This window comes from Musa acuminata, chromosome BXJ2-4 (assembly GCF_036884655.1).
Source record: "Musa acuminata AAA Group cultivar baxijiao chromosome BXJ2-4, Cavendish_Baxijiao_AAA, whole genome shotgun sequence".
Lineage (NCBI taxonomy): Eukaryota > Viridiplantae > Streptophyta > Magnoliopsida > Zingiberales > Musaceae > Musa > Musa acuminata.
Window position 1 is genome coordinate 39,228,127 of NC_088341.1, and position 55,077 is coordinate 39,283,203.

General features: G+C 39.6%; 3 protein-coding genes and 2 long non-coding RNA genes across 11 annotated transcripts; 3 read left to right on the forward strand and 2 right to left on the reverse strand.

The window, feature by feature from the left end:
- The first annotated feature begins 14,076 nt into the window (after positions 1-14,076).
- Positions 14,077-20,687, forward strand: LOC135610802 (protein TIME FOR COFFEE-like). Of its 3 annotated transcripts, none has more exons than XM_065105755.1 (14): positions 14,077-14,476; positions 14,559-14,963; positions 15,070-15,227; positions 15,324-15,627; positions 15,715-16,120; positions 16,204-16,249; positions 16,333-16,422; positions 16,498-16,747; positions 16,840-16,906; positions 16,982-17,057; positions 17,173-17,556; positions 17,661-18,279; positions 18,380-20,125; positions 20,224-20,687. In XM_065105755.1, exons 1-14 carry the CDS (start codon positions 14,347-14,349, stop codon positions 20,262-20,264), a joined length of 4,722 nt encoding a protein of 1,573 aa, XP_064961827.1. In that variant the 5' UTR covers positions 14,077-14,346; the 3' UTR covers positions 20,265-20,687. The 3 variants fall into 3 exon arrangements, with proteins under 3 accessions (XP_064961827.1, XP_064961829.1, XP_064961828.1); XM_065105757.1 differs by having other exon boundaries at positions 20,250-20,687; XM_065105756.1 differs by having other exon boundaries at positions 16,846-16,906.
- On the reverse strand, positions 20,546-25,505 carry LOC103983133 (uncharacterized). Of its 3 annotated transcripts, none has more exons than XR_010486323.1 (4): positions 22,773-25,505; positions 21,909-22,006; positions 20,888-21,628; positions 20,546-20,785 (listed from the first exon to the last, which is right to left on the reverse strand). It is a non-coding gene; the product is annotated as an uncharacterized LOC103983133 (long non-coding RNA). The 3 variants fall into 3 exon arrangements; XR_671555.3 differs by lacking the exon at positions 20,546-20,785 and having other exon boundaries at positions 21,046-21,628; positions 22,773-22,845; positions 24,733-25,500; XR_010486324.1 differs by lacking the exon at positions 20,546-20,785 and having other exon boundaries at positions 21,046-21,628; positions 24,733-25,475.
- Positions 25,506-30,027: 4,522 nt separating this feature from the next.
- Positions 30,028-36,790, forward strand: LOC135610803 (protein TIME FOR COFFEE-like). Of its 3 annotated transcripts, none has more exons than XM_065105759.1 (14): positions 30,028-30,495; positions 30,582-30,980; positions 31,107-31,273; positions 31,382-31,679; positions 31,769-32,186; positions 32,256-32,301; positions 32,388-32,477; positions 32,560-32,812; positions 32,906-32,972; positions 33,050-33,125; positions 33,264-33,662; positions 33,763-34,351; positions 34,445-36,145; positions 36,242-36,790. In XM_065105759.1, exons 1-14 carry the CDS (start codon positions 30,369-30,371, stop codon positions 36,283-36,285), a joined length of 4,674 nt encoding a protein of 1,557 aa, XP_064961831.1. In that variant the 5' UTR covers positions 30,028-30,368; the 3' UTR covers positions 36,286-36,790. The 3 variants fall into 3 exon arrangements, with proteins under 3 accessions (XP_064961831.1, XP_064961830.1, XP_064961832.1); XM_065105758.1 differs by having other exon boundaries at positions 30,221-30,495; positions 31,104-31,273; positions 36,242-36,458; XM_065105760.1 differs by having other exon boundaries at positions 30,221-30,495; positions 31,104-31,273; positions 36,271-36,458.
- Positions 36,791-40,785: 3,995 nt separating this feature from the next.
- Positions 40,786-41,916, forward strand: LOC108952616 (uncharacterized). The gene is made up of 2 exons (XR_001977663.2): positions 40,786-41,250; positions 41,329-41,916. It is a non-coding gene; the product is annotated as an uncharacterized LOC108952616 (long non-coding RNA).
- A 3,169-nt stretch (positions 41,917-45,085) lies between these two features.
- LOC135610804 (tobamovirus multiplication protein 2A-like) lies at positions 45,086-53,306 on the reverse strand. Its single transcript, XM_065105761.1, has 7 exons — positions 53,163-53,306; positions 52,706-53,045; positions 47,381-47,480; positions 46,202-46,282; positions 46,026-46,130; positions 45,499-45,708; positions 45,086-45,410 (listed from the first exon to the last, which is right to left on the reverse strand). Exons 2-7 carry the CDS (start codon positions 52,951-52,953, stop codon positions 45,303-45,305), a joined length of 852 nt encoding a protein of 283 aa, XP_064961833.1. The 5' UTR covers positions 52,954-53,045; positions 53,163-53,306; the 3' UTR covers positions 45,086-45,302.
- Between the last annotated feature and the right edge of the window lie 1,771 nt (positions 53,307-55,077).

Consider the following 55,077-nt stretch of genomic DNA (forward strand, 5'->3'; position numbering starts at 1 on the left):
AGTACAATTTGTTTGATAAAAAATCATATTTAATACTTTAAGATTAAACATATTGATATTAGATATCATTTTATTAGAAATTTTATTAGCAATTATGATATATCCCATATGGGTCATCTCGTCAACGTAATGGGTGGTCACAAAAGAAAACCAATCACACAAAAAAAACATGTGACGGATTATAAGAGAGGAGATGTTTATCGAGCATCAACAGCTTATGTTCTTTGAATGATCATATGAACATGTTGCGATAGATTACCAGTGATATGATGGTACAAGTGCGATACGATATTAGTTGAGAATAAATCACAAAAGTATTTCTAAAATTTATAAATTCTTAATTTATTCACTTGTTTCTTCATCGTGGAAGAAGTAAAACTATGTCGCACTATCTATAACTGAAACTGAATATGCTGTGATAAGTGTATACTATGCACAAGTAATTTGGATGAAAAATATTTTAGAATATTATAAACTTTGCCTAAAATCATCTCTATAGAACGCGACAATACTAGTATAATTTGTTTGATAAATAATTATATTCAACACTTTAGGACTAAACATATTAACATTAGACATCATTTTATTATGGATCTTATTATCAATTATGATATATCTTTCGATTTCATTGATATAAAATATTAATTAGCAGATATTTTTACTAAATCACTTAGTGTGAAACAATTCAATTTTATTAGAAAAGAATTAAGTATGTTGAATCTTTCAAATTCATAATTAAAGATCTTTTATTATTTTTTTACTAGTTATACTTTCTCCTTTACTAATGACTAAGGGAGAGATTTATCCAAACAAATTATGATCATTCACTTGACTTCTCCATGTTTACGACATGAGTTTTATTTTGTGACTCTTTTGTACTCATAACTTATATACATCATTCCTTTGGTTGATAACAAGGGGGGAATAGAAGTAACTCTTTTTTTTTTTTATAAGTAAGGAGAGAGAAGTATTGATTCATGCCTAGCTTATGTGTTGAACAAGATGACTTATGATGCTTTTATAACTTTATATTAGTAGTTGCTCATGTCTAATATTTTTAATTATTTTTTATAATTTGAAACTTGATTGAATATTTAGGTTTGCAATGATAATATTTACCATATCAAATTTATCTCAACTTAAATTCAAGACTATCATTATAAAAGTAATATTTTGAATTCAAATTCATCATATTTTAAAGATGACTTATAGATGAGTGAGTCTTGTTAAGATCCCGCCATCAAATGATCTTTTGGTATTCATAACTTGAACTTATCTTTGATGACACAAGATTCTTCATGTACCATGATAGCAAAATAATTTTTATTTTTACATAATTTGAACATTGATATAAATTCGGAGAAGTATCATTATATCATAATATCACTTTCTTATTTTTATTAATGACAAAGGGGGAGAAACAGTAACTCATGCTTTTTTATTTATGATAAAGGAAGAGAAGTGGTGACTCATGCATAAATATAAAGAATTATGATGTCTTATTTATAATTTTTTTATTATTATACAACTCATATTTGATTTATGTAAATGATTAACTTATAGTTATCTTTTGATTGGCATTACACAATGATAATTATTAAAATTTAAAAATTAAAATGATTATAATTATAAAAACATTAATTTTTAGGCTTAAATGATTAAATCATAATATTGATAATATTAAATTTCTTTCAACTTAAATTCAGTACAAGCATTTAAAATGATATATAATCATTTGAGTTCAAGTTTATTATATCTTTTTAAAATAACATATAGATAGGGGAGTCTTGTTAAAACCTCATAATCAATTGATTGTCATCATAAAAAAAAAAAAAAAAAAAAAAAAGGAGATCATTAAATATCCAATTTTAATGATAAAATCAATTGATGAGTTTATTGGAATAATATATAAATAAGTGATATAGGAAATACTTTGATCATAAATATGAACCACTGAAAGGCCAACTTTCGAACTAGAGAGTCAGGGATTACGTCGAGAAATTATCATGTCAAAAATTGAATGACAAATCAAAGGGTTAATTGACAAGAAAGATGATATACCGATAGAATGGACAATATACCGAAAGAAAGGTAATGTACGGAAGGTTCGGATGAAATGTTGAAAGGCCCGATAACATGTCATAAAAGCGTACAATGTGTCAAAAGCTTTGTAAATATGCCAAATATGTGATTGATTTGTCAAAGTCTTGATCGAGTATCGAAACAATATCAACTTGTCAAGAGAGCTGAATGAGGCCCATTAGAAGGCCAAACTAGTGGCCTAAAGCAAGCTTAGGTGGTGGTATTACTTGAGTCAACCAATAAGCATGTCTATGCTTATTAGCCTTTCCGGTGATGGCACTGCCTATGACAGTGGCCTAGGGCGATGATAGTACCACCTAGAATTTAAATTTTATGATAATAGTATCGTTAAAGTCTAAAATTACAATATCAGAAGTTACGGTGGTAGTATCGCCGAGTGTTAGTGGTAGTGCCGCTTGTATTCCCTTTTTTTTATGGATTTAAATTTTTGACTCCAATCTTGAAGACTTTTTTGGTCTATACATATCTCACTTAGGCTTAGTTGATGGGGAATCTATTTTTAAGTTTGTGAAGTATTGTAACTCTTTCTTTGAGCATTATTTAAGTCTCTTCCTCCCTCTTGAATTTAGTTGTGATACTAAGTTATAAAAACTGAGATATTTCTTATAAAAGAATAAGTATCAAGGTACTCTCCTATGTTTATAAAAAGAAGAAAATTTATAATAATGTTAGTTGATCTACATCATTTAAAAAGAAGATTGGTAGTGAAAACTAGTGGCCTCAAGAAAAAAAGAATCGATAGTGGATGTAAGTCAAGAAGTCCAAACCACGATAAATTGGTTTATATGCATTCTATTGCTTGTAATTTTTGTTTGTGATTGTTTATTTGTTGTCATTTACTTTATTCATGCTCATACTTAATATTTGGTTAATCATATTTTCAATATAAATTTTATTATCAATATTTAAAGTCGATGAAAATTTATTATAACACTAATAATATAAGGTATATAAGCATATAAGATCTTAATAATAATATAGGGTATAGAAGTCTATGTATTTACTATATTTTTTAATGTGCATATAATTATTTTAAATTATTTTAATATATAATATTACTTCTTTATTTTATATATGTTATGTTGTATGATTATACTTGCTAAAGAAGTCATGTGGTGAGGTGTTAAATATCTTATGCCAATGATTTTAAAGGATTATATAAATGCATAATGTATACTCACCTATAAAAACTATAAAGGCTTATATTTATTGAATGATTACTCACTATATATCATATTTTATAGGTAAATATACTAGTACTCTACACTAGTAAGTAGATAGAGAAGTAAACTTATGCAAGCCCATGCCAATGTAGATATAGATGATGATCTATGGACATTATATATATATAATTTCTGATATATTATGTTTGTATTTTTCTTTAGTTAGATATTATAATTATGTATAGGTGTTAAAAATATTGTATAAAGCGGCTATCATTTTGTTTAGTGAGTTAGCATGTTTTAATTTTAATTTTAAGATCTTTTACTTTCCATTACACTCAATAGCAGTAATAAAATTTAAAATATGATATTCTACTTTAGTAATGTATGTATGGTACGGGTGGAATTAAAAGTAAAGTGTTATAATTGTGGTATCAGAACCTAGGTATATTTTTATAAGAATAAACATATATGAATTATGATAAAAATGTATTATATAAATGCATATATGATAACATGTGGTGTGAGAGTGCACATATTTTTTACGACGTATAGTGTGAAAGTGCACATATATATTATGGATTTGCGATGTAAGAATGCACATATGTATTATGATATGCGATGTGGGAGTGCACGTATATATTATGAATGTCCAGTGTAGGAGTGCATGTATGTATTATGACGCGCAGTATGAGAGTCCACGTATATATTATGACGTACAATATGAGAGTGCACATATATATTATAGCATACGGTGTCAGAGTACACAAAATATATATATATATATATATATATATATATATATATATATATATATATATATATATATATATATATATATATATATAATATGATGTGGAAGTGCACGTATATATTATGATAACATAGAGTGCATGTATATATTATGATATAAGGTATAGAAATCTATGAATTTATTATATTTTCTATATGTGCATATAAGTATTTTAAATTATTTCAATGTAAAATTTTATTTTTTATTTTATTTTGCATAAACTATGTTGTACGATTATGCTTATTAAAGAAGTCATAAGGTGAGATTTTTACTATTAAATATCTTATGCTGATGATTTTAAAAGATTATAAACATAATGATAAGGTATATTTTGGGTCCAAGACATGACACAACCGGTGCCACGTCGCACTATAGCCGAGTCAGCAAGGGGAGCACCCCCATGTGCCAAGTCATAATCTGTACCAAGGCGTTGTTTGATATGGCCCATCCTGGGAGCTAAGGACAGCGTCGCCTGGCATCGTTCCGCACGTCCCGGGACGGCGGTCGCATAAAAGTAATATCTCATCCCTCGAGGATCGACCGTCATGCCAAACCCGCGTACGACCGACCCTCGTACAGTAGTATAAAAGCCCCTAGCCGGCATCCGACTGGGGGAGAGGACAAAAAAGAGAAAAACAACTACTGACTTGCTCGTCGGAGGGCCAAAGTCGGGAATCACCTGACGAATGTCATTTTTGCAGGAAAGCGGTCACCCTCGAGCCGCGAGCATCTCGACTTAGGAATTTCCATCCAATGTACGAAGGTGAGCCGCTAACCAGCCTGGAGACAGAGAGACGCTGCTCAACATCAACGACACCCGGACCGAAAAATGTTTATCAACACCCCGTCGCTAGGGTTTGGCTGACCTCGGCATCCAACTCAACTGACCGAAGACTCCCGACATCGACCCATGAACTAGGCCGTGCTGACTCATCAGCCACGACATATCAGTTCACCAACATATAACATGATGCATAGTCACACAAATAAAATTATAAAGGCTTATACTTACTGATTAATTACTTACTATAAATCTTATTTTATAAGTAAAAATACTAGTATCCAACTCAAGTGATTGAGTAGAGAAGTTAACTTATACTTGTTATAAATTTTGGATATGAACGAAGTTAACTTATACTATACTTGTTATAATTGAGTAGAGAAGTTAACAAGTATAAGTTCATACTAACGAAGATATGAACAATGATTATATAAATTTTGGATATATTATAGTTATATTTTTCTTTGATTATATTTTATAATTATATACAAGTGTCAAAAATATTGTGTATAAGGAAAACTCTCATTTTGATTAGTAATTTAATATATTTTAATTTTAAGATTATCTGCTTTCTAATGCACTTATATCGATAACAATAATAAAAATTAAAATATGGCATTCTATTTTAGTCATACATATAGGATATTGATAGATCTATCTAGGAGTAAGGTATTACAAATATCACCTAATCCTAGCTATATCTATTCGAAAATTAAAATCGGGCAAGTTAGGCTATGTGTTTGTTCTTATAATTAGTTCAACTCTAGCACAACTTTAAATCCAATTATTACTATAAAATTGGGCTCTATTTTAGTTTGATACTAACTCAAATCGGCCCATATTGACCGAGCAATATTGGAATAGACCTTTACATACCATGTTACTTATTTAGACAAGTAAAATAATATGATTCCTATATAATCATAAATTTATATTTATTCCTAAGATGGAAAAGGTGTTCTTCTACAAAATAAACCCTTACCCCTCTATAATTATAATCGATAATAATCATGAATGAAAATTACGAATAAATTATTACACTACATTCATATAGTTGTTACATGTTATAGTGTATTGTTTTTTAGAATATTCTCCCTGTTTTCCTTCTCAATCAAACATCAGTTGTACGAAAGCCTATGTTGCTAAAAACATAAAGAGCACTTGTAATATTATGCATAATTTTTTCATGTCTTGCTTGGTAGGGTTAATATTCGGAAGGATCGACAGCATATGTAAAAACTAATATCTCAAAACATATAATGTGTTAATAGCTATGTGTTCGTCTTTTTATTTGATGTGGTGATTCGCTTGTTCATGTGGGCACAAGACAGTCTTAGAGCAATCCGGAAACAATATTTGAGCTAACCTTGGTTTGATGCATTGTTTCATCGATTGTACCTACCAAATTGACCGTGAGATTTTGACACATACCTACTATATTTATTCATAGTTATTTGTTTATTCAATATTTTTTAAATATGGAGATAAATTCTCCATCGCATCTTTGTAATATAATTAGGGACGAGATAGTTTTTGTTGTATTTTGGATAATAGGACTTCTTATATATGGGGAAACACTGAGTGATTAATTCGTTAGTATGAGTCTATAAAATAATAATTAAAGTTGTTTTACAAAATTATATATTATATAATTTTTAATATATTAATAGCTATTATTAAGTCGATTTTTGTTTATCGAACTATATGTGAATTTGAAACCAATGAAGATCCTCTAATTGTTTAGTTCGAATTTGATTTGAAAGACACCGTCTATCCTAAGGTTATGAAATCCTATAAAACTATATTGGGGCGTTCCTTAATAAAAGTATTTCTAATGCTTCAGTTAATTTAGGATTTAGAATAAAATATAAGAACATGTTCAAGTGTTTGGGAAATGCATTCTAGGTCCATTTTACAATTTGTCAATAGGAATATTACTCGTATAATCAATGTTAATATCATTATTATTCATACAATCAGTATCGAATATCAATAATCAATTTTGTATTATTCTCAAATTTAATTATAATTATGACGATAAGTTCGAGATATAATAATTTTATAACCAATATAGCTCGAAAGATATCACAATATTATTCTTGTGGTATCAAGTTATTGACCATGTGTCGACTACTTAACCCTCTTCAATGTGATATTTAGAATATTAATAATAAATATATCGATCATATGATAATAAAATGTTGATTATGTTATTATTTACTTATCGACTATTATATTATTTTAAAAAAATCAGAGTTTTAATCCAAAAAAGTTATAATGCATTGAATCTATGCTTCAATTTTTTTTTAGTTTCATATACATATCAAGAACAAAGTTATTATTCAAATCCAATTACCACTAAGGTTTTGTTTTATACATTATAAGAATGAAATGTTTGTGGGAATGACATTGACCCTTCCAACCTCATTCAAGTTTGTTCGAACATCTTGTCCTTTTCCAAAGGTGTAGGACTAGTAAATTTAGTACTGGATTTATTAAGAAGAAGGAATAAATGATGAGTTGGTGTGGATTCCTCCACACTTCAAATTTAGTTTAAACACTTCGCCTCTCATGAAGGGTTAAGCCTATTAAATCTAAAATAGGAGTAGGCAAACAAACATGCATTGAATGGTGGATGGGGATGGATTGTAGCTGACAAAGTTCAAAGTATCATCGAATGCATGACTCGATGAATTGGACCATTGTAACATTTCTTCTTATTTAAACTTTTGACTATTAAAAATATAACCTAATATGAACTTTTTATGTTTTCATGAAATAATATTTTATTATTAGTATTTTATAATGATGTGAGTATAATGACATGTATCATCATCCCTATCCAAGATAGATAGATACTCGATCGATATATCATTTTTCTAATATTTTATTTTTATCTCGATATCTTAATCACATATGATAATCAATATCTTTCGAGTTTATTGTTATATGATTACGTTTCGACATTTAACTTCGAATATAACGATCTCATAACATATTATAAAAGACCTATCAGATACATTTTATGTAATATGATTAGTCATAAAAATAATTATATTTATATAGATTTCACATTTGATCAAGTGCTTCAAATAAAAAAATTAATTTAAATATTAGAAAAATCTCAATCTTGTATAATTATGGCTTGATTTTTTTTTCTCATTTGATATCACATGATCATGATGCAGAATCTAAAAAAATACATCAGCTGAATCGAAATCAACATCCACGTCAGATAATTTGATCTTACAGGTAAGAATATGGTGTGAGAAATGAGGTGGTAATCCGAGAGTTAGATGACGTCTTTGCCCTATCTTTTTCGATCGCTGTTACGAGTAATCCTTCCCGTTGGATTCATCTGAGAGTCAACTCAGGTCAGCATTCTATCACCATAGAAGATACACATTAACGTCAAATTATTAGGGCATCATGGATGACGTGGAACGCGCCGGTTGAACAGGGATGTTGGCTTAATCACTGACGTGTCTCCGTGTCCACGTGACATGTCAGCAACCGGATGAGGTCGAGTGGTCATTAATTAATCCCATCATCTGTGACAAATATCACCGTATGCGACAACACAAGCATTAGATGGTGACGGCTTGTCTTCTTATTTTTTTGTCTGTCTGACACTGAGGAACGAATCATAGAGAGATAATGTCCTCATCCATAGCACCGTAGAAATAATAATATAAAAGAAATAAATATCAAACAGACAACTAATATTTTTCCCAAAAAAATAAATCAAATACAAACCCATGGACTTAAATCATAAAGCTTTTTATAATTTTTTTTTTACGTCCCGACGGTTCCCACCCGAAATCTCTACCCCGCTGGTGGGCCCCGAATCAGGTTCAGATATTTCCACGAGGGATGGGCTGAGATAAGGGTCGTAACGCGAGTGTCCCGGTTCGACGAGACAAGACACGAGACCGACGGGCGCAGAAGACTCGGTGGGTGGGTAGCTGATGACGCACTTGCCGTGTAACCCGCGTTACATCGGATCCGAAACAGGCGGATGCGGGTCCGGGTTTTGTCGTGTGGTTCCCGTGGAGAGAGAAATATTGTTTCTTCTTTTTCCCCGTTCGTGTGGGACCCAGCGGCATCTACCCCTGTGGTAGACAAAAGTGACGACGTCGGACCCACGGTAGGAGGCCTCCGCAGGCAGGTAAGGCTTGTGGGGCTTACGTGTCTCGGGTGAAACGGGGTTCACTTTATTCCTGCGCTATTTGGGTTACGAGTCCATCATCCCAAAGCGACAAATCCACGTGGATATCTCTTCTTTGGCTACAGGAAGCGGTACAAAGAAGAGTAATAAGCTCAAAGTATCTCTAGGCGATGTAGATGTTAGATTGAAAGATTTATAGAAATTAAAGATATGAGTTGTCACTGTGAACCTAAAAAATATGTGTCACAAAAACTTGAGAGAAAAATAAGCTATTGGTAGCTTCTTTTTTTTGCCCCGAGGAAGTTTTTGGTTGATAATTTTTTTTAATATAAACAGGTTTATAAGAAATAAATGTTTAAAAATTAAGGAGGAGAAATAGGTCAAAAAAGTTTTACTCTTTGAACTTTCTTATTCAAAAGACTAGATTTTTTTGTGGTGTCTTTTTTAAAGAGAATGTGTTTGTGGTGTTATAATAGCTCTCTTTGGTAGAAAGATAAAACGACATGTCCTTTGCAAGTAGGCAACCGTTGATGTTTACCGACTCCGATGATTTGATGTGATTGATAAGTATGTTCGAATCAGATATAGATTATGAGATGATTATTATTGTCATGACGGTACAATTTGATCATAAGCTGCAAAGCACACAAATCATGTGCTGGCTATACATCATGAGATGATTATTATTGTATATTTTTTATTTTTAAATTTTAATCTAATCATAATTCACAAACCATATGTACCAAATTATTATTATTATCATTATTTTATTTTTTAACATAGATAAAAAATATATATATTAAATTATTATATTTTAGAGTTAATGTCCATTTTAACTTGTATGGTTTTTATCGTAGAGCTCTTAAACTTTTATGATTTATTTGTGCTTAAAATAACTCACACATTTTTAAAAATATAATATATAAGCTTCTTTCGATAAGTCTGAGTTAATAGACATTATAGTCGTTTATGTAACATGCTTATTCACGATAAATTATTAATATAATAATATATATAATTTAAGATTAAAGACTAATTTAGTCCATGTGATTTTGGCATTGAAAATCTTAAGCTCTTATAGTTTACTCGTATTTAAAATAATTTATATATCTTAAAAATCATAGCATATAAGCTCTTCCCGTCAAGTTTGAGTTTACAAACGTTAAAATATACTTACGTTATATGCTGACTCATAATAAAATAATTAATATAATAACACATATAATTAAAGTAAAAAAATTGAGATATACACATCATTATATTAATGACTTATCGTAAGTGAGTATATCACGTAAGTAAGTAAACTCTAATGTCTGTTAACTCAAATTTAACAATAGGAACTTATATGTTATATTTTTAAAAATATATTGATTGTTTTAGATATGAATAAATCATAATAGCTTAAGATTCCATGGTCAAAACCATAATAACTAAAATGAATCTTAATCATAAATTACACATGTCATTATATTAATATGAGTCAAAATGGTATGTAAACAAACTTTAACATTTGTTAGCTTACGTTTGGAGAGACTTATATGTTATATTTTTTAAAATATAAGGATTATTTTAAATATGAATAAACTATAAGGGATTAACATACTCATGACTAAAATCACAAAAACTAAATGAACCTTAACTTTATATTTTATTTTTAACATATAGATAGACATATTATTTTAAGATTCTATAAATGATCTTTTAAAGAGACTAGATGAATTTATAGAAAAAATTTTATTATCTCCAACCCAATAAGACCAACCAAAAGGTTTTCATCCTTTAAATTGAATTAGTTTATATTTTTTAATAGAACTATAGTGTTTTTCATTTTTTAAAATTATAATTCTATTAAAAAATATTATAATTTACATAAAAAAATTATCTTCTTATTCATAAATTAACAAAAACATATATTTGAAACTCAACTAACGTTGGTGAGCATTTTTGTCCGTTATTTTTTTTATAGATTTATAATACTTTTACAAAAAATTTAAAAAATATTATATATAACATAACGGTTTGACCGATTCAAACATAGAAAATTATAAAAGAAGCATCAAACAGAAAAAAACAAAAAAAAAAGCCTAAAAAAATGTGAAGCTTTTTCTCCATCCAAACAGAAATTTTGTCTGAAGAAATTTAGACAGTAGTAATTTAACAAGAGAGCGGGATACATTCTCCATCCAAAACATAATTATATCATCTAATCTAATCTTTTGGTTATGTGATAACACAGGAGAAAGTTAAAAGAAAAAATCACATAGAACTTCCATATCTCCGTTCCTTTATCATCTTTGCTCCTATATCTTTGTAAACGTGTAGATCCTTTCTCTAAAGCACAAACCAATGCCATCTCTTAGAATGCATCCCACCACCTATTACAAGACCTAATCAACTCTCGTAGGTGGTTGGCTCTTTTGCGTGGTATTGCTTGCCCCCTCCAAAGCTATGATTCGTAGTACAAAAGCAAGTAGTAGCCAGCATTTACACCACGACACCTTTTAAATTAGATTTACCCGTTGTCGAAAGTTTTATTGTAAGTGCCCTCATGGAAAAAGGATTCCTGTCTTTATTGTTCTTACTAGCACATATGTTGTTATTTGGTAGTACATCGAGACAAAAAAGAGGACTGGAATGGGACCCTAAATTTATTTTGCCCCTCCAAATGCCATTTCAAGTCAGAATCTGAACTGACTACACGTTGAGATACTTTTTTTCTTTTTTATTTTGTTTTCTTGTGCAAATCAGGTGCTAATTTTACTTAGGTATTCGAGTGTTATTATATATTTTTTCTATTGAATTATTACCACATTTTGTGAGATAAATATTTTTTTTTTAAATGATAGATGATGAACATGGGATTTAATCTAAGATCTTCCATCAATGATAATTTTTTTTTACTGATTAACTATATAACATATTTTAAAAATAAAAATAATATTTCAAGAAAAATCTATTATATGAAATTTTAAATCTTTGATATTTTAGTAAGTGAAATTATTTATGAGTCATGTTCCCTTTGGTCATCGACACAATATGAGTTTCAAAAATATTTTTAAGGATAAAAAAAATCTGACGGATTTATGAGTTATTGGGTTTCATATTCCTTAATCAACGTGAGACTAAATAATCCTATCACTCATCAATTTATTTATATGATAGACGATCAAACCACCAAACGTGCAAATGGACAATGAGATCCTGCGGTGATCTCAACTAAAACATGCATTATGTGTGATGCTTATATTTACAGATACGCGTATCCCCTATCTCCTTTCTCCACGTGTTCAACCATCACATCTCATTTCATTTCTCTGTAGAAGATAGTGGTTTCAGGTAACCTCGTCTTATTGCCTTGTCCGATCTACTGTTTGGCCAAAAAGCACTTAATCGAACAAAAAATATTATCTGTAATCTCGTGCATGCTTTTAAATAATCCAATTAATTGTAGCATATTTAAAATTGTACGAGAAAAAGGACGAAATTAAAAGTTTAGATACAATCCTATAATCACAACTAATCCCGCAACAAATAATCTAATGGGTTTATAATATTTAATTAGTGTGCGTGAACGTAAATTCCCGACGTGATTCTTTGAATAGTTCCAAGAAAGTATCCGTCTATTGGATAGTCAAATTCTATCTGAAGATGCTTTAAAGGTTAATGTCTTTATTTTTCGTGAGACGTTGACGACGATGATGATGATGAAGAAGAAGAACAAGATGCCATGTAAGAAACGTCAAAAGCGAGAGATAGGTTCGAATACGACGATGTTGGGAACGTGAACATGAAAGAAGTATGAATCCTTCTCTGTCATGAACCCAACTCATTGATGTATGAGAGACCGTATCTGATGTGATGCCTCGGTTGGATGCAATTAGATATCAGACCACATGAGTCGATCGATTCTGGTTGGCGGAATCGAGGAGTCACATTTGCATACTGTTTGATCTGATGAATCGTAAGTGTGTGGTGGGCGAAGCCCTCATGACGGAGGCATGAGCATTGATGAGGGATAAGAATTCCTCGACGGCCACGGATTCCATCCATGTAGGAGACACCGACGGACGCGTCTGCATGTGCCGCGCACGTGTGGAAGCGCGAGCGGGAGGATCGCCGATAACGACTCGGCTGTAGTGGTTTTGTTAGTTGCCACACCCTTACGGCTGAACCAACCCTGATGACGGTTCGGGTCACCGTGGCCTGCCCCCGGACCTCGCGTTGTGGGCCCCGGTCCCCGGGTCTCTGATAGTTTGACGTCATCCGTGAGCGTCTCAGGGGCCAGGCCGGTTTATTGATGTTTCTAGGGCGGCAGTGCCGCGGTGGTGGGAGGACGCGGACCGGGTGACGTCATCATGGGCCACGTCGACGGTCGCGACAAAATAAAAGAAAAGGTGGGCCCCGATAAGCGAATCAAGGGGGGCAGCGCCACGGAGAATCTCCGAAGCACGGAAGCCGTCCGATCGGTCGGTACGTGAGGCGAGGATCTTTGCTCCCGGTTCGAAGGGACCGAGGCGGTCACCCGGACCTCCGCCAGCTAGGCTTGGCCGGGCCCAGCCGGCACGTCAGTTCTTGGTTTGAACGGCTGAGGGTTGCTTGGGCTTCGTGATTCCCCCCATCGGCACCGTCCGCTGCCCCTCACCTCACCCCCTCCACGTGGGCCCCGCGGGCGATAGTGACGGAAGCAGAAAAGGGCCGGGGGGAAAGCCGGACACCGCAAAAGGAGGAAATCTGCGACGGGAAGCAGCCGGTGCCGAGTGGGAAATGGACCAGCTTCCTTGGTTCGACAGGTTACACGCGTCGGTCAGCACCGAGTAAAACGGCCAGTGAGGGAGCGGTATTTACTGCGGCCCTGGGGAGACCGGTCTGGCCGCCGGGGCCCGCATCGGATCCGACGGATGGCAACAAGCCACGAGGGAACCAGCGAGCCTGGTCCGCTCGATGAGAAAGATAGATCGGACGGACAGCCGGGGGATGCGGGGGTAGAATGGGAGATCTGGACCGTCCGATGGGTTGGGCAAGTGACAAAACCGAAGGGAAAGCGGATGGGACAACAGAAAGAGGCGACGGAGGCAAACCACAAGAGAGCAGTGGCGAAGAGGAAAGAGGGTGGGAGGGACAGAGAGGAAGAGGAGGAGGAGATCTACTTGGAAAGATCTCTGCTTCTACGTCATTCTGAAGGGTTCCGACGAGATTAGGCGATTTGGGCTGTCCCAAGGGCCCTGAATCTGGAATTTTCGGACGGTGAACGGCTTCGGTCGGGTCTATATGGAAGATCTAGTGGGTGAGTGGTGAAGGGTGAGGAGAAGCTGGTGATCTGATTGTATGACGGGGAGATATGGAGAGGAATCGTGAAGCGAGGAGAGGGACCACGGCGGCATCGACGGCGACGAACGGCAGCGGTGGTGGCGGGGGAGGGTTGTCGAGGAGGAGGCAGAGGAATAGCAGCGGCTTCAGAGACTCTCCTGGTTCGGAGTTTCCGGTCTTCCTTCCGTCTCTTTCTTGTTCTACTTGGATTTTAACTTGTCTTTCTTTGGAAATTTTTTGCAGAGGATGATGGAAGAATGGAGATGCCGGAGACGTCGCGGCTGCGGGATCGAGGGGCCAAGAAAGACCGGGATCGGGACAGATCTAGCCGGCGCAAGAGGAGGAGAGGGGAGAGGATGCTTCACGGAAGCAACAGAGATGAGGGGGACCAGAGCTCTGAAAACAGCATCGACGAGGACGAGGAGGACGAAGACGATGACCTCTTTGTTCCCGTGCGGCTACCCACACCCTCGCCTCCTCTACCTAATCCAGGGGGGGCTTGCTCGTCATCGCAGCAGAACCACCACCACCACCACCACCATCAGCAGCAGCAGCAGCTGTTGCCGCGGAAGAACCTTCCACCCAAAGTCATGAGGTGGAAAACAGATGCGATGATCGGAGTCACGATACCACGAAAAGCTCGTTCGGGTAGGTGAGGAGGAGGATCGGAGGAGCATGTGTAATGAATTGAGAGAAGATTTAGACTCAAAATTGTTCTTTTTATTTTTCCTCTTATTTTTTCCTGGTTTTGCAGCGTCTAAAAGGTCACATGAATCTCTAGTCTTGGGTGGAGGTGGCGGAGGAGGTGAGCAAATTACCCAGCAGGCTTCCATATCTCCATCGAGTCTCAGCCCCGCTTCCGCTACCCAGCTGACACCCCCTTCGTCCAATGGCTCTCTTCGGAAGAAGATGGTTGGACCAATTTTAACATCGGATTCTACTTCTTTCCTTGTGTTGTTTAGGCGGTTTCATTGATGATCTTTTCTTCTTCTTTGTTGATCTTACTAGCATCAGAAGCAGATCACTGGAGCCAAACACCGTCCGCCAAAGATCTCCAAATCGACGTCTTTCGGCCAAGATGAGATCGAGATCGAGGTCGCGGAGGTATTGTATGGGATGACAAGGCGATTTGAGTGCCTTCCAAAGCAGGATAACCACAAGCTGGATTCAAAAGATGTGGATGGTGGGTCAGGCAATGAAGCTAAATCGAGAGTGTCGTCGCCAAGCTCACCATCACCATCTCCAGCAGCCTATCCATCTGCACTTCCGTCGTCCAATTCATGTTCTAATCCTGCCCCTTTGCCAACGATTGGTGGGTTGCGTGCGCCAAAGTTTACCTCTTTTACTTTCTCTCAACAATATTTTTTCCTTTGCTGATTGTCCTGGTGGATATCCACAGCTCCGAAGAGAAAAAGACCGAGACCTGTGAGGTTTGACGAAGAAAGCTCCACGAGTCCAGTGGGATTATACAATCTATCGAGCATATCTTTGTCTTCTATAACCAAAATGGACCCAGAGCACCAGATTAAGGCAGAGGCTTCATCGCCAAGGTCCGAGAAGAACAATGCATCTCCTGCCATCATACAAGGTGGTGGGTCGGCTGATGTTTTGGTCTCTCAGGCTGGGCTCTCCGATATGCAACAACAGGAGTCATCCAAGACCGAGAAAAAAGATCTGCACCCATCCTCAGGAGGATCAGATGCGCCGGATGGAGTGGAAAATAAGGAAGAGCTAGTTTCTCCTGCCAAAGACTCCACTTGTACTGATGTGGATGCCAATCTTCGTGAGACGCCCGCCAGAAAGATGTAAACTCAGACATGCTATCTTTTGCTACTCGTTTTTTGTTCAGAATTCCGTTTTTTTCCTTACACCACTTGTAATTTTACAGAGTGCCTGATAGCCCTAAGGAGGTGAAAATGAAGATCGATCTGATGGTGAGACCCAAAACTCCCTTGACCATCTTTGGAAGTTTCATTCAGCAGCAATCTAATGGAACGAAGTTGTATGCTTGTTGCAGGCTCCTCCTCCAGGGAAGCTATCACCAGATGCTGGAGATTTGCATGACTTTGATTCAGATCTCAAGCAACAGGGCCCAGAAATAGAAATGGTATGAGGCCTTGCTCGATATTCTGCTGTAAGTTTGCAGAATCTATTGTTTCTTAGACTTTCTTCTGGATGTCAGGCACTGAAAATGAATAATGAGAATAAAGAAGAGAAGGCTACGGAGAGTGCATTGGTGAGGGATGGGCAACAGACTGAAAAGTCCATGGAGAAAGATTTTGATTTGAAGAAGCAAGTGGCTATCAAACAGAACCTCGACTTGCAACTTGATTTGGAGAACCCGAAGCAAGATATTATTGTCACTGACAAGGTGCAAATGAGTAAGTTGCAAGTGAAAGACCCTAAAGCAGAGCCTAAACAAGAGAAATCTGGTAATTCTTTAATTTAGTATTCTCTATTCCTGTTCAATCTGTGTAACATTTGAATGCTGACTTTAGTTTTGTTTCTCTTTTTTCACTTTGAGCATCAGCCTCCTCCCTCCATGTGCCAGTGACAGTTGGTGCTTGGCCTGGAACCTTTCCTCCTTATGGGTGAGCAATTGATCTTGTTATTTGGTCCACTTCTGTGATGAGTATTGAAGGATTCTTCTTCTTCTTCCTCCTCAGGTATATAGGTCAAGTTCCACATCTGCAAGCGGTTGTTCCTATGGATGCAACTGCATGCCATTCCAATTCCTCTCAGGTAATCATCCTGTTACTAATCCCTCCCCCCCTCTTTTCCTCCCTCTCTCCCTTCCTCAGTGCTCACGCACACAGATCTCTTTCTATCTATATTTCTCACAGTTCCTGTTTTGCAGCTGCCAGCACTTCATCATATGCATTCTCGCCCAAAGCGCTGCATTACACATTGCTATATAGCGCAGATGATATCCAATCACCAGAAATTTGCAAGGATGAATTCGTTCTGGACTGCTGCAGCCGGAGCTGCACCTTTCTTGGGGGTCAAAAATTGTAATCTCACTTCAGAAGCTGCTCTGTCTGGGAAACCAATGCTGGGGAGCTTCTTGGGTATGAACATTGGCTCCATGGAAGAGGGTAAAGCGACACCAGCATTAATTGCAGCATATACAGGGCTTACCTCACAGGAGAAAATGCCAGCAGCTACAAAGTTGGAAACCACCCAGAGAAAGCAACTAATTCTCCAGCAGATGCCGCAATCTGGTACAGCAACTAACATGCCGGTAAGGCCTCTCTACACATTGATAATCTTTTTTTTTTTCTTACAATGCTGTTCTGAGAAATATTTGTCTCTTTCATTGGCTGACCCGATAATTCTTCTATTTAGCATGGTCCAGCATTCATGTTCCCAATCAACCATCAACAGAATGCAACAGCTAGCACTGTGGCAGCTGCTGCCAATCGAGCCGGGGCAGCAAAATCTTCCACAGGTGCTGGTGCTGCTGAGTTACGTGTGCCTGGTGACTCAGGTTCTGCTGTGGGAAATGGTGGAAGTGGTGGATCAGCATCACCGATGATGAACTTGAGCTTTAATTGTTTTCCATCGAATGAAGCCCAGTACTTGGCTTTTCTGCAGAGCAATGCATATCCTTTTCCTATGCCTCCCCATATTACAGGGGCTACTCCCTTCCGTGGAGCAAGTTATCCTCAAGCAATGCCCTTCTTCTACCCTTCCCACATGCTTCATCCATCACAACTACGGCCGCAGCAACATGCGGTGCTCCCACTACCCCCTCATGCTCAGCAAAGCCACCAGAATCCAGGCACCTCAAATGGGTCCTCCCAGAAACAATTACAACAATCACAATGCATTGGAGAAAGCGGTGCTGGCCGTACTGGTTCAAGCTCTCACAGTTTTCTAGCTAATCAGCGGCATGACCTCCCTCAGCATTCTCATGCCCAGGAGTACAGTAAGGGCATGGAAGATAACCTTTCCGTTGCTAATGGTATGATTTATCAACCTCAGTAGGGCATATGTTGTCCTAAATATTTTTTATGTCAATTTACATGCAGAGATTAATCTTTATGTCCAACTTGATGCTGCAGCTGCTATAGCAATCAGCAGTGGTGGGGGTCATGTTGATAAGCAGGCAATATATCAGCAGGCACACCAGAAGCAGAACGTCAAAGTGGACTTCACATCACCCCAACCTTTTGGAATTCCAGGTGCATCCTTCGGTGGGATTTTATCTGCACCACCAGGCATTGACTTCTCTTCCATTGCACAGAACCATGCCATTTTCCAGAGCCTTCCAGATGCTTCTAGGTATGGTTACCACCAGATGGCAGCAGCTGCAGCTCAAGCTGCAGAACAGAAGAAGGTGCACAAAGTAGCAGAAGATGGGAAACCTGTAGCCAGGGAGTTGGTGAACACAAATATGACGAGTGAAGATAATAGAAAGATTATGTCAGCCAGCAAAGGTCCAGGCAATTGTCCACAAAATTCTTTCACGTCCACAAAATCAGAGGGTGAACCTCCCATTTCTTCGGTTGTCGGTAACAATGTTGTAGCTGCCTCCAGATCACTTAACCTCATTCAGGCTACCGCAAATGGTGGTGTATCTGCAGACCGTTCTCCCGGCATTGGTACAGCTTCAACTCCTGCTCCCACAGTTACCACCAGTATTGCGAATTCCCCACAACAGCAACACCATTTTTATCAGATTCAGAAGCAGCAACAGCAACAACTGCAGATGCATCACCAGCTTGCATCATCTCGCACTCTGCCTTCAGCCACAAGCAACAATGTCAATGTACACCCAGAGCGTCCTGGAGATTCTACCAGTACTAAGTTCCCTCAATCTCTAACTAGCTATCCTCAAGCTCTTATACAGGGTGGCAGTCCCACACAGTGGCCGCAGGCCAAGACATCTGCTGCAAGAGGTGCAGTTCCAGCTGCAACGGCTCCTACACCAGTGGTGAAGAACAGCCTTCTCCAACTTCAAGGCAGGGTGTCCCAACAGCCTCTCCCCACCCAAAGCCACCAAGCCCAAATATCGTTTGGCACGACATCCTCTAAAGTTGTGCCTTCAGGGGGTCAACATCTTCTTGGAGCATGTGGCTCTCTGTCTCCATCATCTGCTGCTGTTGCTGTTGGTTCGCCCTCAAATTCAAACTCTGCATCTAAGAGTGCTGGTGGCAGCCCACGATCATGTACCAGTGTAAAGCCAGGCCCTCAGAGTTCTGCCATTCCTCTTCCTCAGCAATCAACTGTCAAGCAATCAGCATTGGGTTCTATCTCCAAATCATTACCCATGAGTAACTCAAGCATGCCATCCATTCTTGGGCATCCTCAAAAAGTCCCTGGCCACAGCTCGAACACCAAGCAACAACAACCATCTCAGCAGTTACAGAAGCAGCAACCCTTCTCTCAGGCTCAACTCTTCTTCTCCAATCCCCATATGCAACAAGTCGCAAGTGCACAACCCGGTGCTTCTGCACCTAATGCTGCTCAATATTATCACAAGCGCCAACCTGAACAAACACAACGACAGTCTCAACAGCAGCAGCAACAAAACTCAGCTGTGTCTTCTTCTGGGATGCTTTCGGTTTGTGCCTCTTCTGCACTGATGCCGGCTGGTTCTTCCACATCATCTGATCCTGCAAAGGCCGTGACCGCTATGAACAGTATGAAGGGCCTTCCACCCCCTTGCTTTTTTGGTGCTGCTCAGCTAGCTGTGGCTGCACAGTCTGCCTCTGGCTCTCCTCACCCTTCAATTCCTGCGACATTTGCTTATATGTCTTTACCATCAGTTTCTATGAAGCCCTCAGCTGAGCAGAAGCCTGCAGCTGGTAATTACTCTCATCTTATTATGAATTTTCCTTTAATAGCTTTGAAAACAACTATGTCAGACCCGAGATCCTTATACTACCGTAATTTTTTCACTCAGGAAGTGACAATTTACAATCCTGGCAGGCTGAAAAGAGATGATAGCTTGGAGAAATGACCTGCTGCTGATGCTGGATTAACTGATAATTGCTTCGCTTGACCACATCAGAGGCCTCTTTGCCTGAGATTCTAGTATCAAACAAGAGTCTCCTCCATCTATCTCTGTCTCTCTCTTTCCCTCTATTGCACTATGGTTGGCATGTTTTTTAGACAGTTGCAGTTTTGAGGAAGAGTAAAATATCATAAAGAAAGAAGATGAACGATGAGAAGGGAGAGAGACAAGAAGGTAGAAGTCTAGGCACAGAATGCATAGCCAAGAAGGATGTACAAAATTTTCTTTGTACCATGAACTGGTTCTTTTGTTTCCTTTTAACTTCGTCACTAACAGAAGAGTTTATTCTGCTCTTTAATGCCCATTTTGGGGCCTCTTTATAAGGAAGTCGCCGGTATCTTCTGTTTGCTGGACATCATTCAAGCCTGCTTTTTGATACGCTTTTCTGAAGGATTCTTCATTCATGCTGCAATAAATGCTTTACTAGTAGTTTTCCCCGTCGATGCTGTCGCTGGAATGAATGAATGCGGTTCATTCAATCTAATGTTTAGATTGACAAAATCGATGATTAAGATTGTTGGATGTAAGGGATCAAGAAAGTTTCCCAAAGTACCCGTCATGCTTCAAGAGCCGTAATCTCGAGATGGTCGTCGCTGGGCTTCGAGATTACGCACATTGGGATGCAGTTGGAAGTCATCTTCAATGTTGTGGGGGAAACAAAACGGTCCCCTCCATTCTCTATCTTCACAGATTTGGAGATTCCCCACATCAAAAGCCTAAACATCAACATCATTAATGGAAACGTTGATACTTAATCTCACTTCTTGTCTGTGCTAGGAATGTAGAATGCATTTGATAGTTAATTTGAATCATTCTATCGATTTATTCAAGCAATGGGAATTCCCAATGCAACAAGAGAAATTTCTGTAGATAATAGTTCCAGTGTCACCAGCACCAGCATTTGGTAGAAACAAGGTCTTTCTTTCAATGAACAGACCTTCTTTCCTTGGACAGCATCCAAGCAAGCAACAATGCCTTGTGGTACCACAAATATGGAGTGTCATCATTCGCCATCTAAATATGCAGATGCATAGCCAGCACCATAAGATAGAAATGAGAATGAGGTTCATGAAGAACAAGCTCCGTAGTCAAACCAGGGAATTCTTTGGTGTGTGTTGCAACAAGATTTCCGTGGTATAAGCTGAGCATCAAATCTTTGGAGGGATTCAAACAGGCAAAGATTGCTAGAAATTTTCAGCTCGGTGCTTGTCGAACAGCATCACTTGCACATCTTGGCACCTCCATGTTATGAAGGTTTTGCGGAATAATATTTTCTGCTTGGTGCTTGAAAATTCTGCACAATATTTTCATTAGTACACCTAAAAGATCACATATTTTGGAATGGTTAATATATCCTGTGATCGGAAAACATAAGTAGTCAAAGATAATTAATACATCCTGTGGGAATTTGACAGTCTGAAGAAATGAGATGTATAAACAGAACAATAATAATCTACTGCTTTAAAATAGTGATCGTTGAAGATCACAGTTATATGATACATCGTAAAGCATATGTGATCATTGAAAAAATAGCATAGTAAAACAACATCTAGCAATGTTCAATTGCAATGTACCTTTGCAAACAATGAATTGTCCGACCTTCAAGACTTATAACAATACCATAAAGCATAGGTCAACCATTGTTCATGTGCAGCATGAAGTCCTTGACCTCCTGGGATACAACAAGATTATGTTAGTTTCTTTATTTTCAATAAAAGATATGAACACAAGCATATGAACATCTAGAACTAGTTACAAAAGAGAGAGAAAATTTGATTAGTACCAAGATAATACTTTACACAGCCGACATCCTAAAAGAACAGCTATCAGAAACTAGCGGGAGCTAAAATCAAACATTAGCTCGACAAGATCCTTACTATTACTGGAAACCAAACTTGGTCAGATTGGGATGCACATCAAGATTGACTAGGCAAATTTCCTCTATCACCAACCATCTTTGTGTCTTCAGTCAATTGATCCATGGTTTCTTAAATCAATGCTGGTCTTCTACGAAAAGACTAACTCATAACTTGAAGAACTTTTATATTTCTGTTTGGAATTGCAAGATAATGCTTATGTTTTATTGGTGGAAACCTTGGTTCTCCTAGATGTTGAGAACTCGTTATATGGCTGTCCTCCTAAATTTTCTCAAAAATTTTATGGACATATTTTATTATTTTAAGCTATGGATTTATATCTTTAGCTCTAGATCAGTTATGCTTAAGTTTATGAGTTGAACCTCATTTTCATCAGTCAGTACTGTGATGGAAAGAACAGTCACAATGGTCATTAATAAAACTGCAATGATGTTTGCTCGAATTTGTTGCACACAAATATTTTTTAGATTGGTAATTGCCACCAAGTTTGAAGCTACAGCAAATGATGTGTATATCACTGCAATAATCTCTAGCAACAAACTAAAGGAACATTTTTCCTACCGGTTTCACTTGCCAGCCTTGTAATAGGATAGAACCAATGTAAGTGGGACCAGCCTGCGGACCCCCATTGCTTCTTCAAAACATAAGGCAGGTAGGTAAAACATATAATCCAAGAGGTGTAGGAAAATAGTACTTTTGGAAAATGTTCTCATGAAAGCATCAACCATTCTTGCAACCAAATTGGAATTTTAATTTGATAATACAAGCAAAATTTTATTGGACAACCATAACCAACATAAAGTGTCAATTAGTAGCTAAACTTTTACATGTGTTAATCAAGTCTAATCGCTATTCAACCGAGATGCTTGATAGAATGATGATACGATCACAGTGTCAGCAAACCTAAAGGCAGGAATCCGGATATGAAGTTGAAATAATATTCAAGAAATATTGAAGATGAGAAAAAGAAATAGGGGCAGGCAACAGCCTTACTGTCCTTTGCCAATAGATCCATTTACCACCATAGGTCTTCTTCATTGTCGTAGTGAACGTCATATCTCATGACATTAGATGATTGAATAAATGAGAGAGAGTAGAGGAAGGTCTTCTTCCTGACATCCAGAATCATCATCCATCGGTCATACTATCCCTCTATGGTTGAAGTATCTTTGCACAACCTCATCTTCTATTGGACCTAGCTATGTGGTAGTAGCATGCACGTTGAAATGTCAGGTATATTTACGGCATCACGCAGAGCTCCCTGCATTCGTCGGTGGTGGCATCACCCGGCCAAACATGATGTAGCTATTCTCTACAGGAATCCTACAATACTGAACAAACAGCTAACCGGTGAAAAACAGGTTCTCTTTGTAAATATACCCTTTCTACGATGCACCCTTGCATGATCCATTTGAAGAGCCCCATATCCTCGCACAATTCTATCAAGCTTAGATCGCAGTATCCAGACGAACTGCTCCCCTATTGAACTCTTGAATCATGACCAAAGAAGTTGCATAAACGAACTTGCACCATCAACTTGTAGCTCAAACCATATTACATGCGCACGGACGGGTATAAACTTGAAGAGCATTCTTAGCCATACAAGTTCCTAGCTGGAAACCTTATTTCACCAAGACAATGTTTAACTTGATTATGAGAGACACCAGCACAGAGTACAAGGTGATTGCTCTTTGATTATCTTGATCACCTTTTGTCCGGGCAACTGTTTCACCCATTACAGAAGCAATATACAAACTGCATGGTTGCGTATACTTTACATAATTAGTTTGATCAATTCATTTTATACATATATGATCTTATTACTCAGGTTTGGCTAATGGTGAACTAAATCCTCACTTTATAGGACCAGAACATGTTCATTTGGGAACAGTAATTAGTTCTTACTCTTCCAACCATGAATAAGAGCTCGAATAATGCAATAACTCAATTGCTGCATTTCTTTACAATGTGGCTTGCCTGAACTTAGTGTGATACCAGCATCAGTAATAGAGATAAATCATTCATCAAAAATGCAAAAGTAACAAATGGGATGGTTCTAACTCAATATAAGAAGATAGAAACAGGACAGATGTGGAGGATCTTCTCATGTTTCCTTTAAAATATGATGTAACTTTCACTCTCCTGATGAGCACCCCTAAAGATAACATGGCTGTCAACTTTCCTTTGTGAACTTTCTTTGATTCCTTTTGAAGTCCCAGCAGTGGGAAAAGGGATCGGTTCTCACACATCACAGGTCAAATCAAGGACACTTAACAGAGAGGAGAAACCAATCTTTTGCAATCTAACTTGGTAGAAGTTTGTCCCTTCAAACAAAATGCATCACAGAACAGAAACCTACACATTAAGTATCAACACACAGAAATATTTCACCTAATAACACCACCTTATGCCTTCCCCGAACAAGAAAAGAAATCCACCATGAAGAAACCCTCTTTGTTAAGCATCAAGAGCAACCAAGAACGCATAAATCATCATCAGCAAACAAGAAAATTAGTAATACCTGAGTTCTCCTCTATCAAATGCTAACCTTCCAAAGGACTCGAAAGAACACAGAGAGGCAGGGGAATACGACTTGGGTAAAGAGGAGGAGGAGGAGGAGGAGGAGACTTTGGTGGCCACAACTTCCTGTGAGCTCTGCAACTTGATAAAAGATCCAAAGAAAAGAGAGTAAAGTTTAAAGGCCACTGTCCACATTTTTTAGTCACCAGTCAAAAATTGACATCCACTTCTGCCCTTGCTGAATCATTATTTTAATGCGATAGAGTCGAGTAGAGTCATTGGAGTAGCAATCTTGTTCTTTCATCATAGATTACGGCCCCACCATGACACCACCACCACCGGATAAACAATAGATTGTGTTCCTCGCTGCACTCTACCCGAGCCGCATATAAAAATGGATTGCCCCGCCACCCCCACTCCCACTCTCCCATTTACTTCCGAGACCAGGTTCAAAGCGAAAGGAGCGGGACCATGAGGGCATCCAAGCATGACCTTTTGTCCCATCCCCTCCCTCCACTGCGCTCCCACCACCTCCACTTCGGCCTTCGTGCCACCAAGAATTCTGGCCACACTTCCCCGGCTGAAAAAAGCTAATAGGATTCACACCGCAAGGTTAGATCTGATGATTCGTCCGGTCATGACCCGCAGTCCATCAGAGATCGTGGCCATTGGAAGTTGTCCTGCCGACGTAAAATATTGCAGAATTGACTTGGTTTGCAGGTCAAAATAATATGATGGATTAGAATACGGTCAGGTTTGGATGCAAGCGATGGGAATCCCACTCAAGACTCCCCCCCCCCCTCCCCAGAATTCAACAAGTGGAAAGAGTCATGTCCATCAAAGACGGAATCGAGAGAGGAAGAGCGAGCTAAAATATTGGTTTTAGCTGCCCTCCTTTCATTCATTAATATAATGCCGGGACAATAAAGAAGGCCACCTGTTTTATATTGGGGGAATGCCACAATAATTGCACCACATCAGAGTGGGGTTGAGCTTTTTGGATTGTTTGATGGGATCGTCTCAAATGCGTTACGGAGTGGAGCGGGGTTGCCTCCTGATTTGGAATTTCAAAATCCGACGATCCAGATGTTGCCATCATCTTCCAACTCATCTCCGTCTTCTCTTACCCAAGCCAAAAAAAATATGTATACCCTCCATACAAATAAACATAGTGATCCCATAGAGTTGACCAAGTTTGACCAAATCTACAGGTGGCTACAAGAGGCCGTTCACTGGTGAGGGCCCCCATGTACGAATGTCTGGGTCGCGGTGGGACCCCATGGATAAAGATGCCGAGCGCCCCCTCTTTATAACGGCCCCTCTCTCGGCTCCGCCGCGAGCTTCTCCGAGTCATCGATGATCAAACCCAGCGGCCGAACCACCACCACGAGCAACGGCGGTCGGAGTTGTCTAGTGACGGCTACCGCGCCGCTGCATCCAACAAAGGAACCCACCACCACCACCAACAGCAACGACGGCAGCCTCGCGCCGGTGCCACCCGCCTCCGCCGTAGCCAGCAGCGGCCCTTCTCAGGACTCCGCCGCCTCGGCACCCGGCTCGGAGGCGCCTTCTCGACAAAAGCATCAGGGTATACAGATACATTATATACATCTCGTGAGATGCGAGGACATATATGTAATTTTATACTTTGTAGGAATAAATGCGCGATTTGACAGGTATATATATATAATATATATAATATATCTCATCCTCTGCTCGGAAGAATCGAGAGAGCATTAAGATCTAGTTGGGGACACATCGGATCGTGATGAGGAGGAGATGCGGAAAAGGTGGCACCTGCCTTTCACAGGAGCACCAATATTTAATCGTTGGCGAAGGGAGAGAGAAAGATAAGAAACAATATCTCATTCCACCCTCGAGATATACCGATTTATAATGCGTTCTTTATTCCGAATCCCATTGTGGGCCCCGGTCGCAAATGCCATGGTGGCGAATGAGACACATGGGGCTAGAGCTCCAAAAGCGTGAACCAACTAACCAACCCCCATAAAGGCTTTTACGCGGGGGGGTTGGACATCGATCTGCATCTCGCCACGCATCTCAAAGCATGACAAATCGTTTCACGTGGGTGAAGCCGGTCCACGCGTGCGGGGGCCCCAAATCTGTCGCCACGCGACGGTTGGTCTGCGAAGGAAAAAAGAGGGGCAATTTTTGCCATCGTACGGTCGGTCCCCCACCTTCGTCATCGTCCACCGTTTGGCGAAGGGGACATGATGGGGCGTAAGGTTCGCACGTGACGACGCCAACCCCTGTTGCGGCGTTGTCTCCTCGTATTGGGAGCATCAATCCGGCTTGATTAGCTCTAACGAATAAATTGCAGATACAAAGTTAACCTATAAAAAAACATAAATCAAATTTTGAATAATCAAAATTATTTTTATGATTAATAAAACACCTTTGAACTGAAAATTTCCCTTACAAATTATGTATTTCCATCTCTATTCTAGTGTAATATTCATCCTTAGTCGACTATGATTTGAGTTCAATATTTTATTATTCTTATTTACCCTATCATTTAGTTAGTCTTATTTAGTCGAAAGAGATTGTTATTGTCGTATTAAATAGAAATTGGATTCGAAAAGAAATTGATTTCGATCATTTTTCATGTTTATGTTATTGTGATATAGTGTTAGACGAAGAAAGAAAAGTTGTAGTCAATTTTTGTATCGGATAATTTATATAGATTATTATTTTTTATTTGACTGATTTGATGAGTATTGGATCTGTTTATATTCAATAAATTATATTTAGATGTGTAGGTATAGTCTTTGTATGAGACAGATGCATTTGATACTCTGTAGGGATTATTGTTTGTTGTTCGGATGATTTGGACGAGTGTTAATTTTATTTAGATTCAATGAATTATTCATATGCTTAGAAGTGTATTTACAGTATTTATACGAGACTATTGTATTTAAAGTTGTCGTCCGATATCGACAATGATTATATACTTTCTTTAATCATGAACGCGATCTTATAGCATTGAACCCGAAATGGGATAACAACAGACTAAATCATCTTTCTATATATATACGATATGATTTACTTTATAAGGTTGGATCAACCTCCCAATTGGTGCCATGTTAGTTCTTAGTTGGTGCTATGTTAACTAACATATCGATTGAATAATAAGAATCGATATATCAACCACATGAATTGAGATGTCAATAGTAATTCATATCTTATCAATACTAATTCTTATTATAGATATTTATTTGTACTCATTATAATTATTTTAAACTAATTATGACCGAATATTTTGCATGTTCAATGTGTCATTAACATGTAATATGATTATTCGCATACCTTAACGTTTATCATCTCATTTATCATCTCATACTTAAATCCAAACTTCATAGTTAACAAAGAAAAAAAAGAAAAATAAATCCTCTGATGTATCTATATTTCCACTACTTAATCGGATATAATTTTAAATCAATTGTGAATGACAAATATATTCTTTTGGAAGTCATGTTGTGATCGTTACTTAATTCTTCTATCGGTAAGGATCAACCATCACTTGTCTATGGCTCCTTATCATATTGTATTATCCCTAAATGCAACTAATATATTATTCGCTGAATAGTTGCAAAGCAAATGCCCACAAGTAATAATTACAAACAAAATTAGCAAGGCCATAATCATAGATGCAACTGTTTGTGTATCTATATATCAAGTCGTAATATATGATTGATGATATTCTAGAACTACAACATGTCTTATTTTATCTCACAATCAACAAGGATGTAATTGCATATATATATATATATATATATATATAGAGAGAGAGAGAGAGAGAGAGAGAGAGAGAGAGAGAGATTCTGGTGGTAGTGATTATAAATGGTTGCAATTAGATTGGAGATGGTGGTGAGAGGGGAAGAATGCTGCGGAATTTGAAAGGAGATGGTAATGGCCATTGAGGATTTTAGGAGGGTTTTTGTAATATCTCTTATTTAAAAACCTTCCACATAAATATACGTAATGATATTAATACATAACTTAATATTTTCGACCTATATATATATATATATATATATATATATATATATATATATATATATATATATATATAGTCAATAGCATTGCATAATTGATGTTGATACCAATTTGCTTGGTTGGCTAAGACACTTGGGATTCTCTTCTCTTGATTGTCGTCCTATTTGCGTTAAATTTGATAGTAATAATTTATTGACAATCTAGCCATTGGAAACTATATAATAGTATTAGTGTTTTTAAAGCATTAATATAAATAAATAAATAAAATAAAAGATATTGATAAACAAATCAATCAATCTTGAACACATGGCTCCACGTCAAAGCTTTTCTTAGATTAGAAGGAAGAAGACATCTGTATATCACAATCGATATATAAAAACAAAGACATTGCTCTGAAGACACAGCTGCCCCGAAGAATGACCTTCCACTTTTATTTATTATCTTCTTCATCATCATCATTATTATTTTTGATACTATTATTATAATAATAGTTCGGGAGGAGGCACTGCGGCTGGTGGGTCCAGTGGGTCCACGCAGCCGGGCGACGACGCGCGAAGCCACGTGGCCAACACGACAAGGAAAAAGCATCAAGGGGGCGCCCGGTCTTCATAGGCCCCACGCGGTACCGGCTCGAAGCGTCTCCGAAGTGTACTCCGCCGTTCGATTCATCCGTACCGACCGCTCAGATGAGCCGGCTTCGCTTGGCGAGCCGAGGCACACGCCGCTCCGGGTGCCAGCTTGGCCCGGATTGCCCGGGCCCACGTCGTCGTTTATATCCGACGGCGATCGCGTCCTCGCACCCGGTGATACTTCCAATCTCCGCCGTCCGATCATTCCTAGCGGGCTTTCCACGTGGGCCTCGGAGGGGGCTACGGTGACGGTTCGGGGAGGGAGGAAGGTGCTGCGAAGCGTCGCAAGAGTAAATTTATGCGTTACGTCCCGCGACCGGATGTAGCCGGTGGAGATGCAGGTGATTGGGGCGCTTTACTCCGTCGAAACGCACACGTGTCGGTGGATTGTCAGAGGCACGAATAGGGCGGCGATTCTTGCTGCGGCCCGCGGGTACTCGGTCTGGCCGCTCGAGCCCTCAGCTGATCCTATGGCTTATATGTCGCCACGGTGGCACCGCCTCGCCAGGTCCGTCGGATCGGTAAAGAGGATCGGGCGGACCGCGGAGTGTGGTGAGCATGGGAGGGGCGATCAGGGCCGTCGGATGGCGCATCGGGTAGGGGTGTGCAAGTGACAAAACGGAGGCGAAAGCAGATGGGGGCAGCAGAAAGAGGCGACCGAAGCAAACCATAAGATAAAGCGAAAGCAGTGGCGAAGAGAAAAGGAGGACGCGAGAGGGAGAGAGAAAGAGAGGGAGAGGGAGAGAAAGAGAGAGAGAGAGAGGGAGCGAGGCGTTAGAGAGGAGGACGACGAGATCTGGCCAGAAAAATCCTTGCTTTTTGCGCTGTTCTGAGGGGTTCCGGGGAGTCTAAGCGAACTGGTCCGGGGGAAGGTCCGGAATCTGGGACTTTTTGGGCGTTGAACGGCGGCGGTCGGGTCTTTACGGGAGATCTGGTGGAGGTGATGAGACGATGAGGGGAAACTGCTAATCTGATTGGATGACAGGGAGAGATGGAGAGGCATCGTGAAGCTCGGAGAGGGAGCATGGCGGCGGCAACGGCCAACGGCGGTGGCGGTGGTGGAGGGGGGTTGTCGAGAAGGAGGCAGAGGAACAGCAGCGGCTTCAGAGACTCTCCTGGTTTGGAGTCCCGGGACTGTCTTCGTGTTTTTTCTTTCTTGTTCTGGTCAGATTTTAACTTTGTTGCGATGGTAACTCTTTTGCAGAGGAGGATGGAAGGATGGAGATGCCAGAGACGTCGAGGCTGCGGGATCGAGGGGCCAAGAAGGACCGCGATCGGGACAGATCTAGCCGGAGCAAGCGGAGAAGAGGGGAGAGGACGCTCCACGGGAGCAACAGAGACAGAGATGAAGCCGATGAAAGCTCCGAGGAGAGCATCGACCAGGATGAGGACGACGAAGATGAGGACCTCTCCGTCCCCGTCCGGCTACCGCCGTCCTCGCCCCCCCTTGTAAATCAAGCGGCGGCTTCGTCGCCACAACATAACCACCAAATCAACCACCATCACCAGCAACAGCTACCCCGGAAGAGCTTTCCGCCTAAAGTTGTGAAGTGGAAGCCAGATGAGATGATCGGGTTCACCGTACCCAGAAAAGCTCGTTCAGGTAGGCGAAGAGGACAGGAGAAGACATGGGGAGGAATCGAGAGAAAAATATCTATTAGACCAAAAAAAATCTTTTTTATTCTTTGCCCGTTTCTCTTAACCTTATCTTTTATTGGTTTTGAAGCAGCAAGCAAAAGGTCACATGAAACTTCAGGTCTAGGGGGAGCTGGTGGTGGCGGTGGAGGCGGAGACCAAATCACCCGGCAAGCTTCCATTTCTCCGTCGAGGCTGAGCCCGGCATCCACTACGCAGCTTTCGCCGTCTTCCTCCAACGGCTCGCTTCGGAAGAAGATGGTTGGACAAATTTCGTCACCATATCTGCTTCTTCTTTTTTCTCGTGCTATTAGGTTGGTTCAAGAATTTGACATAAAAATATCTTTTTTGTTGATGTCATGTTATCAGAAGCAGGTGAGTGGAGCCAAAATCCGGCCGCCGAAGATCTCAAAATCCACATCTTTGAGCCATGACGAGATCGAGATGGAGGTTGCGGAAGTTTTGTACGGGATGACACGGCAATTCGAGTGTCTTCCAAAGCATGATGGCCACAAGGTGGATTCAAGGGATGTGGATGGTGGGTCTGGCAATGAAGCTAAATCGAGGGTGCCCTCAACAAACTCGCTGTCGCCATCTCCGGTTGCCTATCCATCTGCACTTCCGTCGTCCAATTCATGTTCTAATCCTGCCCCGTTTGCTGCGATTGGTGGGTTGTGTGCCCCGAACTTTACGTTTTTTCCCCTCTGTTTTCTCCAACATTTTTTTCTTCGCTGACTGTCACGTTGGTATGTGCAGCTCCAAAGAGAAAAAAGCCTAGACCTGTGAAGTTTGATGAAGAAAGCCCCACGAGTCCAGTTGGAGTACAGCATCTTTCGAGCTTATCTGTACCTTTCGTAGCCAAAATTGACTCAGAGAACCAGACTAAGACAGAGGCTTCATCTCCAAGATCGGAGAAGAATAGTGCATCTGCTGCCATAAAAATTGGTGGCGAGTCGGTCGATGTTTTGGTCTCCCAGGCTTTGCTCTCCGATGTACAACAACAGCAGGAGTCGGCCAAGACCAAGAAGGGTAAGACTCAGGAGTTGCATACATCGACGGGAGGGTCAAATAATGGGGACAAGGTGGAAAGCAAGGAAGAGCTTGTTCCACGGGCAAAAGGATCTGCTTGCGGTGGCTTAGATGTCAATATCTGTGACACGGAAGCTAGAAAGATGTAAGTTCTCATTTGCTATCATCTTTTTCTGCCAGAGTATTGATTTAATTTCTTGAACTACTCGTGCAGGGCGCCTGATAGCCCTAAGGAGGAAATGTTCAAGATCGATCTGATGGTGAGTATGTTTGCTTCCTTGAGAATCTTTGGAAGTTTCTCCGTCCAACATCAATTTAATTGAAGGAACGTGTGTTTTTATTGCAGGCTCCTCCTCCAGGGAAGCTATCTCCGGAGACGGGTGACTTTAATGACTTTGACCCAGATCACAAGCCACAGGGCCCAGATAAAGAAACCGTATGAAGTTTCCCTAACAAATTTGTCCATACGTTGGCAAAAGTTATTTTGACTTGTCTAAGTTTGCATCTCTCGTTGTTAGGCACTGAAACTGAATAATAAGGATAAGACAGAAGAGAAGCCCGCAGAGAGTACGGTGACTAGAGATGAGCAACAGACTGAGAAGTCCGTTCAGAGAGAGATTGATTCAAGGAAGCAACTAGTAATCAAGCAGAATCTTGACCTTCAACTTGATTTGGAAAAGCCCAAGAAAGATGATAGTGGCATTGACAAGGTTCAAGTCCAAAAGCAGCAAGCAAAGGATCCTAAAGTAGAGCCTAAACAAGAGAAGTCTGGTGATGAACATTTCCAGTCGTATATTCTCATTCCTCTTTGATCTTCACCATCTGGATGTCTGAATTTCAATTTTTCTCTTTATCTGCTTTCAGGATCGACACCCTCGCTTCAGATGCCATTGACAGTTGGAACCTGGCCTGGTGGTTTTCCACCTTATGGGTATGCAGTTGATTTTTTCTTTCCTTTGGCTCTAAAGTTTGCTATCAGTTTTGGGGATTCACCTCCTTCATCCTCAGGTACATGGGGCAAGTTCCATCTTTGCATGCTGTTGTTCCCATGGATGGATCTGCAGGTCCTTCCAGTTCCTTGCAGGTTACTTCTCCTTACCTACACACACACACACACACTCTCTCTCTCTCTCTCTCTCCACATGCACACAAACACTCACAAATGCATGTGCAAAAGAATGTATGGAGGTAGACCTTCTGATTCTTGTGACCTCTGTTGCAGCCTCCAGCATTTCTTCAAACGCATCCCCGTCCAAAGCGCTGTGCTACACATTGCTATATTGCGCAGATGATATCCAATCACCAGAAATTTGCTAGGATGAATTGTTTCTGGACTGCTGCAGCTGGAGCTGCACCTTTGTACGGGACCAAGCCATATAATCCTAATATAGCTCCACCTTCGGATGCCTCTACTCCTGGAAATCCAACACAAGGAAGCTTCCTAGGTGCAAACATGGGCACCTTGCAAGAGGCCAAGGGGTCACCAGCTTTAGCATCATATATGGGAAGTACCTCACAGGAGAAGATGCTTTCAAGCAGTAATACAATCATGGAGTCTGCCCAGAGAAAACCACTAATTTTCCAGCAGGTGCCTCATTCTGCTGCAGCAAACAACATGCTGGTAAGAACTCTGTCACTTGTTCATATCAAATCTTTTTGAACTGTTTGTACAGGGAATAATGAATTCTCTTTCTTATAAATCCAACTTTCTGTTGATGTAGCATGGTCCTGCTTTCATTTTCCCTATAAACCAGCAGCAGGCCACAGCTGCAACTGCCAACAGAGCTGGGGGAGCAAAATCTACTCCAGGCTCTGCTGCTGAGGTGCGGGCATCTGGTGCCATGAGTTCTGCTGTGGGGAGCTGCGGAGGTGGTGGAACAGCAAACCCAGTGAACTTGAGCTTTGCTAGTTTGCCTCCCAATGAAGCTCAGTACGTGGCTTTTGTGCAGAACAATATGTATCCTTTTCCTGCCCATATTTCAGGGGCTACTGCCTTTCGAGGAACAAGTAATGCTCAAGCGATGCCCTTCTTCTACCCTCCGCACATGCTTCACCCATCACAACTACGACCACAGCAGCAGCAACCACCAGCAGGACCACTACCGCATGTTCAGCCGAGCCACCATAATCCAGGCAATTTGAGTGGGTCCTCGCAGAAACATCCGCAGCAGTTACATGGTATAAAGGGAAGTGTTTCTGTTGCAAATGCTAATGGTTGTCCGGCTACTAATCATCGACAGGACCACCTGCCTCAGCATTCTCGTCCTATGGAGTGCAAGGGCATGGAAGATGACCTTCCCACTACTGATGGTACGATTTATCAATCACAGAAGGGCATCTTTCGCCAAACAATTTCTATGCCAATTCACCCTCAGAACTTTGCCTTGATGTCTGCTGGTGCAGCTGCTATAGCAATGGGCAATGGTGGGGGTCACGGTGATAAGCAGCCAGTTTATCAGCAGAAGCAGAACATGAAGGTAGAGCTTGCACCGCCTCAAGCTTTTGCAATACCCTTTGCATCCTTTGGTGGGGCCGGAACTGCAACACCTGGTCTCGATTTCTCTTCCATGGTGCAAAATCATGCCATTTTACAGAGCCTTCCAGAAAATTCTCGGCATGGCTACCACCAGATGACAACAGCTGCAGTTGCTGCCACCACACAAGTTGCAGAGAAGAAGAAGGTCCACCAAGTGTCCGAAGATGTTAAGTCTGTTGCGAGGGAGTTGAACACAAATATGGTAGGTGAAGAGGACAGAAAAATTATGGTGGCTAGCAAAGGTCTGCAGCATTCTTTTTCATTTGAAAAAGCAGACAATGAACCACCCATCTCATCCGTTCTCAGTAACAGTGGTGTTGACGTCTCTGCCCGGTCCGTAAACCTCATACACACTTCTGCAAATGGCAGTAGGTCCTCTGACCGTGCATCTGGCACTGCTACAGCTACAACTGCTGCCACCTCCCAACAAATGCAGCAGCATGTACTTCATCTTCAGAAGCAGCAGTTGCAATACCAGCTTGCATCGACTCGCTCAAAGCCCTCAGCCTCAAGCAACAATACCAATATGCATCCTGAGAGTCTGCCTGGAGGTTGTACCGGCACCAAGTTCCCTCGTGCTCTAACTGGCTTTCCTCAAGCATTCGTACAAGGTGGCAGTCCCATCCAGCGGCCTCAGGGCAAGACATCCTCTGGAAGACTTGTGGATCCTGCTGCAGCTCCGCCGCTGGTGAAAAACAATGTCCTCCAGCTACAAGGCAGAGCATCCCAACAACCGTTTCCCGCCCAAAACCACCAAACCCAGATATCATTTGGTGTGAATTCAAATAAAATGGTGGCTCCAGGGGGTCAACACCTCTCTGGCGTATGTCGCAGTCCATCTCCATCTTCTTCCTCTGTTGCTGTTGGATCGCCCTCAAATTCAGTCAACAAGAATGCAAGTGGCAGCCCAAGTGCATCTGCCAGTGTAAAACCCAGTCCTCAGACTTCTGCTATTTTGCTCCCACAACAATCAGCTGTAAAGCAATCAGCATCAAGTTCTAGCTCAAAGTCAACAACTGCGAGTAACTCAAACATGCCATCCATTCTTGGGCACCCTCAGAAAGTTCCTGCCCCGAGCTCAAACACCAAGCAGCAGCAACAGCCTCAGCAATCAAAGCAGCAACCCTTCTCTGAGGCTCAGATCTTCTTCTCTAATCCCCACATGCAACAGGTCCACTGTGCTCAGTCCAGTGCTGCTCCTCCCACTGCTGCTCAATATTATCAGAAGCGCCAATCTGAACAACAAATGCGACAGTCCCAACAGCAGCAGCAACAAAGCTCAGCACCATCATCTGCTGGGATGCTTTCCCTTTGTGCCCCCTCTGCGCTTACACTGGCTGGTGTTCCTACCACATCTGATCCTGCTAAGGCCTTGGCTGCTGCCTCTGTGGCTGCGGCCAACAGTATAAAGGGCCTGCCTCCACCTGGCTATTATAACGCTGCTCAGCTGGCTGTGGCTGCGCAGTCTGCCTCTGGCTCTCCACGGCCGCCAATTTCTGCTACATTCCCTTACATGTCTTTGCCACCATTTACGATGAAGTCCTCATCCGAGCAGAAGCCTGCAGCTGGTAACTAATCTTTTATTATCGGTATCTTATAGGATTACAATTTAAAACAGCTTCATCAGAATTGAGTCCTCATATTATCATAATCTGTTCTATCAGGAAGTGACAATTTACATGCCTGCTGGCAGCCTGAGAAGAGGTAATGCTGGACTGGATAACCATTGGCTGCTGATGCGTGGGCGCACCGGCTGCATCAGAAGCCACTTTGCATGAGATTCTGGAATCAAACAGGAGGATTCTCATCCGCCTGCACCGGCCCGGTTGCTGTTCGATGTGTGCACAATTCAACTTTCAGGAAATAGCCAACGATTGAAAAGGAAGGACAATTAGAGATGAAGGGAACCCAGAGGGAGAACGGTGGTGGTGTGGATCACAGCCTACCGGCATTTTGATTTGCTCTCGAGTCCCTTGCAGACGACGGGTGGAGGGGCTAATCACAATGCACTCTAGGGAAGAAGTTGGCTGCATCCTCTCATCTCGATTTTGTATAGTGCAGTCAAATGCTAACACCATCATGGACTGTTTTCTTTTGTTTCGTTTTAACTCCATTAACAGAAGGTGAGGTGATTAAATTAATATCATCCTTACATGCTATTCCTTGTTCTTTCTTATGAATATTTCTCTTTGAAGTTGTTAGAGATTGATTTATGGTTCTCTTGGCTATACATGCTTGAAGCTTAGTGATATGAAGCATTTGTTGCTGTTCTTGCTGATAATGGATGATTGGAAGTTGGTATCACAAAAGCAGCAGCAGCAGCAACAAAGTCTGTTCTTAGACTACTGCCTTCTTAGCTGAAGGTTTTGGTTAAAAGTACCAATGCCTCTCATTCCATTTCCATTTCTCCTTGGAGAGAGGCTGTTGTCCTCAGAAGTCACATCAACAAAGGATGTGAGGATTTGCCTAAACATTTGTCGTTCTCAACATCTTTTTCTGGTCAAAATTGTTGTAGATATGCTTGTGATATGGGTGGCAGAGGGCAGCCTCAATAAAGTATTCTTCGATACTGTTTGTTGGATTCATGTGTTGCGTCAAGGGTCCATCTGGTATGCAGCTTTGGTTGTCCCTTTATTGCCTTGACCTTTTTTGTTCTCTGTCATCAATTTTTCGCAGCCTTCACATCATCTTCTTGTTAAATCTAATTTTTCTTTAGTTGAAGCTGATGGGATTATAATTCCTGTATATGTTTATATATATATATATATATATATATTTCAAAAAATAAAACATACTATAGAAATCATTTCTTAAATATAATAAAAGAAGATACAAGAAAAGGGCAGAATAATGAATATCATATGATTTTTTTTATTTTTATGGGTGAAAAAAAAATCTTTTTAGGTTTTTTCAGAAGATATTCTCGGTTTTTAGTTTTTCTAATTTTTTCTTCTACTATTTGGTATTTTTTTCTCTACTACTCTCCATGCATTTAGGAGAGAAAAATCAAATAAAAAATAAAAATTAGAAGAAAAAAAATTCAGAATCCTTTTTTAGAAAAAGTACCTGTGTTTTATTCTTATAACAAACATAACTTGATTGCCAAAAAAGAAAAAGAAAACTTGTGTAACTATAAGCTGAATGGCCATAGTGTTGTTCGAGTTCTATGATTAAGCAAAGGATGGCCCATGGTTTCTTGAAGCGCAAGCATCCATATGTGGCAGTGGTCTCCGGGATCCTCGCTGTGCCCACGTCTCCTCTCTCTGGTACCCAAAGCAAGTGTTCAATGGACCGTCCAGGAAAGATTCTCTGCGTACAGCAGATGTCCCGCCCAATGGCCACCCGAAAACACTCCTCTCACCTCAGAAATGCCCACTGCTGGTGAAGATGAAACCATCACCCCTAGTTTTTTATCCACTTCCGTCCACAGTTCTCTCTGCCGTTCTTGTGAAAAGATCAACCGCAACTTTGTGTTGCAGCAGTGTTCTCCTAATCCGACTGCAGATTGATGTCTGATGGACATCGGCATCATTGGCTGGTGAAGACTGCGAGAGTTGCTTTAAGGAATTGGATGACGTGCATGCACTATGGTGAGGGCTGCTTGATGTTGATGAACTCTTTCTGCCCTCTCTGGCCTTTGTGGGGTGTATGGAAAGAAAAGCCACTCATCTGGCTGATGTAGAAAGTAATATTATTGGATATGACGAGCATTGTGGTGCAGGGCCAACCCATGTCCAAGGGATGAGCCATTAAATGATATTTATAATTTGGTCCTTTCTGCAGTTCCAAAATATATTGATGAAAATGATTATGGAACAAACATTTTATATGGATGAATTTTGAAAAGTTCTATCAATTTACCCCTTAATAAGACAAGTGGAGTAATATCATGTTCCACTATATTAATTGATAGAAGTTTTCTTATTTAATTATTCTTATTTTTAAATCATTAAAGATACACATTTGAAACCCTATGTTTGTATATAACTTGATTTCTAATGAATTTAGAGTCCATTTTATCTTAGTTATAATATTTTTTAAAATTTTTAATAGACTTATAATATTCTGATAGAGGTACCAAAAAATTATATATACATTATATATATATATATATATATATATATATATATATACTTGATTACTTGAATGGTCGAATCTTAGGTCGACTAATTAATTTTTTTATTAAACCTATTGTCTCACGGTTGAATTAGATTTATTTTCGGAGCACTCACATCTATTTTATCAATTTAAACGAAAATTTTGGAGCTGATTCAAATACTTTTATAGTCAACCAGATTCGAATTCAGAAAATTAATGTCTATTTCTTTACCTACCGTTGACCCTCTGTTTGACCAGTGATTCGGGCAGGTGGACTCTGACATCCTTATCGAGAACTGACAAGGTGGATCTGATCTGATCCACCCACGATTACGTGGTCCCAGTGATCACACCAAGACCACTTATCCACAACATATAATACTAATCTCACGAGTTCAATTGCATAGATTCTGGTCCAAGCAAGATTGCTGTCCTTGATGGTCATGCCCCATCACATACAGGTTCACATGTTCCCCATCCATGGTTGTCATAGCTTACGCGAGTGTCAGAGCCACGTAAGCTGAGGAAGACCCACCCGTATCATCTCTCCTAGAGCCTTCATTCACCACCTTGCTCGGCTACCCGAGGGTGGTGAGATAGAATGGGGGAGCTTCTGCAGCATCTACGAGCGGTGAGGTGGGTGGAGGAGAAAGAAGAGAGGCTGATGCCGGTGGAGTAGCCGTGCACTCTTCTCCAACGACGCCGCCGGCGTAAACAAGACATGGTGGCCTTCGAGGAGAGATCGGTCCCCCCCCTCCGGAGTAAATGAGGAAGGAGACCAGCGTGCGAAGGAGACGAGCCGGACAGAAGATAAGGGTGTCAAAACAAAATTCCCACATCCTACGTGTCGTTTTTAGAAACGCCCTAAAAGGTGGGGCCCGCAAAAGAGGTCGCAACCAGACGAAGACGAAGACGAAGCCGACGAATCAAAGTAAGGTTACCAAAAGCCGTCCCGTCGTGACCGCCCTCGCCTCTTCTCTCCTCTTCCTCCGCCTCTCCGTCGATTCGGCGACCGTCTTCGACGACGAGGCGGGCAGCGACGTTCGAGCACGATTTGGTGAGCTCCAGAAGCTCGTTGTCCGTGCGATGACAATGACATTCTGGGAGTTCGACCTCTGGATCGAGGGGCTGCAGGGTGGTGCATCGCCTCCAACAAAATGGGTCGATGTCGAAGGTTGTTTGTATGCCTTCCATTACCTCGAGTCCTCGCGATGCTCATGTATATGTTGGACCGATGGGTCGAATGCTACAAACAGAACGCACCTAGAGACCAGAGCTGCGTTCGTGACCTCCTGCGATGGACGACGACGATGAGGATGACCTCCTCGGTGACGCGATGCACAAGATTCTGGAGGTGTTGCAGCGGAACGTGGAGGCGCAACGCTCAAGGTATAAGAAGAAGGGAAGGGGGAGGCGAGGGGCGATTGCGACCGCCACAATAGAGAGGAAGATGTCACAGGAACAGAGGAAGAGGAGAGGAGGGGATGTGAGGGCGAAGGAAGATGGGAAATGTGAGAGGCGTTCTATGAGAGAGAATAAATGAAAAGGGGGTGGAAAAAGTTAAAAAGTAAGGGGCCTTTTTGAGAAATTATCATTATATAAAATAAATAAATAAATTTTTTTTGCCATCATAAAATTTATAAAAAAATTTAATATAATACCAGAAAAAACTCTTTAATTTTGTTATCACATAAATGTTCCATCGAATATTAAGATCCTTAATATTAAGATACTCTTCGATGTGGTGAAAGTGTCTGACTTGAGATACTCTTTATAAATTTATAAATGTATTAAATTTGTAAAACATGTTTCAAAAAGAAAATTTTAATATATAAAACATGAATAAAAACTTAAAACTCTTACTACCATAATAAAGTGTGTGTGTATATATATATATATGGGTATAAGTGGCCCCCTTAAAACAGACGAGAAAAGGTTATACACGCTCATGTTTCCTCAAACAATGGATCAGTGCCCAGTCTTTCTCACCTCTTCTTTCCCACTCGTCTTTTACGAGGACAAACAAAGAGACAAAAGACATTTATATGCTCATGTTTGTGTGTGGATCATTTTGAATGTTGAGCATCTCCCACAATAATTAAGGCGACGGGTGGGGCTGCTCTCCTCGTGGGATGCCGTCGAGCACATTTAGCTTCTCTCCAATCTTGTCGAGCCGTGGTGGAAGCATGTACAGAGGCGAAGCATTGGGTTTGATCCTGTCTTGCTGTCAGCAACTGTTCTAAGTTGTCGTTCATTGGGAAGATCTTTTGTTATGGATGAGATGTCAGAATCTGTGCTGCTGCTTCTGCTGGCTTCTGATCTGCTTCGTCTTCTTTTGGATGCACGACCGTGCGTACGAAGGCTGTGGCCCTCACGGCACTGTACGCAGGATCCACTTCATATCATTGGTGGTGCAAGTCGTAGCTGATGGGGAATGGAGAATGAAAGAAGGGCTGTTCGTGTGACTGCACGCTGAGGCTGTGTACCGAGCACTAAGCAGGAGTATTGACTGCTCATAAGAGACGAGTTCTGCTTGAACTTGATGATGCATATGATCGTGGACCGCTGGCGGCAGGTATGGCTTCGATCAAATCTAATGTTGACATAGGTTTGATGACCTTGGTTCTGATAGAAGACTTGGGTTTGAGAGAAGCTATAGCCATTGCCGGCGTAGTGAGCTCATCCTGCATTGCTGAGCTTGTGGAACCTGCAGACCGCAGTGGCTCAACCAGCCTTTCTCAGTCTGCGTGCTGCTCGTCTGCAACTGACCACCCATTGGAGCTTCTGTTCCTCCCATTATTTGCTGCAGCGTGCTTCTGACGACCGTGTTGGACTTGCAGAGAGACGCTCAACCTGCTGCTGTTGGAGTTGTGATGGGTGAAGCATCTGGGAACAGTAAAAGTGGACCAGCCACTAAAGCAAAAGGCATTGCCTGGGGAAGGAGGAAGAGAGGAAGCCATTGTTCTTTGGTACATTCGGTCATGGAACATCCTTCGAAGCTGTCGAGCTAGAATTAATTGATTCTCTTGTTCAGTAGCTAATTAATTTACTGACTTCTTCTTCTGCTATGGGCTTTCTCGAGATCATTCCTTCCTTTGGGGTTCCATAAACTCTGTGATACAGATATTATCTCCATCATGAAGAAACCTAAGCTTTCGGAAAGCCAAATTATTGTATAAATATCTCAGGATTTGATTGATATAATTTGATTGACCGACGAATGACTCCTTCCCCCACAAAATCATCTCAAGATTTAGAACCTTGTGGCTAGTGGATTGTGGTCCACATAAGATAAAAGAATAATTCTTTGGGTAGCCTTTAGAAGAATGATGTTTTCTCTCTCACCATGGAATCCAATGTAGTAGAGAGGCCAATTAATCATCAGATGATATGGCCATTGTCGGCTACTGTAGTGCATGAGTGTGGAGGGCCCCAAACGTCCGTGACAATCATATATATATATATATATATATATATATATATATATATATATATATATATATATATATATATGATTTTAAGTCCTTAACCTTAAGTGGATATAGCATTTATTAATGATTTATATGTAGCAATAATAAGAGCATTTTCTCTTAAAAAATAATTTTTAAATTTTTTAGGGATAATACTCTTATTTTTAGTTTTTTTTTATTTTATGTATTAATTTTTTCTAGAACCCAAAATATACTTTGTTGTAGCTCGTCATTTTCGTTTAGTCATGATCGTCTCTGTGCCACTATTTTTGTTCAATCATAATCATTTTATTTTCTTTCAAGGTTTCATCGTAATCATCTTCTTCAATTCCGTAAGGTTTTATTGATAGATCTATCATGAGGAATGATATTTAATTTTATGAATTGTAAGTGGGTATAGTACATCAATCAATACTTTGATGTAATAATAATAAAATAATATTTTTAAAATATAGATGGCCCCGAAAAGATAATAAAATTGTAATCTTTATACGATAAAATATTTGAGGACAGGAGATTAATACTCCCCGGGAATTGGTCCATCGGGTGAACGGGCGGTGGGAGTGGGATGACAATGTAGCAGCCGCGTGAAGTGGGTGAGGAAGGGATAAGAGAGAGACTCGAGGCGGTGGCCACCACCACAACCGAGTTGGACTCTCAATCCCCCCAAACCTGTCTTGGTTGATACTTTTGGATGGAAAATATCTAATAAAATTAATACCTTCATCCGCATTATATATAAAGATACATGACATTATAAGTAACAGGTGTACTTCATTTATGTGGACTAAATTATACTTAACATAACACAATAAATACAAAGATTTATATATGTAATCCAACCCAACACATACAAGTAATTGGAGAATTCATGTATTATAATGATTTTATTTTACTTGCTATTAATGATATTAGTTTATTAAATGAAACCAAGAAATATCTCTTTAAGAACTTTTTTATAAAATATATGAGTGAGGTAACCTATGTGATAGGAATTGAAATATTATCACAAAGATTATTAAAGTTGTCTCAGAAAATATATATTAATAAAAAATTTAAAGAGATCTAAGATGAAAAATTATCTAGTAGGTATTATTTCAATTCAGAATGCAAATAAATTTAACATTACACAATGTCTAAATAATGAATTGGAATGAGAATAATTGAAAATTTCTTTATGCATCTATGGTTGAAAGTTTAATATATACCCAAACTTGCACTCGGTCAAACATTAGTTTCTTATTAGAATACTAGGGAAGTATTATATATAAAGGTGATATTGAATTGGATCATTGAAAAGCTGTAAGAAAAATTCTAATTATAAGAAATGACTGATTATATGCTCACTTATAAGAGATCAAATGATTTAGAAGTAATTAGATATTGAGATTCAGATTTTAGGAGTAATTTCTTGGAGGACAAGAAGTCTATAATTATTGTATCGACATGAAAGTCGAGTTTATAGTATGCTTTATTATAAAATTTTCTTTTAGAATTATATTATCAATAGTATTGCCAAGTTGTTAAAAGTTTATTATGATAATTTTGTAATGATATTCTTATCTAAAAATAACAAGTATTATAAGGTAGCTAAACATATCAAATATTTGAATGTAAAAGATGAAGTTCAAAAACGAAGGGCGTCAATTGAACATATTAGCATCACCCTTATGATTGTATATCTATTAACGAAAAGATTATCACTCAAGCGATTTAATGAACATGTTGAAAGGATGTCATTAATGAATGATTATTTGATACATGTTTCTGATTTATGTTGTTTTCTACATCATATATGATTGAAGTAGGTAGAAAAGTTAACAAGATGAGTCTCTAACAAAGATATTATTGTTGAACCATTATAAAACAATAATAACTATGAGTCATATTAAATAGAAAACTAATATTATGATACATAAAAGAAAATATATCAAATTAATGATGTATAATTGCCGTGACTCATGTTAGCGATTTACTTAATAATGATGTGTAACGAATCATTATGTGAAAAGGATTTAACATAATAATTTACATATTATAATATGTTAAATCAAGAAATGTATTTATGTCACATAGGCCAAGTATAAGAATGTTAGAATTATTGTTTTAGATTTGTATGATATTTAATAATAATTTAATAAATGATTTAAATTATTGGTTAATAAGGAAGACAAAACTGATTTGAATTGTCCTATCCATTAATGATAAAAAAAATGTAACTTTTAAATGGGTGTATCTCATAATGAATAGATACCAATTCTAAATTAAAGGTAAAAAAAAAATCCTTTTTTGTTATTATAAATTCAGGATCCAATCCGCTGTCCTCCCAACTATCCAAGTACTATCAATTAACATATCTTAAAATAGAAGGACAAAGGAAAGAAATCAGAATTATGCTTAACTTTGTAATCTTCGGGGAACTTCATATTTCTCCAAATTACCAAGAAACCTATTTTTGAATTAAAATTTATTTCTTTATTTAATGAAAATACTAAGTGATAAAAATATTTAATAAAATAATAAATTGAAGATATTTTAAATTTTATATTCAAACGATATCACCAGTGATTCCTGGCCTTTTTTTTATATTTATTAACCCGACCAATTTGTTTTTTCACATAATATATAATAACAATTTATTTTCAAATTTATCTAAATTACATTTGAATCAATCAATCCCATTGACCCACTGATGCGAGAATTTGACATCATCTATTTTGGTCCACTTAATTCCGGTATGAAATCGACGATCAAGCATAGTGTAGAAATATACTAAAATTGAAATCACCTACATACGAAAAACTCATATTTGAAAATTTTCAGCGTCCATCATTCCTCTAAACATGTAATAATATTCGAATGAACACGAAAAACCAAGATAAGGATCGTAATGCAGTCTTAACCCAACTCAGGCTATCATAGGCACGGTCGAAGCATCAATAGCACCAATTTCCAGATGACATATATCATGATTCATTACATCTAGATGGGTTTTTAAAGATCATTCACAAACTCACAAAAACTATGGAGCCATTCTAATCAAGTTTCCATATGACTTCCCGTGGAATTATTTAAGATTAAGAACAACAGGCACTCTACACAAACCCAAGATGAAATTACTCACAAAGTTGTTGGCAGATGCATGAGGTAGTCATCCTCACAGTATATTACAACCACCCCTTTCTTCAGATGATAGTGTTGCAGATTGTTGGCTTCTGTTTGGATCTGATGAATTGTAGGTGAACTTAGAGGTATCAAGACCATACTGTCGAGGCAAAAACACCAAGAAATAGATTAAATTACAATCGAAAGAACCAGCAACTTCAGTTGCTCCTATACAGCATAGAATATACCTTTTCTCTCATTCGTTGACTCCAAGCATCATGTCTGCTTGGACGCTGATCAAGAGTGCCAGATACAGGCATGCCAGTTGCTGGAGCTCCTTGCTGGTTGATCAATGGTTGCCGGATGCCAGAACTCTGCGCAATATATTCATCATCGCTGTCATACTCGACGGGTCTATTTGCTGCTCTCACTATAAGAGCCAATAGGAACACCAAAGCCTGCACATCAGCAGTTGTGTAGTTTTCTTAAGTGCCCGTTGGAGAAGTTCAAAGTGGAAGCTTCCCTAACGTTATGGAAGAGAAATAGCATTGTAGGATATCCATTGAGGTTGCAGATGACTATATAATGTGATAATCATTTACTACCGAAATACATGGATGAGCTTAAACAAAGTATTTTCTTCAACATAAAAGAAAAAAGAGGGATGATATAAAAACAAGAACACTTGTCTAATAAACTTCTGTTCTTCATCTTTTTGTGCTTCAGCAATAGAGAACATTTATAAAATAATGAAAAATTAATTGCCACTCCGCACCTCCAAAATAACAGCTCCAAGGGCAACCCACTTTGCTATCTTCCAATTCTCCTCCAAGAAATCATATATCACGTCAAAATTACCAGTTTTATCAACAGGAATAATCTGCAGAGCAGCAAAGTCAAAACTAAGAAAGAAACCTTAATAAAAGTTGAATATAGAAAAACAAAACTCACATGTTTCCAGCTATGATCAAAGAATATAAAAGCTGCAGCTCCCAACTCAACGAGAATCAACAAGATCACCAAGAAAGAATACTATTTTGGTTAAGGAAACTAGAATTATCTTATCAAAAACAGAATAGGAAGTTATGGAGATCATAAAGTATAACAGTAGATAAAGCTGTTGAACAAATTCTGCTCAATTCAGATCTATATTAGATAAATAGAACAATCCAGTTTATTAAGCTCTGAACAAAATATATCAAAGCTGAAGTTCCCAACTTAACTAGAATCAATAAGATCACTAAGAAAGAAATACTATTTCGGATGAAGAATATAGTGAATATCATGACAGAAACAGAAAAGAAATAAATGGGGATCATGAAGTATAAAAGTAGAACAAGCTATGATCAAATTCAGCTTGGTTTTGATTTGGATCAACGTAGAAGAAGTGACTTGAGCAAAATCCAATTTATCTCATGTTTGTCACTACCAAGCACCTCAGCAGCCCCTTGAGAGCTTCTATATATGGTTTCTCAGTTTTCATATGACAAAATTCTTAAGAGGCTTGTGCATCATTCAGCATGGTATCCACGGTTTTCCGACAGTATGAGGCAAACACCAGCCAAATGGATAACCAAACTTAATTAAATCACCAGGCTTCTTACATATATTAACTGAAAAACCTAAAAAGGATATCTGATCTTCTAGTGTTCTAGAGTAACTACAAAAGTGATCATCGTGATGCAGAAAGAAATAAAAAGTTCTAAAAAACAAAACAACTTAAATTACATGGCTTTACATAAAGCATCATGAACACTAAGCTGTAACATAAGCAAAATAGCAAAATCCTAGGCAATTTAAAGTGCTTATGCTAGAACAATGGAAATTTGCTGCTTCGAGCTGAAGTACTGTACCTGCATTAGCTGTGACATTAACTTAAACTTGAAATTCGTACCCCATCACTCAGGCAGTCCTGCGCATAGGCAACTGAACAGACCATTTGAATGTAAGTTATTACGTTATAGTTTGCAGTGTAATATAAAAAAGGTCGAAGTTAAAGCTGATTCAAATAAAAGGCACAATCTCAAGAAGGCAAAGAACACGCAATGTCACAAAAAATGCAAGTAAATTATTTTAGTGACTACAATGTGACATTGATTGACTAGTTCATATTTCAAGAAAGTAGGATACACAAGATAAGCAGCACCCGTTCCTCGAAACTGCTCCAATAAAGCCAAAGCATGATATGATGAAGAGAACAACTCCAATACCGATAATCAAATAAATGAACCTGCAAGAAAAATCACATTTTCAAACCAAAAGAAAACAAAATCCATAGAGCATAACAGGATCATCTGTTGTGTAAGGTGTAAACCATAGTGGTGGGGACTCAAGAGTCTAATGCAGTTGACCCCCACAATTAAACTATATGAATCCCATTAATTGATACATTATATGCTCACAAATCAACCATGCAATCTTGGAACACCAACAATTCTCATGACATCCAACTGCAACAGACTAAACACTTGCTAGCCATTTGAATCATTGGTTACTTGGTGATAACCACCTCTACTTCAAAATCAGCAGCATAAATTCAAACAACTATGAGACTTCATGCACTTTGGGGGTTACCACTGGTTACCAAGGTTGAATCATTTGTTCTGGTTCCAGTCATGAGCATAATCTATGCATCATCATAACTTGTGTATGCTTAAAAAACTTTCCCCATCACTTAGATATAGAACAGTGTAAAAAAAAAGATGAAGAAGAACAAAATATGCAGGTCAAAAAAGAAAGTAATTTGATATTTTATTTCAATGAGGCACTATTATTTGCAACATAACCACACTCGGACAGTCAATATTAGTTTGTGGACCAATTAATATTTTGATCTTTCAAATGAAATGATAAAAGATTGATTACCTTGATACCGAAGAAGATTGAAACAATGCCTTATTTTTTCCTAATCGCGTGATTTGCAAGGTTCAACAAGGCATCAATTATTTAAATTTTATACAGATTAAATTGTACAAGTGGATCTTTTTATTTCCTTACATAACACACTGCAGAGGCACATTTGATTGTGAATTCCAACATGGCATTCCTTCAAAAAAAAAAAAAAAGCACTCACTGACCCCAACGAGAAATGATAGGAACAGCTAGTTCGTGAACAACCAACTGCTGACTGAGCCTGATTTTAATTGTTTTGTTCAGAAAAGGAAATATTCTTTTGCTCTTTTTTTTCTGATATTTGTATTATACGAACACATCAAGACGAGTAGGTACATAAAGGATCGAATAGAATGACACCGGAGATGTTTCAGTCATTTGCATCAAGATCAAACCTTCTTCAAGCATGTGTCTCCAGAAGCATATACAAATTGTAGGGACAATACATACCTCCCTACACATACTGGTCTGCTCATGGACCAAAACACGAACCACGTTAACTCGCTGGAGGCTTCACTCCAGGCTCCAGCTCGATGCGGTGATCTACGCCTCTGCATGGCGGCAAAATTTTTGACAACTCAGGTGGCATAACATCAGTAAACTCCTTCAAAACATCCACCACCACAATAAGTTCGTGAGTGGCCTCCACATCAAGTGTCTTTAGCTTTACTCTTAGCCACGGAAGTTAATTTGCTTTTTCGCACCACCTTCTTCAATTGTAGATCAGATATTTGTTGTAGGTCCTTAGTTCCTTCTCGAGATACAGGAACCACGCAGGGGTCGTCACCTCCCACTAGGAATAGGAAGTTTAGAAACGAGATTGACACTAACTTCGTCGTGTGTATGAACTCCATTCCGAGGATCACTTGTAAGTCATCTAGCAGCACAACCATCATATTTGTGCTTTCGCTCCACGTTGCTGTCTTGATGGGACCCCCTTTGCCAATCCGAATATTTGGTTAGCCTTCGAGTTCGGCACCTTCATCCCCTTTGCCCTTGTCTAATCTGGGGGATGGATTAATGCTGTTAATGCATTGACTGCTAGCTTTTGTAGGCACTCCCTCACTATGTGTGGGTCTCCGCACAAGAAGCATCCACTAGGTTTTGGGGTCTTGTCTTTTGAACTCACATCCTTATGGGAACTCTCTTTTTTTCGGCTCGCTTGTGGACTGATTCCCTCAGGAATACTTAAATGGGTGATTTCCCGAAGATTGTTTCTCTTTCCCCGAGTCCTCCAAGGAAACAAAGTCGGTGAGTCTTTCCATAGTTGCGATTACCCCGACCATATTGGTAATAATCCTTTGATGCAGTTCCTGCTATGCCCACAACTTCAAGCCATCAAGGAAGCTGAATAACTTGTCCTTCTGGACAGGTCTTGTACGTCCAGCATCAATGTTGAAAACTACTTCACGTAATCCCGAATAAAAGTACTTTTGGTAGAGTTGTCTCGGCTTTCTTCTTACGACAAACTTTATATTCTCGAGTTGGAACTAACTTCTCAACTCCCACTTCAAGTCCTCCTATGTGTCCACTCAACATCGACCTTGTTGGATCTCTTCCCAGTGTGTTCGCCACCAATGATTTCATCCTTATTCAAATATATCGTTGCCATGGAAACATTGATTTCTTCATAATCAAACCTCGTAGCTCGGAAATATTATTCTATGCCGAACAAAAAATTCTCGAGCTCCTTTGCATCCATGGCACCCCCGTATCAGTGTGGCTCGGGCGACCTCAAGTTTTGTGGCAGAGCAACACGAGTGTTGTTCCCTCCCCTAATAAGAGCCATTGTGAGCAATTTAATCCTAGATGTGAGTTCCATCACGACTTTATGTACATGTTGCATAGAGTCTTTGGAGTCTCGGCCTTATTGATCCGAGATTTCGCCTCCTCTTGCGAGTTCTTAACCCCAAGAAACCTTCGTTGGCCTTGGTAGAGTTCCTCTAGACTCGCTTCAAGAACGTCAAGACGAGTTTTTGCAACTATAAGCCTCTCCTTATTACTTCTTTTCTCGGTTGGCGCTCTGAATTGTGCTTCCTCCGCTCGTAGAGAATAACTAACTTCTCGCTCATCATTTTCACTGTAGCACTCCTCTTGAGCGACTCTAATAGCTTGAGAGCGAGTTTACACTCGTAGCCCACTTATGGCTGCTTGGGGCAATGGTTTGGCTTGCCTTGTATTACTCGATTCGCTACGGTGTTTCACCATGTCGAGATTGTGAGCTTTCGTTGTTTGCTCGAATTGTTTGCCAACTCTGATACTACAATGTCACAAACTTAGCTGGAATTGCCTAAGTCGTGAGGCACCATTACGTTATTCGTCCGCAAGGGGTTAACCTAGTTACAACCTCACTCAAGTCCTAAAGGACCTCTAAAAAAGCAAATTGATTAGTTCGAAAACGAGTAATGAACAAGTCCTGACATCTTGCAAAGAGGACAGTTTTACAAACAATTCAACAACCACTTGGTGTGCAAGAGAGGAAGGAATAAACAAGTACTTTAGAAGGCAAACGAACAATCGCAAGTCCGCAAACAACTACTCGCCGAGTGTCGAGCCCGTCGACAAGTTCCCATAGACTTAACGTAAGAACTTATAAATCCAATTAATACCCAACACTACCCCAAACCCCCATCCAACCCTGTGCCACTTGGGGGGTTATGGGGTGCTGAGATGGTTGACTTTTTGCTCCACATCATAGCCTATAGAAAACATGTCATGACATGCGAAAATTGAGCCATTCTCGAATAGTTTTGCCCATTCCAATGAGCGATCACTCTATAGCCCTGCAAATTGTTGTTGCCCACAATCTTCAAGCAAAAACACAAAAACAATGCAAAATATGCTGCTAAACATATGTATAAGCAAACAAAAGCAATGAACGATCCATTGACGAAGGTGTTACGGGTGCGCGACGACCGTCCATGACAACAAGGGGAGGATGTTAAGCCATCATAATGTAAAGAATCAAATCCAAGTAGATAAAACATAACTAACAAAACGACATGCCAACGGGAAGAAGGGGCAACGATGACACCTCGCAAATCCGAAGTAGATAGCACTAGGTGAATCACCACGAGGCTCGTTCTTCTCCAATAAATTGCCATCCCAAGCCACACATCGAGTCTCAGAGAGCCTGATAACACGACCAGTGCGGCCCAAGTTGCTCCTTTGGACGACAACGCAACCGACATGGCCCAAATCACTCCTTCCAACAATAGCACAACCAACACAATGCAAAATGTTCCTTTGACGACAACAGGAGTACAAGGCCCACATGACCCAAAGCGCTCCTTTTGATAATAACATGGCCAACACAACCTGAAGCGGTCCCTTCGCGAACAACGTGGCTGACACGATCCAAAGTGCCTCTCTTGACAATAATGCTACTCAATTGGCATAATTCATCTCCTGTGCTAACAAGACATATAAGCGCTTTCCTTCCGATGTCGACAATCAAATAGAAACCTCATTGCATCTCAACTCCACTACACTCGTCAAGGCACAATGGGGGACAAATGATAGAGAAACAATGATGTGACCAACACTTGACACCCTAATGCCATGTGGTCGACACCCTAGCGCTACACAGCCGACATCTCCGCATCATGTCCCCGGTGATTCAACATCGTGTGGCTGACATGGAACCATCCCCTATACGTTACCAACCACGTCACGACCATTGCATGTTCCCCAAATTCGACGTGACACGTTTCCACTAGAACCAAAAGAAGCACGTAACTGACTTTGACATTAATGCGCATCTTCAAGCATAATGGTCTCGAAGTCACACTATAAAACCTCACAAGCTCATCCAACTCTAGAAGACTCAATACTTGGCCGACACCTTATTCCCTAAACTAACTTAATTATTGGAGGGGCATTGTCAAGCACGCCTCGAAGTAGTTCTTATAGGGTTTGAAGCCTTTGGGAGTCAAAATAATATTCAGCATTCTCTGACACGAGAGAAACGTGGAATAGGATCTTGGTTGGCTCCGAATCAGCATCCCAATCGGACACCTAGATTTTGTCTTAATAGTATGAAAGAGAAGTAATTTAAGAATAAAAAATGCCTAAAAATAAGGTGAATATGGCATTGAGGCTTCACCAATAAAAGTCAATGCAAGACCAAACAAGCACGAGTTAAATGATCATTTTAAACAATAATAAACTCAAAAGAGAAACAAACCAAAAGAGAACATGCCCTTCTTGGATTACTTGTTGGTGCTTTATAACCTAGTTCTAACAATTTATACAAAAAGAACCACATTCTAAAATGGGAATGTAGCTACTGTCATGCATGCAGACAGATTCAACATCGACGTTCAATTATTGAAAGGCATTTTCCAGAGTACAGTTAAGCAAGCTTAAACTTTCGATAAGGATTTCAAGCAATTCATAATAGTGTTATGATCATTTTCCATAATGATATATTTTCCTTTGATAAAAAGGCAGAGTTGCAACTCAATGCGCCATCCAAGGCAAAAAGGAAAGAAACGGAAACAGAGTAACTTCAGCATGATGAATACCCTCGCCAAGAAATAAGAAAGCAGAGGATTCACGCACCAAGCCTTCGGTAGCTTATCAAGAAAACTTGACGACAGAGAAACTGCCACAAGCATGGGCCGACCAAACGTCAAGAACTCGGGGTTATCGCCCGTGGGCGATATCGGTTCATCGTCATCATCGCTAGAAGAAACTCTATTCCACTCCACCAGCAAGTAGACTCCGTATCCCACCATAGCCAATCCGGTGAGCGTCAACAGGAAGTTGAGAAGCTTCAGCAAGCACTCCCAGAGTCCCCGGCACGCCATGATCTCTCTCCCCTTCTCAACTCTCAGATCAATGCCCCCCTTCCTCGGTCACCACCCGCCGGTCCGGAACCCCGAACTCATCAACCAAAACCCTATTTTCAGAGTAAAAAAAAATCAAGCGAAAATGGCACTGAAAGATAATCGAAACAACGGAAAAATCTCATCGCAAAAAGGAAAAGATGAGAACAGGTAGAATTATTGATCCAAACCTTGGCGGTGATATTGATCGATCGGCGACGCAAAAGCGCTCACGGAGGCCGAAAGGGAAAGGAATGCTCCTATTTTGGTTTGCCAGCATCGACCACGTATGTGAGGAGATCAACATGAAGTTCACCACGTGTCCTACGGAGAAAAGACGTCTCGCATCATGGACGGTGAGCAAGGTGGGGAACACGGCAAGAGGCAGTGGAAGCCACCTCATTCCGGATGACGCTGTACCTATCGTCCCATTCTGTCTTCCTGAGTGCCCGAACCCCACGAGAAAACTCTAATCATAAACTACGGATGAGTAATTTAATGATATACTTATAACTATTTTGTTCCATCATAGAATAATATTTATTGGATGTGATAAGAGTTCATTTGATAGGTTCAGAATGAATTATCCATTTTGAGAGATGAGTATATCTTTATGATTTTATCTTTAAATTATCCACTTTGAGAGATGAGTATATCTATATGATTTTATTTTCTCGTAACATGTGAGCTCAGGAAGGAGTGCTCCTATTTTGCTTTACCGACATCGACCACGTATATGGAGAGATCAATATGAGGTTCACCGTATGTCGAGATCACCCACATCATGGACGGTGAGCAAGGTGGGGAACATGACAAGAGGTAGTGGAAGCTAAGGAGATCAACATGAGGTTCACTATGAGTGCTCCCTCAGGGGACTGACTAAATAATCTTATCAGAGCTCCCTCCCATAGAGGAGCCAAGGGCTCATAGTTAAGGTGCACGGCTCGGGAGCAAGTTTGCTCAACCGAGGTGCGGACCTCGGGCCCTCCTTCTAGCGCAAAAAATATTGATGAATCTTTACGTCATGGTTGAGAAGTCAGCACAGCTTGGTCTGATCACGGATGTGCAAGGTTGCCCAGGTGGAGAGTCGAGAGGAAGAAACGAACGTCGCGTCGAGTTTAATTGCAGGCTTCATTGCTTTTCTCTTCGTCGCTAGCCCCTGCACTTAGGACGAGATCGGGAGCAGGATTTCCCAACTCGATTCCTTCGAAGCTTAAGTTAGAATGGAGTGAAATGATAGAGAGTTCAGTTCCCCAATGCAGATGTCGCATGGCCGTCTCGTCTGGATCCAAGGTGTCGCTATGCGTCAGCCCAATGGTCATTTGTCTGCTACCACGTACGTGATACCAAAACTTGCCATATCAGGATGATTTCTTATAAAGAACTCCACATATTTATGAGTTTTTTAAGATAAGCCTCATTTTCCATTTTACCCACGTAGAATTTCTCTCAAAATACAAACGATCCTCGTTCGTTATGGTATGTACATAGCTAATCTCCCATCGACATCTAATTGACTTGTATATATTTTTACGTGGTCTGACGAAAAATTTACACAGTATTATATTATTTTTATTCAATAATCATAAATTAATATAAGTTATTAGAAACATCGTATCTGAATAATATATCACTCTTTATCAATGTCATTATTCTATAAAAAAAATTACACGAATATAATAACACTTTAGAGACAAGTAGATTTAAACTTAAATGGAAAATTGAAGGTTTATCATCTTTTTCTAAAATTTATTAAAACCTACTTAAGTTATAAACTATCATCTTATGTAAAGTTTGTATCTATAGCAAAGTTGATCATTAAGGTTGTTAAAGATTCTAAAAAATGAAGATTCTGTTATAATATTTGGATTCGGCAACAAAAATAATATAAGTCGATCCAAAAACATTATAATTGGGATAGTGTCACTTTTTTTATTATCATTCTTCCACAATAAATAAAAATAAATATGACAAGGTTTTAATAATATAGAAAATATAAACTTAGAGCAAGTGAAAAAAAAGGATTTATCGTCCCAATTGATTTCTTCCAAAAATACTCAAATTTTTATATATCTATGCATTAATTTATATATTATAAATGTATTT

What these genes read in the sequence shown, in the direction of transcription:
- LOC135610802 (XM_065105755.1), top strand. Translation starts at nt 14,347, where the DNA reads ATGGAGAGGAATCGTGAAGCGAGGAGAGGGACCACGGCGGCATCGACG. An exon ending in GCCTAAACAAGAGAAATCTG is followed by an intron (nt 16,748 to 16,839) that starts GTAATTCTTTAA and finishes TTTCACTTTGAG; the next exon opens with CATCAGCCTCCTCCCTCCAT. An exon ending in GTACAGCAACTAACATGCCG is followed by an intron (nt 17,557 to 17,660) that starts GTAAGGCCTCTC and finishes TCTTCTATTTAG; the next exon opens with CATGGTCCAGCATTCATGTT.
- LOC135610803 (XM_065105758.1), top strand. Translation starts at nt 30,369, where the DNA reads ATGGAGAGGCATCGTGAAGCTCGGAGAGGGAGCATGGCGGCGGCAACG. An exon ending in GCTCGCTTCGGAAGAAGATG is followed by an intron (nt 31,274 to 31,381) that starts GTTGGACAAATT and finishes TCATGTTATCAG; the next exon opens with AAGCAGGTGAGTGGAGCCAA. An exon ending in GGTGGTTTTCCACCTTATGG is followed by an intron (nt 32,973 to 33,049) that starts GTATGCAGTTGA and finishes CTTCATCCTCAG; the next exon opens with GTACATGGGGCAAGTTCCAT.
- LOC135610804 (XM_065105761.1), bottom strand. Translation starts at nt 52,953, where the DNA reads ATGGCGTGCCGGGGACTCTGGGAGTGCTTGCTGAAGCTTCTCAACTTC. An exon ending in ACGGGTGCTGCTTATCTTGT is followed by an intron (nt 46,283 to 47,380) that starts GTATCCTACTTT and finishes TAACCAAAATAG; the next exon opens with TATTCTTTCTTGGTGATCTT. An exon ending in TTGGAGCTGTTATTTTGGAG is followed by an intron (nt 45,709 to 46,025) that starts GTGCGGAGTGGC and finishes GCTGATGTGCAG; the next exon opens with GCTTTGGTGTTCCTATTGGC.